Source organism: Monodon monoceros, unplaced genomic scaffold, assembly GCF_005190385.1.
Source record: "Monodon monoceros isolate NGI ecotype Baffin Bay Population unplaced genomic scaffold, NGI_Narwhal_1 Super_Scaffold_16, whole genome shotgun sequence".
NCBI classification, from domain to species: domain Eukaryota; kingdom Metazoa; phylum Chordata; class Mammalia; order Artiodactyla; family Monodontidae; genus Monodon; species Monodon monoceros.
Genome location: NW_021703772.1, coordinates 108,971,411 through 109,043,499, shown reverse-complemented (window position 1 = coordinate 109,043,499; position 72,089 = coordinate 108,971,411). Strand labels below are relative to the sequence as shown.

The following is a 72,089-nucleotide window of genomic DNA, read 5'->3' as shown; positions in this document are numbered from 1 at the left end:
TCAGCCAGGCTCCTAATCTTCACAAATACCCAGTTTCATTTCCCCAGAATGTCATCACGTCTGTGTCTTTCACAGAGAGCGTGCACCTGCACTAACATGAAATAAATTATTATTAACACAATCATAAATAATTAAAGCTTGATTCTGCCGATCACTCAATGGCAATATCTTTCGTGGTGGAGCCTGGGGTCAATTCTCTCCTTTCCCCTCTTCTGCTCCGGCAAAATCTGCATCACAGCCCCACCCTAGAGGGTAATTAGCAGGCTCTCCCAAGGAAGATGGATTCTCACACTCCCAGCAGAACATATGCAGTGTAATTGGAAAGCAAAAGAGATTAGCAAGGAAGGAAGACAGGAAGAGAAAGTGGCAAGAGCTGTGAAATTCACATCAAGCCTGCTTTAATCACAATATGCATTTTAATCACCCCAGGCGGCTTGAGAAATGCAGTTATTTAATGCGTTTCTTTAATAGCCTGCTCACAGCCCTGGAGGTCTGGAACACTTGACCAGAAATGGAGGCATATGGGTCCCCTCTTGGCCAGGCCTCCGAACTCCAAAGATAGCTGGTCCTGGCCTCAGTTTCCCCACTCTTTGACTCATGCAGGCACAACCACAGTGTAGCAAATCCTCAGGTAAACACCCTCAGACAAATTCTTTGGTTGCTTTTTTCTTTTCAGGTTGACCAGCTGTTGAAGGTGAGGACTCAGCCTTTGGCTCCCAGGCAGAGAGTCCTGAAATGTCCCCAGGCCAACAACTCATCCGACCTTGAGCCTGGCTCCATGGGATACCCGCACTGCCAGGCACTCCTCCGCTGTCTGGTGGAGTGTTTCCCCTCGAGGAACGTGGACCCCAAGCCTCTTCACTCCCAGCAGGAGCCTCGAAGAGCGGCTGAACGCAAGTTTTCCTCCCCCAAGCCCCCAGGATCCCTCCGCCCCATTCCTCCTCCATGCAGTCTGGACCTCCCATGCCTCCAGGCATGTCCATTGGCTCCTTCTTCTTTTGTTAAAGTTTTTTTTTATTGAAGTATAGCTGATTTACAATGCTTCAGGTGTCAAGTGATTCAGATATACATATATTTTCTTTGTTAGATTCTTTTCCATTGTAGGTTATTACAAGATATTGAACACAGTTCCCCATGCTATACAGTAGGTCCTTATTGGTTATCTATTTTATATATAGCAGTGTGTATATGTTAATCCCAAATTCCCAATTTATCCCTCCCCCCCTTTCCCCTTTAGTAACCATAAATTTGTTTTCTACGTCTGTGAGTCTGTTTCTGTTTTGTAAATAAGTTCATTTGTATCATTTTTTTAGATTCCACATATATGTGATATCATATATCTGTCTTTCTCTGTCTGACTTAACTTCACTCAGTGTGACAATCTCTAGGTCCATCCATGTTGCTGCAAATGACATTATTTCATTCTTTTTTATGACTGAGTAATATTCCATTGTGTACTACATCTTCTTTATCCATTCATCTGTCAATGGTCATTTAGGTTGCTTCCATGTCTTGGCTATTGTAAATAGTGCTGCTATGAACATTGGGGTGCAGGTATATTTTCAAACCATGTTTTTCTCCAGATATATGTCCAGAAGTGGGATTGCTGGATCATGTGGTAGCTCTATTTTCAGTTTCTTAAGGAACTTCCACACTGTTCTCCATAGTGGCTGCACCAATTTACATTTCCGCAGACAGGGTAGGAGGGTTCCTTTTTCTCCACAACATCAGCTCTTTCTTGGTGTCTCCTCTGGACGTCCAGAAGATGCCTCATGCACAGCATCATCTAAACAACACAAATATTCTCCTCCTCCTTATTATTCTTTATGACACGATCTACTCACTAGTTTAAGCCAAAATCCTAGGTGTTCCTTCGATTCCTCTTTCTCTCACCAATGGGCTCCAATCCATCGGCCGGTCCTAGAAACTCAGCCCCCAACACAGAGCCTACTGAGTCCTCCTTCCCCATCACTCCCAACAGCCCCCTTGAGGCCAGTGTCATCTCCTCCCAGGACCCCCAGCAGCCCCCTGATGGCACAGTCTTCTGCCCTCTCCAAAACAGAAGTCACACGCACTCCCTGCAGAGACCACCCAGGGCCTCCTGACACCATGGCATGCTTTCCACACTCTAGGGTCAGGGCTATTGGCCCCTCTGGCCTGGTCTGCCTCCCCTGCCTACCTCCTGACTCCGCCCACCTCCTGACTCCACCCACCTCCTGACTCCGCCCACTGCCTCATTCATTCATTTACAGAGAGGTCCAGATTTCATCGTCTGAAGTATACAAAATTCAGCAGTGCCTCTTTAAGAGAAGCATGTAAAAGTCTTGTACACTGCATTATTGATTACATTTCTAACAGGAGATAACTTCTTTTTAAATGAGTATCAGTGAGAAATGATCCTTACAAGTCCACTCACCTGCTGATTGGATGAGTGTTCCACAGACTACCTCCTGACTCCCTTCCACTGTAACCTGCCTCTCCTCCAAGAATCTCACATTCTGGGGTCTGGAGGAATTAAGACACATCACGCAGTACCCTCTCTGACCTGTATCCTCACATCATGTGTCAGATGCTAGATACAGAGTATGGTGGGAATATTCCTAGAAGCCCCAGAGGGCTAGCAGTGGTAAACAAGTGGACATGATGGCAATCCCCATGCAATTATCCCACTTAACCCAAACTGAGCATATGCCCAGCTCAGCTTCCCCTCTTCTGGATCCCAAAACACCAACAACCCCTGGAGTGAGAGGAAGTGAAAGACATGGCAGAAAGTCGGACCAGAAAGAGAAAGAGTCTTCAGAGACTTCAGTTGAAAATTTAGTAAAAACTGGCCATGTGAACACACTGGGAGGTCCCCGCCAGCACCGCCAGTACCTTGGAAGAGGCCCCGAGAGCAAGAGGTCCGGCAGACCGCCACCTTCCAGTATCAACACAGTGCATGCGGGAGGGTGTCCAAAAGCCAGCACACGCCTGCCTCACGGAAGGCCTGCAGGGGATGTGGTATCCGTGTGGACAGACAGATGCGGGCGTGTGTGTGTGCATGCTCAGACACAGACACAGCAGAGACCTGTGTCTGACCAGAACCAGGAGGGGCGTGTCGTCTGCCTGCGTGTCTGCACTCACTCACTCACGTCTATGTACCCATGTACCGCAATGCTCACTTCCTCACCAAAGCCCCAAGGGATTGTGCGAAGAGAGGATTCTTTTCTCCAGATCCTCTTTGGTGGTAGAAAAAGCCATTCCAACAACCCAAGGACACATTGAAGGTGCCCAGACCTAGCAATGGCCTCACCGATGTGACTGTATGTGCACGAAGGACTTACGGAGACCCTTGAACGTTGGGTGCCCCCCCCATCCTGACTGGCACCCCTCCACTGTGGTACCACACCGGGCCATCCACCTGGGTCATGTTCCTCCTCACACACCTTCCAGCAGACGATGCTGGAAGGACCTGGGCCCATATCCCCAGCCAAGGCCCAAAAGTCCAGACTCCTCACTGCCGTCCAAGCAAGGGGCCTGAATCGGGGGAGGGCCCCGGACAGGGAATGAGCAGGTGACTCTGCACAGCCATTAGACGGAGCCAAGTGTGGGAGTGAGCCCAGAGCAAGAAGACACAGCTGGTGTCTGCCACAGGCAGCTCGGTGGGGACCCCCATGGGAAAGGCAGGTCTCCTGCACATTCCGTGGGCTAGAGGAACCATGTGGCCCTGGGAAAACCTGTCTGGACCTAGACTTTGGGTCCAGCCATCATGGGAGGAACTCAGGGCAAGGTACCCTTGTCCCCAGGAGCCAGGTGCACCAGGCACTGAGCTGCCCTCAGTGTAGACTTGCTGACAGGATGGATGCTTTTTGTTTTTGGCCACACCATGCAGCATGCAGAATCTTAGTTCCCCGACCAGGGATCGAACCCGTGCCCCTTGCAATGGAAGTGCGGAGTCCTAAGCACTGGACCTCCAGGGAAGTCCCTAGACTTGCTGACAGGAGAACTGGCCTCCTGGGAGTGGCATGTGGGCTGCTGCCAATTTTGTTGTCATGAATGCAGCAAGCGTTCCCTGATCCTGCTCTGTGCCTGTGTTGTGTCACTAAGGGCAGTACAAACAGAGGTAAGATGTCTATATCTAGTTTGAAAGATGAGATACAAATGCCTAAAAACTCTACAGGGAAGACCCAAGGCTGAACTAGAAGCAAATGGCTTTACAGACAAGTGCCGGCCTTCTAGGCAGGCAGCCACGGTGGAGTCCCAAAGCAGGCAACCCTTCACGACAGGGTGTATGTGACTTTACCTCTCTAAGCCTCCATGTTCTTGCCGATGGAACGAGAATTGTTAAATCTATGTCCCAGTGTCTCAACAGGATGAGGTGGCCATATCAGACAGGACAGGCTGTGTAAACTGTGGTGACAAGCCACTTGCTCACTCACACGTCATGACCTCGTGCCCCTCCAGGGCCCCAAGCAGACTGGGACTCCAGTCTGATGGGGGAAGAGGGAGGCCATGGAAAGTGAGTGCCGGCCCATTGCTACTCTCTGGGGCCACAGCAAACTCACAGCTCTGCCCTGAGTCAGCAGCAGGGTGGGAATGCAGCTCCACCAGGGGTCTGGAAGAAAGGAGAGCAACCAGTCTTTATGAATAGCCCTAATCACACCACAGAGCCTGGCTAGGTACAAAAGAAGCACTAGCTCCCTTTCCCTCTATTAAGTGCAGTCATGAGACTTACTACCCTGTTACACTTGTAGAGTCTGTTCTTTCTTGAAAACACTCTCCTGTCCCCAACCATGGTCGAGCACCAGATACGGTGGGACCCACTACAGAAAAGAGAGAGCTCATGGTGGGGAGTATTTCAGAAAGACTCTGGAAGAGGCTGGTGGTCAGGACCCAGATCAGTAGAGAGGATGGTAAATGGGTTCCTTATGGGGAGGTCTGAACAGCATGAGTGAGCAGACACTGTGGTATGATAGTGACAGCAAAGTGCACCTGAATTTAAATTCTGCAATACATATGATGAGACTGAACAGAATGTCTTAATGTGGTAATGTACACATACTCCTTCCAAATAACCAGTTAATGAAAGGAAATTCGATTAAAAGTCCAGATAGGATTGAGTTTGCATGGAACAGAAATCCATCTATAGTCACTTAACCAAAAATTGGTTTATTTTTCTCTTTTAACAGGAAGTTCAAAAATAGACAATCAAGTACTGAAAGGACAGCTGCATGATGCCAAAGGGGGGTCTATGCCCCTTTATCTTTCTATTATCTTTTTAATCTATTCTGTTATGTCAATTGTACAATATGCACAAGGTAGCTGCTGCTGCTCCAGACATATCAGCCACATTCCAGGCAGGATGAAAAAGGAAATTATACCTACCAGAGGAGTGAGTCCCTCTTAATCAGGAAAACATTTTTTTTTCTGGGACTCCCAGCAGGAAAAGTATCACTTATATCTAATTGGTAAAAACTGGGTCATTTGTCACCCATGCTATGAGGAAGTCTAGGAAGAAGAAAGGAATGGAAATTAAATAGGCAGCTAGCAATGAAGAGTTTTAGAACTCAACAAAATAATGCTAAACTTCATCTATGAACACAGAATAAGAAAAAAGTAGAATATTCAGGTGAAACAAGTCCTACCAAACATTAAAACATAGCAAGAAGCTAAAATAATTTAAACAGTTTGGTGTTGATGGAGGGAAAATGTGAAATCATTAGAATAGAATAGAAATTTTATGAAAATAATTGAAGTATATATAAGACTAGTACATGAGAACTGTACATTTCAAATAAACGAGGGATCAATCATTTGGGAAAATGAATTAGGATAGATCTCATCCTGGTGCCATGCATTGAACAAATTACAGGGAAACTAAAGAATTAAATATAAAAGTAAAGCCATAGAATTAGTTTACAGATACATAGATGGCTATTTATGTAATATTGGAGTGGGGGATATGTTTTTAAACATGATGCCAAAGACAAAACCATAAAGGAAAAGAATGATAGACTCAACTATGGAATGTATTGAAAGTAAACATTTCTGAGTAGTGAAAACACAAAATAATAAACAAAGTTAAAAGACAAACATCATTTAGGGAAATACTTGCTATGTTCATCAAACTGTTAATATCTTTCAATGTGTAGACTTTTTGCAAAGCAATAAAAAAAAGACAAGAAGTAAATGCTTAGTTTATAAAAGAGCAAATTTAAATGTGCAAAGGAAAACAACAGAAAAGCTTAAACTCCCTAATTGTCAAGGGAATACAGATTAAAGCAACAGCACTTTGTTATTTTTCACCTCTAATTCATACATAATTTTTAAATCGGTGATTTGGGAGTTGCAGATAATAGGGTTTTTTAAAAATAATCCTTTATTGTCTATATTGTCTGACTCCCTGCAACATGAAAACAAGTTATTTTGAACCTGAAAAGGTATGCAGGATGCATCCTGGGGTAAGTGGGCGATCTGCCCTCCAGAGCCAGAAAGTGACTCCCTGCCCATCCAGCAGTTTTTGCTGTGATATGCCTGGCACCCTGAGCAACCTAAGTGTGACACACAGATGCTCAACACCGAGATCGGGTGGCCACGCTCCCAGAGACTCTCCCCTCTGCTGCAGTGGTCAGCATGACGTTGCACAGAGTCAGGTGCCTTCCCATCTCAGACGTCCTCTTGCCCATTGACAGCAAAGCCCTTCCACATGCTCCTTCCTTGATTACCCAGTGCCCTTTGTTCATTCAAGATGTGACTCTTGACCCTCCCTCCATCCAGAAGCTTTCCTGGCCATTCCCGTGCCACAGGCCCCGGTGGGGACCCCGCCTCTGTGTCGTCACAGCTCTCAGTTAGCAGAGGTGGGAGTGAGGGGCTACCTTTTCCACATCTGTACTTTCAGCATCACACACAGAGCAGGCACTCACTTACTGAAGGAGAGGACGGAGGAAGAAACTCAGGGAAGAGGGAAGGAAAACATAGATGCCTGGTGCCCAAAAGAAGCTCAGCCCAGACTCTGGGAGCTCAGAGGAGGGAGAGTTCCAGTGTGTGAGAAGGGGCTCCCAGGGAGGACATGAGGTCCCAGCTGGATTTATTAAAAGGGTGGATTTGGAGAGCAGAGGCATGCATGGGTCTGGTCTGAGGACAAGGGTGGGTGGGAGCCCTGGTGCAGGAGCACAGGCACAGAGGAGGCCAGGCAGCCTGAGCACAGGAGCCTGGAGGATGGGCTCTGGGCTGTCTGCTCAGCCTGAAGGGAGGCGCCCACCCAATGGCAACTCGGCAAGCACAGGGGTCCGCAGCTGTCCCAGGTCAGACAGATCCCATCCATCTCCTGCCCAGACACTTGGCTGGGTTTTCCTCCAGGGCCTGTGAGCAAGCATCCTCTCCTGCACCTGAAGAAAATGGAGCTTCCCAAGCCCACAGGAGCCAGCTTGGCCAGAGCGAGGGGAAGGCCTGGACAGTAGCTGCAGAGGTACGATCCCGATTAACCTAATTAAGGGGGACTGTGAGTTTTTACATGAACAGATGTGCCTGTGCTGATGCCCTCAGACACCACAGGGAGCCAACCACTCACCCGTCGGTGCACATGGCAAACACAGAGCTTCGCTGTGCAGGCCCCCAGCACTGGGCTAGAAGATGGGCTGCAGGATGGAGGGCTTGTGACCCACCCCTTAGTGTGGGAGCTGGGAGCTGAGCCCTCAAGCCAGGCAAACCCCACCAGGGTCTCCCACTGGGCAGCGATGTGGTTACATGCAGGTTTTGCAAAGATTGACTGGAAGCCATGTGTAGAGTGGATTGGGGGCAGATATGCCCCTGGGGGCATGTGGTGCAGGACGGCGAGGACCCTAACCAGGCAGTACTGGCTGCTGTGGGAATGCATAGGTAGACGTTTGCACTGACAAGAAAGTGTTTCAGCAAATGGGGTGAAGAGAGGGGGTGCTCCCAGTACACGGCTCAGATGCCTGGTGGTGGCCAGTGCCTTGAATGGGCCTGCAAACCCAGGAGGAGGCTCAGGTCTCGGGGAGGTAGACTGTCAGGCCTCGCTCTTGTAATGGGCGTGTCAATGCCAAGACTCCTGGGCACACATTGTGCATTTGCAAATGCCCTCCTGGGTCAGAGGAACACCCTCCTGGGTCAGAGTAACACCCCCCTGGGGCTTCTCTGAGTGAGGCAAGACAGGCCCTCACCTGCTCTGGTCTGAGCTGGAAAGGACATTTCTCTGGGCACGAGCACAACTAGGTTGACACTTCCTATGAGGAGAAGGAAGGGAAGTTTCAAGAGCATTTTCTGGGAGCCATGAGCTGGTAGGAGCTCAGCCAGCACACACACAGTGGAGGGAGGACCTCGGGCTGGCCCTGCTCACACTGCATTCTGTCCTTCCATCCTCGGACCTGGTCTGGGTGTCAGCATTGTACACCCTCATTTCTAGTTTTTCCTCCTGCAGTGGCTCACCCCTCTGTGACCTAGGACCATAACCCCAGTTCTAACTGTGCACCCAACAGGGGCCGAGCGTGGATGTCAAGCAAGAGGAGAGGACAACCCAGATGCTCCAGGCTGCATGCTTAGAGCAGAACCTCCCCTCCTGCACCCAGCAAGAGATGCCATCGTGAACTGTGCCCCCAGAAGAGGGACCTGGTCCCCAGCAAGAAAGGGCAAGTGTCACCCACAGTGTGAGAGACACGGCACTTTCCAGCTGGAACTCCCGCCTCACTGAGAAACCTCCTGCACCAGGTGCAGTCTGTGGGGCCGGTTCCCATCTCCAGGGTTTCATCAATCATAGATTCTGGGAGATAACAGAAAAAATATATACTGGTCTCTGCCCCTAGTTCTTGGCATCGAGCTCCTAAAACCCTTGTAATTTCCTAAATGATAAGAGCACTGGGGCCATCTCTTGTTCTAAAATTTGTCTTTGACCCCAGCCCTGACACAGGGCTTCTACAACCTTTGTAAATTCCTGAGTGACAAGATCACTGGGACCATCTCTAGTTCTTATGAGGCAACTCTGGGTGGACCCTGAGTGGCGGCTGGTCAGAAAGACCAAGGTATGATTAGAAGCTCGGAAGTTTCAGTCCCACCTACCCCCATCCTCCAGAGAGAAGAGAAGCTCAGGAAATGGAGGTGGTAATTGATCACGGAGGAAGTCTCCATAAAATTCCAATAGTAAGAGATTCAGGATTTCTGGGTTGGTAAACACGTGGAAGGCATGGAAGTTCCTCACCCCTCCCCCAGCACCTGACCCTGTGCAATCTCTTCCTTGTGGCCTTTATCATATCCTTTAATAAACTGCTCGACGTAAGCAAGTATTGCCCTGAGTTCTGGGAGCCAATCTAGCAAATTAATCGAACCCAGGGTTGGGGGTTGGTGATGGGTCACTGGGACCTCTGATCTGTAGCCAGTTGGTCAGAAGCACAGGTGACAACCTGGGCTTTCAACTGGCATCCGAAGTGAAGGAGGGGACGGTCTTATAGACTGAGTCCTTATCCTGTGGGATCTGACACTTTCTCCAGGTAGATAGTGTCAGAGTTGAGTTATACGGCAGGACACCCTGCTTGCTGGTACCCTGGAGAATTGCTTGCTGACCAGAAGTGAAGTGTCCTGTGTGAGGCGTGATGGAGACTCAGGAGAAACACAGCTGGGAAGAACTGGGTTTCTCCCTACACAGGAGGGGAAAACGCTGGTTTTCTCATGTATGGATCCTCTACCAGGTGTACAGAGGAAATGGGCCTTCTGGGGTCCCTTGCAGGGCAGCAACACAGGGGAGACCCCACCTGCCAGCACACAGAGGCCAGAGCACTTGGGCACCAACGTCCCTGGGTGTGTGGACCCCCACCGCTCTAAGTCAAGGGGGCTCAGGTCAGGAGGCCTCTGGCACCCTCCCAAAACGTGCCAAGGGTGCTCTGGCCCAGAGTCCACTCCAACGTGTCCCCAGTGCAGTGGTCACACCCTTTGGGTCTGTACCCTCAGTCCCTTTGTGGGGAGCATAGCAGGGCACAGAGCAAAGCGCTCTACAGAAGCATCCTCCGTGGGGCCCTCATCCCAGCCTGTCACTGCCCCCCTTCCCACAGCTGCTCTTCTTGTGGCTTCTTCATTGTGCCCCACATGCTCCTTTCTCCCCACTCTCCTCAGGGCTCTGGTTTATGGACCCAACACCGAACTGTCAGTGGTTCTGCCTGAGGTGGGGCTCTGGGGAGGCGTCCAGACCGTACTTTCTGCGTGGAGTGGAAACCAGAGCCCCTGTGGCATCTTCTTCCCTTGACAGGACGTGCTCCAGTCACACAGGACAAGCAGGGCTGCCCCACACTGCACAGGCCACCAGGGGTGCAGCTGGGGGAGCAGAGAGTGTGGGCAGCCTGAGGAATCCACATTTCCTTTCACAGCAGATGGGCCTCCAGAGCCCAGACTCGCTGTAATTATAACCCCCAACCACCAGATCTCCCCCCCATCCCTGCTCAACCAAGACACCTGGGGGCTCCCACCCACCTCCAGGGTAGCCTCGAGCCTGCTTACATTTTGCACCATTACAGGGAATCAGATGAGACACACAGGCAGCCAACAGTGCTGTCAGGGCAGCCGCCATAAGCCACAAGCCCCAGGATGTACACTGCCCCCAGACTATCTCCACCACAAAGTGACATGGCCTGTTGCGGATGTAGCTGAATTCACCATCAGCCATGCTTCAGAAGGGACCCTGATCTCTACTGCCTTGTAGATTTTAGGTAGGGTGACCATATTCTTCATGGTCCAAACTGGAACACTGTTAGAATAAACAAAGGTGCTGTTAATAATTCTGCTGGGGGCTTCCCTGGTGGCGCAGTGGTTGAGAGTCCGCCTGCCGATGCAGGGGACACAGGTTCGTGTCCCGGTCCGGGAGGATCCCACATGCCGCGGAGCGGCTGGGCCCGTGAACCATGGCCGCTGAGCCTGCGCGTCCGGAGCCTGTGCTCCGCAACGGGAGAGGCCACGACAGTGAGAGGCCCGCGTACCGCAAAAATAAATAAATAAATAACTCTGCTGGGACAACAGGTGTGAACGGAGGCAAGGAAATGGGGACACCTTCTATCTGCCGAGGAGTTGGGAGGGGGCAGGGATCACCTAACTGATTTGAAAGACTTTGAGCTTTACCATCAGAGTGACAGAAATGTTCCATTCCTGGTTCCCATTACCTTGGGGGCTTGTGCTTTGGCACAGGGGTCATCCAGGGGCCATGGGAGCCTGCCTGAGAGAGAAAGGCAAGTTCTTCCAGAAGACACTGTTATTTCTTGTCATTACAGAAACTACACACATTAGGAATGATTACCACCATTTAAAGATGAGGAAATGGGTCTGAGAGCAGTTTGTTAATTCCCTTTAGGTCACAGCTGGCAAATCCAGGCTTTCCCCTCATTCTATGTGGCTGCATTCTATTTATGTCCTTAAAAGCTGGTGTCCTTAAAAGCTCCTTAAGTCAGCAGTTTCCTCATAATACCTTATCGCCGTCTGGGCACTCCTGCTCTATCTCGTCACTGCAGGACTGAACTGGGGAATTGGATTGTTATGGCTGGACTGCAGCCTGAAGTGAAGACTGGGAGTGATGCGGCAATGGAAAGCTGGCCAGGACCTGGGGCGAGGATGACCAGGGTCTAGAGTCAGAGCAGCTGTGGGTCAGAGCTAGGTGTGCTAGTTAGAGCCAAGCACCTGGGTAGGGAGGCCATGTCCTCACCTGAGCAGATGGGACCCAGGCTCAGGGAGAGTCCAGGTCTCAGGGACTCGGGGAGAGATAAGCAGAGGGTTGACCGGTGGAGGCCACTGTGGGAGCAGAGGAGGCTCAGAACGGAGGGACAAACAGAGCCCATGTCCTTCCCCAGTACATGGACTTCCACTCTCACTGTAGAGATTTAGAAAATCAGAAAATGTAAAAGTAGAGGAAGAACGTCACCCACAATCCCAATGCCAAGTCACTAGCACCGCTGATCTTTCATAAATCCTCTTCGCACCCTTATCTTTCACAAGTTTTAAGATTTTGTTTTTACCTATAATAATGTTACTCAATTCTTCACATTCTATTTTATTCTGCTTTTCTTCTGAAAACATTATACAAGCATTTTCCCACTTTATCAAATAGCAAGCAGTAATCATATAACGTATGTTGCAAAATGTTCCGTCAAATGGGTGTGCCCTCATTTCCTCGGCTGTTCATCTATTAATGGGCATCTGGTCTGTTTGCTATTTTCACTATTACAAACAGCACCCCAAGACACACATGTATCCTTAAAACTTTGTCCTCATTTCAGATTAATTTCTCAGAACTGTATGGGGAGAAGCTTAATATATATTGGGTACATATTGCCAGATTTCTTTCTATAATTTCTAGATTGCTAATTGACAGATATTTCAGCAGTGTATTAAAGGAAGATCTCACCTGATTCTTTCCTTGAGGGTGTTAATTCATGGATCAGAAACATTCTACATTTTCTAAGCATTTACTATATACCAGACACTTTGCTGGAAACATATTCTTCCCAGAAGCGACAATGCTGGTCCCTGGTCTGGTTTCAGCTGAGCCCAGATGGGACTCATTCTGGACATGCTTTGGGGATCTGACAGGGATGGGGACCCAGCCACCTGCACCCCCAACAATCACACATAATTCCGGGACCACAGCCATGGCTGAGGGACCACCACCACCATGTGCTGGGACAGAGAGCCACCAAGTTGTGCCACCGGTGGAATGGTCAGACCAGCAGCCTCATGGGCTTCACGTTAAGTAACCAAGTTGGATTATCCTGACTTATGTAAGGTACAAAGATGAGTGTGAGTGAAGGAAATGTATCAGACTGGACCGTATGAAATTGCCAATAATCTGCCATTTTTAATCTCCAGAAATAGCAATTTCATATGGTCCAAACTAATACAATTTATAAAAATATGCATCACACAGACTTTTCAGAAAATTGAGGGCTTTGGAGTTAGAATCCCTATTCCTGGCTACATAGTTCATTTGCTGAGAAACCTTGACCAAGTTGCTCACCCTCTCTGACTCCATAAAATAAAGACAACTATGTCCTTGTTTCAGGGTTGCTGTAGAATTAAGTCAGGGCCCGCATACAGACTAGTGCTCAGAAAGGCCTCCTGCATGGCCTAAATCCTCTGCTCTCTCGATTTTGAAATTATTAACAATTTCTGAACAAGGAACCCTGCTGTCATTTTGCACTGGGCCTTGCAAATTATATACCAAGTCCTGGATCAAGCCACTAAGACTGAAACAGCGGCTGCATCATAATAGGTCCTCAACAAGTATCCCTCTCCACTCCCTTACCTTGGTGTGTCTAAAATTTATTTGCACCCATCCTTTTATGAACCTACTTAACACAAATTCTGCAATGTAGACATGAAAGAAAAGTTGTGTTTGACGGCTTATGTGTTTCTTGCCTAATGTTGTCGGTGGCAAATATCTAACTCAAACAGTCCCAGTCACCTGCCCTATGTGGGCACTCTGCTCAGCCCCACAGCTCCTTCCAGCAAGGGTGTCACAGCCCAGAGGGGTGGCCCTGAAGTGGAGGTGTACTCAATGGGCCCACAGGGAGCTCTCCAGCTGGAGTCCCTTATCTGCTGGGAGCCGAGTTCAGGGTAGGTTTCCAGGGCTGGTGTTAAAGGATGCTAAGAGGTATCAAAGGTGGGGGTGGGTGGAAAGGTTGCAGAGGGCTGACTTTGGAGGCAGAAAAGACAGCACAAGTACAGGCCTCACAAACTTAACCTCTCGTCCTCATTGGCAGGCCAGGAATCCCTGGAGCTGACTTTCATGAATTCTTTTGGGATAAAGCCTTCACCTTCCTGACTCTCTCACTGTACACAGTCTCCCTGGGCAAGTTCATCATCACCCTGCCTCCCTCTCCTTGGCTCCAAGCACCTGCTGGCAGATAAACCCCAGATCTCTATCCTCAGCACATGTTCTCTCAGAGCCCGCTGGACATTTCTGCCTGAGTGCCCCGCTGAACTATGGACAGAGTAAATTCAGCCGTGTGGCTCCTCTCTGCTAACGACTCCCTAGCATGGCACCTTGTGCTTTTGCAGTGTGGCTTCCAGGAACCTTGTCAAACCCTGTGTCCTGTCACCTGTGGAATGTGCATGCCTCAAGCAGCCTGGGCATATGCTGCTCCCCTGTCTTAGTGTGCTCTCAGCCAGCTTCATCTAAGGAACTTCTCCTCGGCCTTCAGGGCTCAGTGCAGAGCTCCTGTAACATGCCCCCTGCCCCAGACCCAGCATCCTGCCCAGTCTCCTGCACCCTCTGCTCTAATCCCAGCCACACTGTAGCCTCGATGACCACACCTTTGTCAGGCTTCCTTTAGGATTATTGCTGCCCCCTCGGAATCCTCATCAAACATGGAATATGGCATCTGCTCAGTAAAAGAAGGAATCAAACCAGTATGAGACCTGAGGGTGCTGCAGGCTTTCCTTCTGTCACATGGATATGTATTCTTTGTTGCTTCCACGGGACCTTGTTAATCTCTCCTAAAGCTGTCTCTAGGTGGAGAATAATTATCACGTTGGCTTGTTCAGGACGGCTCCCTTCTTCAGCATCCCCACAAATGCTTGCCTATAGATCCCTGGGCTTCCTGTTAAGACTAAACAAAACATTAATAAAGTCGATCATATTACCTATATAAGACACAATGGTTTCCAGATTCCTTTCTGCAGTTCGTATCATCTAATCCTTCCGTAACTAACCTTCGTAAATAATTTCCACAATCCAATACAGATGTATGGTTCCTTTCTCCTATTTCTCCTCCTCCACTTCTCCCTTCTCCTCCCCTTCCTCCTACTTGTCCTTCTTTTTCGCCCAGCACCGCTCTTTCTTGACCTACTACAGTAGCTTTAACAGTAAACCTGAAAGTCCAGGGGTCCAGCCAGTCTTTCACAATGTCCTCACTAAACCAAGCTCAGTGTTCAGATCCTCACAGGGAATTTCAATTTGAATAATTAAGATCTCTAAGTTTAGGCAACCAATCATCTGACTCTAGGGGCAGAAAGAGACGGAAACCTGACCTTTCTTTAGCAGCAGTGGATGCTTAACTTCAGAGACCTGGAAGATTTTCCTAGAATAATATCTTAATACCTAACAATATTTACATAAAATTGATACAGGAAACTTCCAGAATTGCAGAGAAGGTCCGCCAAAAATCCACTCCTTCATAAAAGCAATAAGAACATGCAAAATCAAATTTTTCAGAACTCTAAAACTTAACCAAAGACTTACAACAATCCAAGGAGCATTTATTCAAGAAAAATGACGGAGTGTTGGTAAGAACAGTGAGCTGTGTGGTGTTTCAATTTGTCTTATTCCCATCACCCTGTCTCCACCTCGACAGTCCTCTTGAAAACCAGCAGTCTTGCAATAAGAGTAGCTGTTAAAGCCAGCATTGTAATAGCAAGTAAAGGAGGCCAGAATCTGAGGAAACTTAGAAAGTCCCATCTGTAGAGAACTGTCACTATGACCTATCCAGATACTCCCTGGAGGACCCCCCTTTACAGGGCCTACCATTATTTGACCTGACTCAGAGCTCACTCTGCATAAAGAGTCCTATCTTCAAAGCATTTGTTGAAAACAATTAGTAGCAATTGTTTAACATTATCACTGAGAGAGTGATGCTGTTGGGGAAAATAAGAGTCTGGCCAAAAGGTTAAACTGAAAGATATGGGAAAAAAAGATGTTCATGGGAGCTCTGAAAAGCTTGAACATATTCCTGGGGATCTGGAAGGACATGCACATATACAGGGCATTGTGCATACTCAGGAAAGACCTGAATATATCCTATTCTCTCACCCCTGGCTAAACCTGAGGACCTGCACAAGCAGGAAGTAAAGGTTAAGGAGTTGAAAATCACCAAAGTGAGAGTACACCCTGGCGTCCACTCAGGGTGAGAGTGCACCCCTATGCCCACAGAGCCCCAATATACATGAAGCAAAACTGACAAAATGAAGGCAGGCATCGATAACTCAAAAATAATACTTGGAGACTTCAATACCCCATTATAATAATGGATAGAGCAAGTAGGCAAAAGGTCAATAAGGAAACTTGAACAACACTATTAACCAACCGGACCTAACACATTTATAAAACATCCCACCCAAAAACATTGGAACACGCATTCTTTTCAGGTACTCATGGAACATTCTCCAGGGTAAGCCATATGTGAGACAATAGAACAAAGCAGAACAAATTCAAAAGGATAGAAATCATACCAAATATGGTTGGTATGATAATTCAAGCACAATGGAATTAAATTAGAAATTAATAATTTAAAAAATTGATGGAAATTCATCACTATGTGGAAATTAAACAACACACTCTTAACCATCAATGGGTCAAGGAAGAAATCACAGTGGAATTGGAAAATACTCTGAGATGAATGAAAAATAGAAACACAACATACCAAAGTTTATGGGATGCAGAAAAAGCAGCATTCCCAAGAAGATTTATAGCTATGTTTTTTAAATATTGCATATTTTAAAGAAAGAAATACCTCAAATCAATAATCTAAGCTTCTGCCTTAAGAAGCTAGTTAAAGGAAAGCAAACTAAATTCAAAGTAAACAGGAAAAAGGACATAAAAATCAGAATGTAAATAAATGAAGTAGAGAGTAGAGAAACAATAAAGAAAATCAATGAAACCCAAAGGTATTTCTTTTAAAAGTTCAACATTATTGACAAACCTTTAGCTAGATTGATCAAGTAAAAAAAGAGGGAAGATTTAACTAACTAAAATCAAGACTTTACAGAAAAAAATTACAAGTGAATACTATAAACAATTGTATATCAAGAAATTATAAAACCTACATGAAACGAGCAGCTTCCACAAAAGACAAAACTCTAGAAACTGACTCAAGAGGAAATAGGTAGTCTCACTATAGAAGTAAAGAAATCAAATTAGCATATTTAAAATTTTGCACAAACAAAATCTTAGGCTCAGATGGCTTCACTTATGAATTGTAACAAATGTTTAAAGAAGGAGTAGTACCAGTATTTCATAAACTCTTCCAAAATATAGAAGAGGGAACACTTTCCAACTCATCTGATGAAGCTAATATTACCATGGTTCTGAAGCCAGACAAAGATATTACAAGAAAAGAAAACTACAGGTCAATATCTCATGAATGTATCTGAAAATATCTTTAACAAAATATTAGCAAACCAAATACAAAAATATATTAAAAAGACTGTACACCATGACCAAGTGGGATTTATCCCAAGAATGAAAAGTTGGCCTAACATATAATAAATGATAAATGTAATGCACCATATTAATAGAATAAAGGACAAAACCAAATAATCATCTCAACAGATGCAGATAAAGCATTTGACAAAATCCAACAGAACTTTGTGATAAAATACTCCACAAACAAGAAATAAAAGGGAACTTCCTCAACCTGATAAAAGTCGTTATAAAAAAAAACACAGCTAACGTCATACTAATGGTGAAACACTGAATGCTTCTCCCCTAAAATCAGGAACAAGACAAAGATTACTTCTGCCAATTATATTCAGCATTGTACTGGAGGTCCTAGTCATGGCAATTAGGCAAGAAGGGGAAATAAAAGGCATCCAAATTGAAAATAAAGAAGTAAAACTACTTCTATTTGCATATGACATGATGTTTTATGCAGAAAACCTAAGGGAATCACACAAGCCAAAAAATTATTAGAACTAATAAATTAGTTTAGCAATATGGGAGGCTGCAAGTTCAAAACACAACCATCAGTTGCACTTCTATACACTGGCAATGAACAATCTGAAAATGAAGTTAAGAAAATAATTGCATTTACAATAACATCAAAAGGAATACTTAAGAGAGTTAACAGAAGTGCAAGACTTATATATTAAAACTACGAAGCATTGCTGAAAGTAATTAAATGAAATCTAAATAAATGGAAAGGCATCCCACGCTCATAGATTGAAAGACTTAACATTATTGAGATGGTAACGCTCTTCAAACCAATCTGCAGATCCAATGCACTCCTTACCAAACTCCCATGTCGAATTTTTTGCAGGAATTTACAAGCTGATCCTAAATTTATGTGGACATTGAAGGGACTCAGAATAACCAAGACAATCTTGAAGAAGGTCATGGCTGGATAACTCATGTTTCCTAATTTCAAAACTCACTTCAGAGCTACAATATTCAAGGCAGCATAGTACTGGAATAAGAATGAACATATAAGTTAATGGAATCAAACTGGGAGTCCAGAGATTAACCCTTACATTTACAGTCAATTGATTTTGCCAAGGGTGCCGAGACCATTCAATGGAAAAAGAATATTTTCTTCAATCAACAGTGCTGGGACAATTGGATATCCTCATACCATACACAAAAATTAACTCAAAACTAGATCATCCTGTGTCTTTGCCTTTACTGATGAGAAATAAACCCACAAACTTATGGTCAATTAATCTGCAACAAAGGAGGCAAGAATATACAAGGGAGTAAATACAGTCCTTCAATAAGTGGTGCTGGAAAAACTGAACAGATACATGTACAACAATGAGACTAGAACACTGCCTCACACATATACAAAAATAAACTCAAAATGGATTAAAGACCTAAATGTAAGACCTGAAACCATAAAACTCCTAGAAGTAAACAAAGGCAGAACACTCTTTGACATAAACTGTAGCAATATATTTTTTGGATCTGTCTCCTAAGGCAAAGAGAAAAAAAGCAAAAATAAACAAATGAGATCTAATTAAACTTAAAAGCGTTTGCACAGCAAAGGAAACCATTGACAAAATGAAAAGACAACTTACTGAATGGGAGAAAGTATATGCAAATGATATGACTCACACAACTCAGCATCAAAAAAAACAAATAACCTGATTTAAAAAATGGGTACAACAACTCAATTTAAAAAATGGGCAGAAGACTTGAACAGACATTTTTCCAAAGAAGACATACAGATGGCCTACAGGCACATGAAAAGATGTTCAACATCATTAATCATCAGAGAAATGCAAATCAAAACCATGATGAAATATCACCTCGCACCTGTCAAAATGGTCATCATAAAAAGGTCACAAATAACAAATGTTGGCAATGATGTGGAGAAAAGGGGACACTTGTACACTGCTGGTGGAAATGTAAATTGGTGCAGCCACGCCGGAAAACAGTGTGGAGATTTCTCAAAAAACTAAAAATAAAACTACCATATGATCCAGCGATTGCACTCCCGGGTAGATATCAAAAAAAAAACAAAAAAAAAACCCAACTAATTTGAAAAGATACATACACCCCAATGTTTATAGCAGCACTCTTTATAATAGCCAAGATATGGAAGCAACCTAACTGCCCATCAATACATGAATGCATAAAGAACAGGTGGCATACATATACAATGGACTCCTACTCAGCTATAAAAAAAAAATGAAATTTTGCCATTTTCAACAACCTGGATGGACTTGGAGGGTATTATGATTAGTGAAATAAGCAAAGAGAGAAAGACAAGTACTGTATGATATCACTTATATGTGGAATCTATAAAATAAAACAAACTAGTGAATACAACAAAAAAGGAGCAGACTCACAGATATAGAGAACAAACTAGTGGTTACCAGCAGGGAAAGGGAAGGGGGAGTGGCAAGCTAGAGGTAGGGATGAAAAGGTACAAACTACTATGTATAAAATAAATAAGCTACAAGGACATACTCTACAGCACAGGGAACATAGCCAATATTTTATAATAATTATAAGTATAATTATATAATTAATAATAATAAGTATAACTTTTAAAAATCATGAATCAATATGTTGTACACTTGAAGCTTATATAGTATTATAAATCAACTATACCTCAATAAACTGGATCACAGACCTAAAAGGTAAGAGCTAAAACTATACAACTTTTTAGAAGAAAACATAGGAGTAAATATTGTTTACCTTAGACTAGGCGATGCAACACCAACAGCACAGCAAAAAAGGAAACAAATACATTGGACTTCACCAAAATTTTAAATTTTTGAGCTTCAAAGAATGAAAAAGAAAAGGGCAATCCATAGAATGATAGAAAATATTTGCAAATCATGTATCTGATAAGGAACTTGTAAGCAGAATATGTACAGAATTCTTACAACTCAACAATGGAAGGATAAATAATCCAACTAAAAATAGGAAAAATATTTAAGTGAATATTTACCTAAAAAAGATACACAAATGACCAAAAATCACATGAAAATTGTTAAAGATCATTATTTATTATGCATATGCAAATCAAAACCACAGTGAGGGCTTCCCTGGTGGCGCAGTGGTTGAGAGTCCGCCTGCCAATGCAGGGGACACGGGTTCGTGCCCCGGTCTGGGAAGATCCCACATGCTGCGGAGTGGCTAGGCCCGTGAGCCATGGCTGCTGAGCCTGCGCGTCCAGAGCCTGCGCTCCGCAACGGGAGAGGCCACAACAGTGAGAGGCCCGCGTACCGGAAAAAAAAACACAGTGAAATATCACTTCATGCCCACTAGGTGGCTAAAATAAAAAAGACTGACAATAGCAAGTGTTGGTGAGGGTGCAAAGAAATTGGAACCTTCACACAGTGATGGTGGGAATGTAAAATGGTGAAGCCACTTTGGAAAACAGTTTTGGCAATTCCTAAAATTGTTAAACATAGAGTTACCTTTTAACTCAGCAGTTTTACTCCTAGACATATGTTCAAGAGAAATGAAAATATATGTCCATAAAATACTTGTACACAAATGTTCATAAAAGCATTATTCATAATAGCCAAAAAGTAGAAACAACCTAAATTTCCATCAACTGATTAATGGATAAACAAAATGTGGTATATCCATACAATGGAATATTATTCAGTAATAAGAAGTGAAATATTAATATCCACTATAACATGAAGGAACCATGAAAATATACTAAGTGAGAGAAGCCAGGCACAAAGTGTCACATATTACATGATTCCATGTGATTCAGTACGTACTTATTGAGTGGCTGCTATGTGCCCTGCACTGTTCTTGGCTCTTGGTTCTTGACCAAATACAACAGACTTGATAACTATCCTCCTGAGGCTTTCATCCTAATGCAAAAAAGACTTTAGAAACATGATTGTGCACCTAATTAATTAAACAGAATTAAAATTGTGATGGGTCCTAACAGGCAGAAGTGTAGAGGACAATTCCTAGTCTGGGTGGTCAGGGAAGGCTTCACTGAGGGGGTGATCCAATTATGTTTTCTGCTCTTCTTCTCACATCACATTATATTGTAAGTATTTCCCCATGATTAAAAACTCTTTATACACATAATTTCCATGTCTTCATAATATGTTTCTTGTGTTGTGTCTCACCATCTCCGGGACAGTGGAAAGTTAGTTTATTTCCATTTTTCCCTATTCTACACGTTGTGTCAAGAAGCACCTTTATGTTATATATGTCCAGATTATTAATTAGTTTAAGGATAAATTCCTGCTAAAGAAATTGCTGAGCTTAAAGATAGGAGCTTTCTAAAGCTCTTCACATGTATCATCAAGATTTGTTTCAGAAAGATTGTAGCTTTTACACACTGAGTTCTCACCACACCCCACTGTGTAAATTGGAAAGCTCTCCTTTCTCTCTCTGCATTCAACACATGGAGCTGCCCAGCCTCCTGACACTCATTCCATCCTGTAGCAGAGGTCCAAAAAGAATGTCTTCTTAAGTGTCATTAATGGGCCCAATTCTACCCCAGGGAGTAAGAAAGAATACGTCTAATTGCCACTCCTCCTCCCAGCTCTCTATTTCAGCATAACTGGAGCTCAATGCCAAATCTCAATATACCCAACCATCTTCAGCATGATCCTTCTTGCCCCTTTTTCTGCCTCTTTTTTGATATTGCTGTTGTTCAGTTATTAGCTCTATTATAAATCATGCAGTGATTGTTACTGGTTTTAGTATGTTAAATTTGCTCAGGTTCTACTAGAACAGAGCAGGATCTAGACAGAATTGTCAGCAGGTAATTTGGTTTCAGGGCTGACTAACTTCATTTTTCTAGCCTCAAAGAATGAGTTCAGACATGCTGGCCTTCAACTCTCAGATCTTCTACTCAATAGTTCTGCTACCATGGGCTCATCTATCTTAACCTCTCCGAGTTTCTGATACTGTGGATAGTCCCTGTTTCAGCAGGGCAAGTGAAGATGAAATCAGAAAGCATGTCCAAGGGCATTGCCTAACATGCTAGTTCTCTCCATGTACTTCTTTCTAGGCTCCTCCGTGCATGGCATGGAGCACCTAAGCATCCCCCATAGGCAAGACCCCCAGGACCTGTACCCAGATCCACACTGGTTTTCACACAGTCATCCGTGAGCCTCCCCTGAGTCCACTGGGCACAGCACCGTTTGAGCCTTTGTGGGTGTGCCTGATCAATGCAGGCTGTAGTCCTTGAGAGGGTGAGATCTTCTGACCTAACTTGGTACATGTGAAACCCTGAACAACAAGTTCAGAAAGAGTCTTCAGAGGGTTAGGATCAGGGTTAGGGTTAATGTTAGGGTTAAGGTTAGGATTAGGGTTAGGGTTACGGTTAGGGTTAGGGTTAGGAAAGCACTCAGGAAAGCTGTAGGGTGAGGATGGGGGTGGCCTAGCCTGAAGGATGGGTTGGATTTGGAGACAGATAAGGAAGGCAAGAGGATGAAAATGTCACTTTTCCATTTCTCTGGTAGATTTTCTCCTTTGGGCTTACCATGATAAAAAAACAAAATACTTCTCACTTACTGATCTTTATTATCTGTGTTTCCGCAGTAGAAGAGAAGGCAGAGATTTTTGTCTGTTTCTCTCTCTACTGTATCCCCAGTGTGTAGAACCTTGGCTAAAGCTTTTGACTTGCAGTTAGTATTTCTGAGTGAGTGAATGAATGAATGAATGAATGACTAAGGCTGCTGAGGGAGCAGGAGCAAAGGCACGTGCCTGTGTATTTTCAGAGAGGAGAGGCTGGGTCTTGGGGGAGCAGAGGAGGGGCTCACTGCCCCCCAGAGCCTCAAGGGACTGGCAGACCAAGGGCTTGCGTGGAGTTGCAGGACCTTGATTGCATTAGCCCCTCTGACATGCACACATGCATAAATCAGTGTTTCCATCTTAGCAGGCTCATTAGTGGAGAGCATTTTCCTGCAGCATGTGTGGGCTTAGCCACCTGCCCCCTCACCGAGAAATAGTCTATCACAGCAACTGAGATTCAGCTGTGCCTGTGAATGTCTGCATTCCATGTCTTGGGAAAAGACAGGGAAAAGTTGGCACGGGTGAAACTGTTGACACTTGTTCAGGTGCCAGTGAACTGACACAGGGGTGTGGGGTGTGCAGGTGTGCCTGGTTTAACTCCTTTGTGTCAGGTTCATTGCTCTGCCTCTTTGCCACAGTAAGAATGGAAATACAGTGAGCAATAGGGGACTTTAGGTTGCCATATTTCTTGCCTTGGTGCCAGAGTACTATCGTTATGAACTTATGACAAAGCACTTGAAAAGTCCCTTCACTAGAGCATTTCTCCTGGTACGTTTGGTGGCTTCGCTGCTGCCTGCCTGAGGAATCCTGTGGCAGATGGGAGGAATGCTGTCTTGGATCCCTTGCTAAAAGCTCCTATGGAGAAAAGATGTCTCACCTTCCAGGACTGAGCATATTTGCAAAGTGACCGTCTTAGATGTGGGAGGCCTCTAGGACCTGAAGGGGGTCAGGGGGAGATACCCTATATTATCAAACCATGGAGCACAGACAGGCTGTGGAAGCCAGGGGCTCTGGAGAGTCTGAGGCCCATGAGACCTGGACAGAAACTCATGGACTATATTTGAACATCTTCTAGAGGAAGACATCTTTGTGTTTTAGTAGGTCACCAGGTGATTTTGAAGACCGAGGAGAAAGCTGTGCACTTGTCATGCCTGGGAGATCCTGGCTGGAGAAGGTATGGAATGCCCGAGGTTGAGGTGGGACCTCTTCCTGTCTGACTCTGTCAACATTTGAAAGGAAAACTCCCAGAATCCAGTCTGTCCTGCTATCCTACTCACCCTCCCAACAGCTGGCCCACTGGGCAGGACTTCAGGAGGCCCTGTGCTATGATCCACTGATTTCTGGAGACCCCCTCACCAGCCCTGTGGTCTCTTCCCCCTTGTCAGCCCGTCCCTGCCCTGGGTGGGGCGGGGTCCCAGGGAACACACTATGTACCCTTCCCCCTCCCTGTCCTGCCATGTCCCTACTTTCCAGGATTGTTCAAGCCCACTGTCCCCTCTTTCTCTTGTCTTTCACTGAACCCTTTCCACACAGTTGCCACCTTAGACTTGTTGACCTTAAAAAAAAAAAAAAAAAAAAGGCCAGTTATTTTACCAGCAAAATGAGTTTATTCAGGAATAGCAGAGAATTGCAATTCAGGACAAGGAAACTATGGTGAACGATAGGCAAGTCCAGAGAGCAGAGGAGAAAGGCTTGCTTTATAGAGGAAAGGAGGGAACTGTGGAGGTGGTGGGCCGCTTGTTGTTTCTGGGTCAGGGGAAACCTTTCTTCCTGATGGGGTCTGTGATCTGCTGCTGATGCCTCTGTGAGACCTCCCTGCTTCAGGGCTTCCCCACTCCACTTTAAATGAGGGTTTCTTTATTCATTTACACAGACTCCACAGGGTACTATTTTCCTCCATTTACCTGAATAGCCTGGCGTCCTCCCCTCTCCTGGGTGCCTGCACACTTGGGAAGTGCCTGACTCATCCTCTGCTCTCCAGGCTCTGCTAAGTGTCTCCCTAACGGGGTCCACTGATGGCCACACCTCCAGAGAAGCTCTGCCCTGAGAAATGGGGATTCAGGAACACTGGGGATCCGCCTCACCTCAAAGCCTCCTGAGGCAGCATCCCCTTCCCTCTGTTGATTTACAGAGGAGCTCTGCTGCCTTCACTCTAACCCTAACCCTAACCCTAACCCCGGGTTGGCCCAGGCTTGAGAGGTTGACTGGCAACATAAGAGTGAGGACTTGGGTCAGGGAAGCAGGAGAAAGCTATGGGGTGGCAGGATAGAGAGCGCCAGGCTCCCACACCTTTCCAGAAGGACTTGACCATGAGTTTTGAGGTCCTGGAGAGAGGGGTGCACAGGCCCTGCAACAAGGCAGTTCTAGTGGTCCTCAGCACAGTCACTGGGTGGTCTGGGGAGACTTGGAGGGACTGGCAAGCTGTTTAGGATTCACTCACGGGGAGACATGACAAGGATTCATTTCCCCCTCCTCCACCCAATGTCCCCCAGGGTCTGGACCAGGTTGGCCCTGAGCATCCTGCCTGACCCCTTCAGCTGGAGCATGCCTCCTGTTGGGACAGGTCTACTCTCAGAGGGCGTCCTCACCTTCAAGGCTCACTCAGAGTAGAAGCAGTTTGTAGCCTCCCAAAGCTAGGACCCCCTCCCTAGCGCAAGAGTTTGTCTCTCTCCTTGTCCCTCTTCCCATCGGAGTGGGCCTTCCTTCTGGTCAGCTGTCCTGAGCATCAACTCTAGGGATCCAGGACCTCGGCCATTAAGGACCACAGTGTTGCCACCTGTTGACTGAATGAGTGACTGTGATCAAGAAGTTCTGAAGGGAGGTTCACGTCATGGACCCTCATTCTACAAACAAAGAAGCCAAGGCAAGAAGAGGTGAGGATAATATTATATTATTAAAGATGAGCTTATGCTGTGACTTAGCAATTCAGCTCCTAGGTACTTCCCATAAAAAGAAAAAAATTAGAAAAGTGGCAACTTTCAAAGCTCGAAAACATTCATTGCGAGTTATTTTTGATACTAAAGAAATGAAAACAGTCTAAATATCCAAAACTAAGAAAGCAGATAAATGACAAAGCAACCATGAATGCGGCCAATACAATCCTTGTTGCAGCAGAAGGCTGTTGACATGGAGAGGTTCACAGACCAATGCCAAGTGTAAAGCACAGCTGTCAAACACCATCTCTGCAGGTTCCACACACCCGTGGCTCTAGAAGTGACCAAGGAAACACACACAACATTAAATAGGACTGGTGGACATATGGTGACGTTTTGTGTTTTTCAAGAGTATTTGTTTGTTTTTAGTTTGAGTGTATTGACTATGTAATTAGAAAAATGATCCACTTTTTAAAAAGCCCAACAACAAGGGAGAGATAGCCAAGTTTTTTCCAAAAGATCTCACACCTGATTATTGGAGAGTAAGGATTGAAATTTAGGACATGACCTTTCTGTCCTGTGCTTGGCCCACTGGTCCTCATGAGCCCAGTCAGGGACTCAGAGCTTCCTTCTACCTTAGGCTTGAAATACATCTGTCCCTTGTCCCTCTTGCCAAACTTCCTCTTGCTGACAGACAAGGGATTAGTAACACTTTTGGCATGAATTCTTACATGTCTGGACAAGATATTTACGTATTAACATGGTTAATTCTTCTATCCCATTTGAAAAACAAGTTTAAGTTTTGCCAACCAGAATCTCACTCTGGGCTGCTGTTAGCAGTCATTTATGCACCTCTGGTTTTGTTACCAAACACAAGTATTTCGTGTGCCAAACAAACGGAAACATCAGAGTTTGGAGCAGAGAAAGGTTTATTGCAGGGCCATGCAAGGAAACACGTGGCTCGTGCCCCAAAAAAAAACCCCTGAACTCCCCGAAGGGTTTCAGCAAAGCTCTTTTAAAGGCCAGGTGAGGGAGGGTTGTGGTTAGTTGTTGCAAACTTCTTGATGTTGGAATCCTTTGTTCTTGCAGCTGTCCATGCAGGTCAGGTCATGATGTTCCTGTAAACCTCCAGCAAGACAAATGTTATCCTCTGTTCTGCAACTTTTTACCTTTATATGAATGGACTCTTAAAAGTCAGAGCCTTGAGAATGGGCTATCCTGTATATTTCAGGCTGTAGGCAACATTCTTTTATAAAAGGTGCAGAGCCAGCATGACTAAGCACAGGCAATAAAACACAAAGGTTAAAGCAAAAGGAACAGATCTAATATGGAATCAGTTTTGTTCTTCTCTATTATAGTTTGATCACACAGGTTTTGCACCTTTCAGGTTGACATCATTCCTGGGATTTATTTTTTTCCTGAATGGACACTGTTTCCCACTTTATTTCTTAACTGTTTTTTGTTATTGTATAAGAAACCTTTGGTTAGTGGATACTGATTGGTAAGCAACAAGTATGTGTGCCCCCTGTCTCTTAGCATCCAGCCAGCTATGGTTTCCAAGCCCAGGTGAATCTCAGAATATACAAGAATGGAGATTCCTGCACCCAACCCTTAGCAAATCTGCTTCAGTAAGTCTGGGGCAAAGCCCTAAATATTTAGCAAGTGTGCTGCATGATTCTCATGGATGCAAACACTTCCCAAGCAGGCATTAGGAACCACCTCGGTGCATTTTAATATCACCACTGTGTCTTCCCTTTGTAGGCACTCTTTCCCCAGCTTGATCTATTGCATTAAATTATACCTCTGTGTGGATCTCTTTCAGTTGATTTTGTTCGGCCCTTGGTGATGTATTGCATTGATGTCTTTATTCAGTTCAGGGAAAATGTTTCATCAGTTCTCTGTAACACAGTCTGAATGTCCTGAGGGTACCCCATAGGACTCTGTCCTGTCTCTTCATCTGCATCATCATCATCTTCTCCCTTAGTTTGGGGAGAATTTTAGTAATTTGTCTTCTAATTCATGGGTCTGGTTTTGTTTTCCATATCTAATCTATTATTCACTGTCTACAATGTATTTTCAAATAAGTTCATTGTATTTCCATCTGAAAACTGTTGCACTTTCAGAGTTGCGGTAGTCTCTCAACTTGAGATTTCTGGCATGTTCTACATTTTGTTTGTTTGGGGGAGGAGATAATGCCTTGGCATCCTGGAATATTTTCTTTAACTCTTCAAACTGAAACATGTTTTGAATGATGGCATTTTTTCTAACCAGTGATTTTGTCCATTTATTCACTCTTAGAGGGTTTTGGGGATTCTGTATTTATCCAGTAGTGGGGGTAGATTTGGGTCCTCTCAAAAGGTTCTTGGTCCCTTTCATATCTTTTGAAGGTCAAATGAAAAGAATGAAAAGTCAGTATATTTGTGTTTCAGCAAAATACTTTGGGAAAAATTCTAAGTCTGGCATTTTCTAGTTGTATGATTTTGTATATGTAGCCTTTTTTTTCTTCCATGTTGTCTGTATCATGGGGTAGACTTATATGAAACAAAGTCTGTAAAACACATAACATGGTTCCTGACTCCTGGTGGACAATCGCTCATTGAGGTGGGTTATCATGGTGCCATTGTTGATGTTGCTATTGCTTGCTTCCTGTTTCAGGTAGGTCTCTGATTCTTTTAGGACTTGCCCTGTGTACAGGTAAAGTTCAGGCCAGAGGTGGGGCCTGAATTCTGCCCTGGGATGTTCCTCAGCATCGCGTACCTTTCTAGGCACACTTTTGGGAGAAGGGAGGGGCAGAGTGCTAGTATAAAGGAGAACAAGATAGTAACAACAACCATTGCCTATTAATACTTACAGTGAATTTCTGCTTCACTGCTGTAGTCACTTTTCTTAAATTTACCAACTTGTACTGATCACAAAAAGTACACTTTATAAGCAGATGGTACCCTTCACCACTCACCCACACAGGACTTGGGTTCTGTCTGGGGCCTGACAACCCATCTCTCCTCTGGCCCAGACCTGTGGCTGCTGCTGCTTCGGATCTGTGCTGAATGAGACTTGAGCCCAGCCTCCTCCTCCCCAGTTTTCTCTCATGCTGAACGTCTGCTGCATTCTCATGCGATCAGAAGCGATCTTAACATCTTTCCTCCTCATGTGGAATTTAATTTCCTAACTGTAGTTTTATATAGTGCAAAATGAAGACGCTGGATCTCTGATCTTGCAGGAAAAAACACCCAGATCCTCACTGGTGTGGGGAGCATGGATCCAATTGATATGTTAATGCAGGAGGATGCAGTCCTGGAAGGATGTCAGGGGCTTCCACAAATACACTGTGTGTGGCCCAGTTCTGACTGCTGCAGGCTTTGATGTCAAATAAATGGGATAAGGATGGGAGAGTGAAGCCACACCACAGATCTTCTTCCTTCCAACAGAAGGGCAAAAGTTTGCAAAGTCCTCACCAACTGCTTACAAACAAAGGAAAGAGTACTTCATTCCACAGCTTGAAAAAGGAAAGCCGAGTTAAAATTTAGAGTTAAAGTGCTCAGCAAGGCACTCTTCCCCACAGCCAGAGGCACACTGGACAAAGTTAAAGAAAATTTCAAGAATTCAAAGCCCCCACATTTGGAGAGAAGGTAATTATGGGGTAAGTAGACCAAGATGGAAAATATAAAGATCAACCCTAGGGAAGGGAAGGGAAGGGGGCTCACCTGGCTTCTTTCTGGCTCTCAGAGAGAGGGAAGCGCTCCAGGGTTCCCTGTCACTGAGGACTCCCCACTGAATATTCCAAGAATATTCCACCAAGGGAATAGGGTGAAAAAGTGTATAAAACACGATTCAGCCCTGGAACTGAGACTCTGCAAGGAAGACAATAATATCAGAGAAGGTAGAATAGCTTTCAAGGAAAATTTGACCAATGATATTAGAGCAAATGTAGGTTAAGGACAAGGCAGACAGACAGAAATGACAGAGTAACTAGATGAACATGTTTCAGGGGAAATTATGGAAAGAAGATAGCACACAGCCTGCAAAAGACTGATGAAGAAAGCAATCTGAGTGAAAATATAACCTGAAGGCAAAAAATATTTCCATGAGTCCTTCACATCAGAGAAAATCTATACAAAAATATGAATGAGTTAACAGATGAGATTAAAATGCAGAGAATAGGTTTAAAAGAGTTTTTTTTTTAATTTAGCACCAAAGAACATTATTAACAGAACTAGTAAATTAACAAAAACAGCAAGGAACAAGATAGGTAATCAGTTACTGACATAGAAGAAGACAGGTTTGAGGTGACAGCTATGAAAGCCCAAGAAAAGACCTAGAGATTAAAACAATCATGGAAAAAACAATAGAAATGAAGGACAGGCAAGGGAGAGCCAGATATGACTAATTGGTGTCCCTGAACTGGAAACCTTACAAAAGGGGATAGAATGTCTTTTTAAATATGTAAAGAGGAAAATTTTCATGAACAAGGGAACATGGACTGAAACCAATCTAAAAGGCAAACTCTACACTCCAGGAGAATTTAATGCAGAATTAATGCCAGTGAAATAGTTCCTGGTTAAGTTAATAAACACTAAAGACAAAGGCTTACTTCATGCATTCAGGCATAGAAAGCAAGGGAGAGAGCTGGCCAGGGATGAACCAGACTATGCAGACAGGTCTCAGACTGCCCCACAGCAGGATCCAGAGTTAAAAAAGAAAATGGCATGGAGAGAAAATTCTGAGAGCGAGAACACATTACCCAAGATTATTATACCCAGCCAAGCTGGCTTCCAGGAATCATAGTCACATGTAAACCTACCAAAAAGTAGGCTCTTTTCATGAGACATTAAAAAAAAGTCAGCCCACTGACATGAACAGAGAAAGGACAGGTAGACCTGGGCAACACCTAAAATCAGAGGACAAACAGTTAAAAAGTACATTTTATATTGTGTATACCTTACCATACAATTTTTAACAACCAGGTAAAAGAAAAAAAAAAAAAAAACAGAGGACATGGAGTATGGACTGAAGAGTTCTGAGGGAAAGGAAACATTGTTTACCCACCCAAGTTTCCTTTTGATTACATAGGCCACAGACGATTCTTGACCGACAAGAATTTAAGAATCCAGCATCTGTGAGAACTTAGAACTGCTCAATGATAAAATCCAGCCCAGCAAGCAAATAAACCAAATAGAAATTCAACCAGGAGAGGGAAAGCTATTAGGAAAAGGGCTCCAAAATACCAAATCCACTCAAATACAGAAAAAGGCTAAACAATGGTGGGAATAATTGTTACATGATAGAATACAAATGCTACTAACCTTGCAAATATCACCAACAAAAATCACAAGAAATGTGAAAGTATAAGGATGCTGATTTCCTCATCTTTTATAATAGAGCATAATTAAAATTTTCCGAAATTGAAACATGAAATTAAAAACATAAAGAAGCCAACCTCTTAATGTTTTTCACATCCTTGTTCTTGATCTTAGAGGGCACTTTTACAAAATAATATCTTTTGTGCCAAGGCAACATTTATTTGAAGATAGGCAGTTTCCTTCACTTAAATACCACCCCATTTTCTTCTTTTAAATTAAAGTAAAATTTAATAAAATACTTTTATATTGAAAATAGTAGGTGTCACTAATCCCATTTTTATCTAAAAGTCTTTGTTTATCTATACTTGCACCTTTTATGGTTGATATGGGTACAGAGATGTCTGAGGTGAGGGCCACCTGAGGCTGAGATGTCTGTTGCAGAGCAGCTGGATCTGAAGTCCTTTTAGAACTTTCTTTTTCTGTATTATTTCCATTCTTTATAATGAACAGGCTTCATTTTTACCAAATCAATATGATTTGAGAAGATGAATAAATTAAAAGAAATCAAATGCTTGAAAATTAAAACAGATGCTGTTTTCTGTAATATTGGGTTGTTTTTTCTTTTTCAGATTTTATTTGGAAAAGGTTTAATACCATCCTGGTGGATAAGGGAAACATTTATTTCTCCCGTGTCTGGAATAGCTAGGTGGCTCAGCCCCATGTCCAGGATCCAGGACTGGCAGTCAGGTGATTTAGGATGAACTGGCTAGGGCGACCATGGACACTCTGCTGCCCAAGTCCCTCGTTCTTCGGGTACCCCGTCCCAGGCCTGTTTTCAGGGTGGAGGCAGCAGCACCAGAATAGCAAAGCCCAATTACACAAGTGCTTTTCGTGCCTCTGCTTGCAACAAACCAAAAGACGTCAGAGTCAAGTGGTGGAGAAATAGACTCTGTTTAGTTGGGGGAAACTGCAAAGGTCATATGGTATAATTCATGTATACAGGGAGGAGTGAGGAGCTGGTTTCAATACAATATGGCCAGGTAAGCTGTTTCTGCTTAATTTTGCCACTGTAATCAACACGTCGGTCAGTTTTATCCTAATACCTCTCTTCCAGTAGGATTGAGAGGGAATCGCAATGGCTCCCTAATCCATTTACCCAAGAATGGAAAGTGCAAGAGTTTTTTATTTCAAAATATTTAGCTGGAGGATGGACCTAGAGGCTGTCATACAGGGTGAAATAAGTCAGAAAGAGAAAAACAAATATCATATATTAATGCATATATATGGAATCTAGAAAAATGGTACAGATGAATCTATCTGCAAAGCAGAAATAGAGACACAGACATACAGAACAAATGTATGGATACCAAGGTGAGAAAGGAGGTGTGGGATAAACTGGGAGATTGGGATTGACATATATACACTACTATGCATAAAATAAATAACTAATAAGAACCTACTGTATAGCACAGGGAACTCTACTCAGTGCTCTGTGGTGACCTAAATGGGAAGGAAATACAAAAAAGAGGGGACATATGTATATGTATAGCTGATCCACTTTGCTGTACAGCAAAAACTAACACAACATTGTAAAGCAACTGTACTCCCATAAAAAAAATTTTTTTAAAGAAAATTTAGCTAGAAGTTACCAGTTTCTTTAGTTCAAGAAAGAGATTAGAGATCCATTTCCAGAAGCAGTGACCCCAGGCTTGGGCAAAGAAAAGCAAGCAAAAGATTCCAGGAAGAAGATTTTGCTTCAAATAAAGAAATCCAGGGTAAACCCCTAGTACTGGTAAGGAGACAAGTTCCCTGGCTGGCTGGCTGTGAAGGGAGCATACATCAGAGAGCTTGGGGGAAGCAGGGACAGGTCTCCAGATGGGCTTGCCAGTTCCAGGGCACAACACAGAGTTTTCTGTCCCTGAACAACCTGTTGGCTACCTTGGATCTGTGTGTGAGCAAACTGATGAGAGGGAGGTGAAAGAGTGAATTCTACTAACCTGTGGGATATTAGACAATAGTTAACTTCTTTAGGATGCAGAGATATTGGGGACAGCTTCTCTGAAGAGGTCTGACATTTCTGAGAGTCACACTTAAACTAGGTCCTAGAAGATGGAGAGGATTTTACACATGGGAGAATAGTCCAGCAAACCACCCCCCACACACATACACACACATATATGCACACAGTTTTGGACTGAGTTTTATTCCCAGTTTTTCTGGTTATCTGCCACAGGATCTTGGACTAGTTACCTAACTTGTCTAAACTTCAGTTTCATCATCTGTAAAATGGGCATAACACAGTAACCAAGGCTCAGGGTTATTCCAAACTTCAAAGGAGATGCTGTTTCTAAACTGGCCTATGGTTAGCCCTCAACTGATGGTAGCTACCATGATTATTAATTGATAGATGTCAGGGGTGAGAGGAAGGACATGGCAAAGATGGGAAGAGCAATGCATGCTGATACATCTTCATTTGAGATTCACTATTTGGAAACTGCACTTAGTTTTCTCAGTGCCTCCATGGGCTGGTTCTCAGGTAAGCAAAGGTAATCTGTCCCTGCCTTCTTCAACCTCTGCTGTATTCTGAAGCATTTAAAGGACAATTAAACTGTGACAACTCACTGACGAATAACTGTGCTCTCTGCTAATCTTGTCACATTGGGCACTGGCTAGAGACACAATTAATACAACATGGTTGAAAAGCTTACACATTAATTACATGCCCCACTAAAAGTGACAGGGCCGGGAGGGCTGCAGCATCTTAATTTCCCACCCTCTGGGGGTTTTCCCAGTGAAAGTGAGGTTCCAATGTAGGCATAAATCAACTTTGTCATACCAGAGCTCAGAGCTACACCAAGGGGGACTCAGTCCTCTGTGTCCCACACCCTCCATTCCCAGACCCGGGGCTCTCGCCGCTGGGTAGAAGTGATTTACAGTAAGCCCTTCAAGATGATGTGTTAGCACTCAAGGTCAATGAATTGAAGAGTGTGGCTTAATAATGTGCAGCACTTTGAGCTTCACCCTCAGCTTCAAAAAGAACCTGTCTTTTGCAAAACGAATGGGCTCTGTGATTGGTGCTTCACCGGGGTTCACTCAGTCAAGCCTCACAGCAGCCTGAGGGCTTCAAACAACACACCAATCAGGAACCCCTCCTTCCCCAGCCTCTGGACTCATCACTGTCACCCAGGCAGGATGCAATTTCCAGACCCTTTTCTATGCAAATGCAAACATATTTGTATAAGCATTTATCATTTTATATATCATTTAAAATTTTTTAAACAACAGAACCATTTACACATGGTTTTCTTTTTCTTCTTTAACAGTATTTCTTTTCTTGTCGGTCCATGTAGGTCTACATCATTCTATTTAACGACTGCATCATACTCCAGAGTAGATGTTGGTTGACTGAAAGAAAAACGCACAACATGCGAGTTGTGAGTTAAGTTTTATTCAGTAAGACTACTGAGGATGGTAGCCTAGGAGACAGCCTCTAAGATAGCTCTGAGATACTGTTCCAGAGAGGTCCTGGGGAGGCTAGTTTATATGTGATTTTTCTTATGGAATACACGCAGTCAGTAAACATCTTGGTAAAAGATTACTGTTAGTCTCAAAAAACAGACCTCTCATGTTGATGATTATAGTACTTTTCTGTGTATGGGAAGATGCAAGAAATGGGGCTCATTAAAATTCTTCCTGAAACGCATCCAACTATTCAAAGGCCTGTTTGTACAAAGCACAAAGCATCCTGTTATTGTCTTTAATTTCCTCTGTCTGAAGCACAGGGTGCTTCATCCCATCCTGTTATCACCTTAATCTTTGTCTGAAATATGAAAAGCACTGTGGGTCAGCAACTGCAGTGGGTTAATCTTTGTCGACTTGGATGGAGAGAGAAATGCTCACTGCTGTTCTTTTGTTTGCAATTCCCCCCTTTTGGTCATAAATTCATCCAAAGTTTGGGAGGCATTTCATGACCAATTTGTCCCACTGCACTAGGAAGGTTCACTTTTAGGTCAAGCAAGGATTTCGTGGATAGACCACTCAATGTGTTATGACCAAACTGAGCCAGTCTAACGGTAGCTATAAAGGTCTCTGGACCACCTGTCTTACTAGTCTGTTATGATCCAGGAAAAATTCACCCTTGTTGTTTATTTCCATATCTAGAGTTTATACTATTACAGTCCATCTTAATCTTATATGGAATTATATAGCTGGTTAATCATTTCAAGTCACTTAGCCATCATTATGTCTGGCAGAGACTCAGTTGCATATTGGGTAATATAAGAAAATAAGCAGAATACAAGTAATATAGCTAATAGCATTAATAAGGTCATAATTCATATGTAAAAGTCCAAGAAGTCAAGAAAACACTATAATTAAACATACTGGTCTGGTCCAGCATCTTGGGATAACTGTCTACTTCTGATGTCACCTTTTTCTTGTCCTGCTGTGGAGATCCTTCTTCTCTGTTTGAGCATTGCTTTAAGGTGAGTTTGAGGTTAACAATCCTCTCTGTAGACCAGTCCAGTGCAAGGCCCTTTTTAAGTAGGAAATATGAATCCAAGAGTCAATTCCCTTTAGTTTTGTTGTGTATGAGCTAGTTAAAAGTACCTGATAAAGGCCTTTCTACCTAGGCTGGAGAGTGTCTAGTGTCTAAGATAACTTTTTCAGTATATATTTTCCTGGTTCTAGCTCTTGGGGCATCTGATCTTCATTCAAACAAAGATTATAGTGATGAACTTCAGAAACAAGCCTAAAATGTCCTTTCAATAATTCAATTAAATTTTGCAGTAATGTAACATAGCAACAAGGAGCCATCTAGGAAGTGAGTCTTAGGAGGTATACATATGAAAACTTAAAGAGAATTAATAGCACTAAAACTTAATATCCACAAAGGTGTATTACTGAAATGTAATTTTTCTATCTAAAATGATCTTCATTTTCACCAAATATAGCCAAACTAAGGCTAACTTGGTTGCAAAATAAGTCTGGTTTCAATAAACTTGGCCTGATTATTTACATAAGTATATCAAGAAAAGCAATTGGTCATATAAGCTGTTTTAAATTTGCTTTGCTGGAACGTTCCATAAGGAATCTCAGGTTGAACATTAAAAGGCCTCTCAAGGCCAGGAAATTTATGCTAAGGACTTGTCATCAGACTCACCTGTAATACTTATAGATTTGAGTGAAGTCCTGTCTTCTCAAGCTCCGCAGAATATCTTGAGATCCCTGCACCTGTCAGGAAGTGACCTTTCTTATTCATCTGGTAAGGTTGCTGGGAACCCTGTAAGTAAGGTACCAGGTTGTTTTTCTAAAGGCTTTTTTGGCTCCATAAAGTCTATCTTAGTTCATTAAAGCTTTCTGGTCATATCTGATTCTATGTATGTTCTCAAATATGGCATTCCAGTCAAAGTCATGATAATATAGCCAATGTTTCCAACTATGTCCAGTTATAAGGAGAACAGATTCTTTTTTTTTTAACATCTTTATAGGAGAACAGATTCTTTTTTTTCTTTTTTTTGCCTACAAGAGACTCCCTTTATTTATTTATTTATTTATTTTAATTAAAGCATTTATTTAGGCATTGTTTCAATCAATAAAAACACAATACAGGCCACTGCCTTGTTGCCTAACACAATAGGAGATTGCAGAAGCACAAAGATGAATTACAACATAGTCTCTGCCAGTAGAAGGCATTTCATTTCAACATAAGAAAGAACTCCTTTGACCAACTAGGTGATAAAACTCAAGAACTGGCTGAAGGAACATATATAATATATAAATGCCTAGAGATTGTCAAGAATAATATTGACTGCTATTCAAGATTGTTATGATCGTTATGATCATAGAACTAGATGATTACTGAAGTTCCTTTCTAGACTGTGATACTAAAACCTGTACCTTAGTTTTTTGGGTTTTTTAATTGAATTTTTGAATTTTATTTTATTTATTTTTTTATACAACAGGTCCTTATTAGTCATCAATTTTATACACATCAGAGTATACATGTCAATCCCAATCGCCCAATTCATCACACCACCACTCCCACCCCCCGCTGCTTTCCCCCCTTGGTGTCCACACGAGGAGAACAGATTCTTATTGAACATACGCAAATAACTATATTGCCATGAAAATAAGAATACTCACTAAGACTTTCTAATTCTGCAGGATCAGGTACAGAGAAAAGATAAATGTTTCAATTCTGCTTACAAAAGTATAATTTAATTTACCAAATTGTTGTAAGTCATAATTAGCGTAAGGAGAAAAGTTTCCTTTTATCTGGAAAGCAACTTTTTTTTTTAACTGAGTAATATTTTAGACAAAAGTCATAAAATTTATAACCATATTCATCAATTTATTCAGTCCTATGTAATTAATTTTTGTTTATTTTGATCTTCTGTTAAGTTTTATGAAGCCATCTGTTTGTTCAATAGCATTCTTTAATTTCTTACCCAGTTCAGTAGTATGATCTGAAAGTTATCAGAAACCTGTGGTTGTTTAAAACAAAAGTCATTCCTATAAATCTTCTTGGGAATTTCCCTGGTGGTCCAGTGGTTAGGACACAGGGCTTTCACTGCCATGGCCCGGGTAAGATCCCTGGTCAGGGAACTAAGATCCTGGAAGCCATGTGGTGTGGCCAAGTAAGCAAATAAATAAATTAATTAATTAATTAAAAAAAATAAATTTAGGGCTTCCCTGGTGGCGCAGTGGTTGGGAGTCCGCCTGCCGATGCAGGGGACACGGGTTCGTGCCCCGGTCCGGGAAGATCCCACATGCCGCGGAGCGGCTGGGCCCGTGAGCCATGGCCGCTGAGCCTGCGCGTCCGGAGCCTGTGCTCCGCAACGGGAGAGGCCACGGCAGTGAGAGGCCCATGTACCGCAAAAAAAATTAATAAATAAAAATAAAATAAATAAATGTAAAAATATATAAATCTTCTTGATGAAGCATTTTTGCAAAAGTATAAGGATAAAATAATAATCATCTATAAATGACAAAAGACTTTAAATGGCATGGTTAGCAACCTGGTTAAAATATAATTGACAAAGAAAGTTGATTATTTCTGTGACATATATTTCAAGATAATAATTAGGATTATGAATGATAATATTATATTAGGACATATTTGAATTTTAGGGATTTCATAAAATTTCTAGAATATTTATATTAATAACATTTAACCATACAATATAACCTAAGAAGGTTTATCATCATTTATTTTAAAATGTTTCTCATGTAATTTAATATACCAATAAGCCTCATTAGTTTAATATCTCTCCGAGATATTTCAGGGGCCCTCTGAAACATCTCAAAGTTAGTTAGAGGTCAAAAAAATTCATTTAAAATTTTATTTGAGGAAGTTTATCCAAGATAAAGGTTTTAAAATACTTGGTCAAATAGGATCATACGTCTCTGAGAAACAATACTTAGTTATTCACTTAACCAAAGTGACAATAAGATTTTAAAGGCAAACACGAAAAGTTACAACAGATCACTTAAAAGGTAAAGAAAATTTTACAATCTATTATCAAAAACAGATCAATATTCCAAGAGAACTTTGTCCTCTTAACAGAGAGAAAATAAAATTCTAGTTTTGCACTAGCTTACTTATAATATTAGAATTGTTTCAATCAATTAAGTCCATTTTAACTTGACCTGACCAGCCATTATACTCTTTGCCGGTGTTTCTTTTCCACAAACCTTCTACAACTTCCTTTTTTAATTTCAGATTTTGTCCTATGCTTTCCATTTTTCTTTCTCTTTCTCTCTTAACCTCTCTTTAGGAAAAAATTATTTTCCTTTCCCTTAACAAAATGCATTTCTATTCGTTATACCCTTTTTATTTTCTTTTGGCCATTTATTTAAACAAGAGGAAAACAGACACATGCTAAAGAATATGAAGAGCACAAAAGAGCACACAGTGATATGTTAGCAGCTCCATGCTATAGGTAACTGGTATCAAGTTTTTCTTCTTTCTTTCCAGAAATGCTTTGTGCAAATACACATATGTATTCCCTTATTTTTTTCTCATTTAAAGTCATTTTATTGTGATGAACAGATATTTGGACAATGTAAAACTCCACTTCCTATACAGACAGCTCCAATAATCCCTCAGTTTAGCATGTAAGTACATATTTAAACAATTTAAAAACACATTGACTACATAATTTTTATTTGTTACTGCTCAAAAGAAAGGACTTGTGTGTTTGTGTGTGTGCCTAAAGTCTTTATTTTTTATTTTTTTTTACGTCTTTATTGGAGTATAATTGCTTTACAATGTGTGTTAGTTTCTGCTTTATAACAAAGTGAATCAGTTATACATAAACATATGTTCCCATATCTATTCCCTCTTGCATCTCCCTCCCTCCCACCCTCCCTATCCCACCCCTCCAGGCAGTCACAAAGCACCAAGCTGATCTCCCTGTGCTATGCGGCTAATTCCCACTAGCTATCTATTTTACATTTGGTAGTGTATATATGTCCATGCCACTCACTCACTTTGTCACAGCTTACACTTCCCCCTCCACATATCCTCAAGTCCATTCTCTAGTAGGTCTGTGTCTTTATTCCTGTCTTACCCCTAGGTTCTTCATGACATTTTTTTTTCTTAAATTCCATATATATGTGTTAGCATATGGTATTTGTCTTTCTCTTTCTGACTTACTTCACTCTGTATGACAGACTCTAGGTCCATCCACCTCACTACAAATAGCTCAACTTTGTTTCCTTTTATGGCTGGGTAATATTCCACTGTATATATGTGCCACATCTTCTTTATCCATTCATCCGATGATGGACACTTAGGTTGTTTCCATCTCCTGGCTATTGTAAATAGAGCTGCAATGAACATTTTGGTGCATGACTCTTTTTGAATTATGGTTTTCTCAGGGTATTTGCCCAGTAGTGGGATTGCTGGGTCATATGGTAGCTCTATTTGTAGTTTCTTAAGGAACCTCCATACTGTTCCCCATAGTGGCTGTACCAATTCACATTCCCACCAGCAGTGCAAGAGTGTTCCCTTTTCTCCACACACCCTCCAGCATTTATTGTTTCTAGATTTTTTGGTGGTGGCCATTCTGACTGGTGTGAGATGATATCTCATTGTAGTTTTGATTTGCATTTCTCTAATGATTAATGATGTTGAGCATTCTTTCATGTGTTTGTTGGCAATCTGTATATCTTCTTTGGAGAAATGTCTATTTAGGTTTTCTGCCCATTTCTGGATTGGGTTTTTTGGTTTTTTGCTATTGAGCTGCATGAGCTGCTTGTAAATTTTGGAGATTAATCCTTTGTCAGTTGCTTCATTTGCAAATATTTTCTCCCATTCTGAGGGTTGTCTCTTGGTCTTGTTTATGGTTTCCTTTGCTGTGCAAAAGCTTTGAAGTTTCATTAGGTCTCATTTCTTTATTTTTGTTTTTATTTCCATTTCTCTAGGAGGTGGGTCAAAGAGGATCTTGCTGTGGTTTATGCCACAGAGTGTTCTGCCTATGTTTTCCTCTAAGAGTTTGATAGTTTCTGGCCTTACCTTTAGGTCTTTAATCCATTTTGAGCTTATGTTTGTGTATGGTGTTAGGGAGTGATCTAATCTCATACTTTTACATGTACCTGTCCAGTTTTCCCAGCACCACTTATTGAAGAGGCTGTCCTTTCTCCACTGTACATTCCTGCCCCCTTTATCAAAGATAAGGTGACCATATGTGCATGGATTTATCTCTGGGCTTTCTATCCTGTTCCACTGATCTATATTTCTGTTTTTGTGCCAGTACCATAGTGTCTTGATCACTGTAGCTTTGTAGTATAGTCTGAAGTGAGGGAGCCTGATTCCTCCAGCTCCGTATTTCGTTCTCAAGATTGCTTTGGCTATTCGGGGTCTTTTGTGTTTCCATACAAATTCTGAAATTTTTTGTTCTAGTTCTGTGAAAAATGCCAGTGGTAGTTTGATAGGGATTGTGTTGAATCTGTAGATTGCTTTGGGTAGTAGAGCAATTTTCACAATGTCGATTCTTCCAATCCAAGAACATGGTATATCTCTCCATCTATTTGTATCATCTTTAATTTCTTTCATCAGTGTCTTATAATTTTCTGCATACAGGTCTTTTTTCTCCTTAGGTAGGTTTATTCCTAGATATTTTATTCTTTTTGTTGCAATGGTAAATGGGAGTGTTTTCTTGATTTCACTTTCAGATTTTTCATCATTAGTGTATAGGAATGCCAGAGATTTCTGTGCATTAATTTTGTATCCTGCTACTTTACCAAATTCATTGATAAGCTCCAGTAGTTTTCTGGTAGAATCTTTAGGATTCTCTACGTATAGTATCATGTCATCTGCAAACAGTGACAGCTTTACTTCTTCTTTTCCGATTTGGATTCCTTTCATTTCCCTCTCTTCTCTGATTGCTGTGGCTAAAACGTCCAAAACTATGTTGAATAAGAGTGATGAGAGTGGGCAACCTTGTCTTCTTCCTGATCTTAGTGGAAATGCTTTCAGTTTTTCACCATTGAGGACGATGTTGGCTGTGGGTTTGGCATATATGGCCTTTATTATGTTGAGGAAAGTTCCCTCTTTGTCTACTTTCTGCAGGGCTTTTATCATAAATCGGTGTTGAATTTTGTCGAAAGCTTTCTCTGCATCTATTGAAATGACCATATGGTTTTTCTCCTTCAATTTGTTAATATGGTGTATCACATTGATTGATTTGCGTACATTGAAGAATCCTTGCATTCCTGGAATGAACCCCACTTGATCATGGTGTATGATCCTTTTAATGTGCTCTTGGGTTCTGTTTGCTAGTATTTTGTTGAGCATTTTTGCATCTATGTTCATCAGTGATATTGGCCCGTAGTTTCCTCTGTGACATCCTTGTCTGGTTTTGGTATCAGGGTGATGGTGGCCTTGTAGAATGAGTTTGGGAGTGTTCCTCCCTCTGCTATATTTTGGAAGAGTTTGAGAAGGATAGGTGTTAGCTCTTCTTTAAATATTTGATAGAATTCGCTTGTGAAGCCATCCAGTCCTGGGCTTTTGTTTGTTGGAAGACTTTAAATCACAGTTTCAATTTCAGTGCTTTTGATTGGTCTGTTCATATTTTCTATTTCTTCCTGATTCAGTCTTGGCAGGTTGTGCATTTCTAAGAATTTGTCCATTTCTTCCAGGTTGTCCATTTTATTGGTATAGAGTTGCTTGTAGTAATCTCTCATGATCTTTTGTATTTCTGCAGTGCCCATTGTTACTTCTCCTTTTTCATTTCTAATTCTATTGATTTGAATCTTCTCCCTTCTTCTCTTATGAGTCTAGCTAATGATTTATCAATTTTGTTTATCTTCTCAAAGAACCAGCTTTTAGTTTTATTGATCTTTGCTATCATTTCCTTCATTTCTTTTTCATTTATTTCTGACCTGATCTTTATGATTTCTTTCCTTCTGCTAACTTTGGGGTTTTTTTTTTGTTCTTCTTTCTCTAATTGCTTTAGGTGCAAGGTTAGGTTGTTTATTCGAGATATTTCCTGTACTTAAGGTAGGATTGTATTGCTATAAACTTCCCTTTTAGAACTGCTTTAGCTGCATCCCATAGGTTTTGGGTCATCGTGTCTCCATTGTCATTTGTTTCTAGGTGTTTTTTTATTTCCTCTTTGATTTCTTCAGGGATCACTTCGTTATTAAGTAGTGTATTGTTTACCCTCCATGTGTTTGTATTTTTTACAGATATTTTCCTGTAATTGATATCTAGTCTCATAGCATTGTGGTCAGAAAATACACTTGATACAATTTCAATTTTCTTTAATTTACCAAAGCTTCATTTGTGACCCAAGATATGATCTATCCTGGAGAATGTTCCATGAGCACTTGAGAAAAATGTGTATTCTGTTGTTTTGGGATGTAATGTGCTACAAATATCAATTAAGTCCATCTTGTTTAATGTATCATTTAAAGCTTGTGTTTCCTTATTTATTTTCATTTTGGATGATCTGTCCATTGGTGAAATTGGGGTGTTAAAGTCCCCTACTATGAATGTGTTACTGTCGATTTCCCCCTTTATGGCTGTTAGTATTTGCCTTATGTATTGAGGTGCTCCTATGTTGGGTGCATAAATATTTACAATTGTTATATCTTCATCTTGGATTGATCCCTTGATCATTATGTAGGGTCCTTCTTTGTCTCTTCTAGTAGTCTTTATTTTAAAGTCTATATTATCTGATATGAGAATTGCTACTCCAGTTTCTTTTGGTTTCCATTTGTGTGGAAGATCATTTTCCATCCCCTTACTTTCAGTCTCTATGTGTCTCTAGGTCTGAAGTGGGTCTCTTGTAGACAGCATATATATGGGTTTTGTTTTTGTATCCATTCAGCCAATCTGTTTCTTTTGGTGGGAGCACTTAGTCCATTTACATTTAAGGTAATTATCTATATGTATGTTCCTATTCCCATTTTCTGAATTGTTTAGGGTTCGTTATTGTAGGTCTTTTCCTTCTCTTGTGTTTCTTGCCTAGAGAAGTTCCTTTAGCATTTGTTGTAAAGCTGGTTTGGTGGTGCTGAACTCTCTCAGCTTTTGCTTGTCTGTAAAGGTTTTAATTTCTCCATCAAGTCTGAATGAGATCCTTGCTAGGTAGAGTAATCTTGGTTGCAGGTTTTTCTCCTTCATCACTTTAAATATGTCCTGCCAGTCCCTTCTGGCTTGCAGAGTTTCTGCTGAAAGATCAGCTGTTAACCTTATGGGGATTCCCTTGTGTGTTATTTGTTGTTTTTTCCCTTGCTGCTTTTAATATATTTTCTTTGTATTTAATTTTTGACAGTTTGATTAATATGTGTCTTGGCATGTTTCTCCTTGGATTTAACCTGTATGGGACTCCCTGTGCTTCCTGGACTTGATTAACTATTTTCTTTCCCATATTAGGGAAGTTTTCAACTATAATCTCTTCAAATATTTTCTCAGTCCCTTTGTTTTTCTCTTCTTCTTCTGGAACCCCTATAATTCGAATGCTGGTGCATTTAATGTTGTCCCACAGATCTCTGAGACTGTCCTCAGTTCTTTTCATTCTTTTTTCTTTATTCTGCTCTGCAGTAATTATTTCCACTATTTTATCTTCCAGGTCACTTATCCGTTCTTCTGCCTCAGTTATTCTGCTATTGATCTCTTCTAGAGTACTTTTAATCTCATTTATTGTGTTGTTCATCATTGCTTGTTTCATCTTTAGTTCTTCTAGGTCTTTGTTAAACATTTCTTGTATTTTCTCCATTCCATTTCCAAGATTTTGGATCATCTTTACTATCATTATTCTGAATTCTTTTTCAGCTAGACTGCCTATTTCCTCTTCATTTGTTAGGTCTGGTGGGTTTTTATCTTGCTCCTTCATCTGCTGTGTGTTTTTCTGTCTTCTCATTTTGCTTACCTTACTGTGTTTGGGGCCTCCTTTTTGCAGGCTGCAGGTTTGTAGTTCCTGTTGTTTTTGGTGTCTGTCCCCAGTGGCTAAAGTTGGTTCAGTGGGTTGTGTAGGTTTCCTGGTGGAGGGGACTAGTGCCTGTGCTCTGGTGGATCAGGCTGGATCTTGTCTCTCTGGTGGGCAGGTCCACGTCTGGTGGTGTGTTTTGGGGTGTCTGTGGACTTATTATGATTTTAGGCAGCCTCTCTGCTAATGGGTGGGGTTGTGTTCCTGTCTTGCTAGTTGTTTGGCATAGGGTGTCCAGCACTGTAGCTTGCTGGTCGTTGAGTGAAGCTGGGTCTTGGTGTTGAGACTGAGATCTCTGGAGATTTTTGCCATTTGATATTACGTATGGCTTGGAGGTCTCTTGTGGACCAGTGTCCTGAAGTTGGCTCTCCCACCTCAGAGGCACAGCACTGACTCCTGGCTGCAGCACCAAAAGCCTTTCATCCACACAGTGTCTCCTGAGCAGGCAGCAAATTCACAGCCATTCTTTCCTTCTTAGTTTTCCTGAAATAAATTTGTTCTTTTGTTCATCTCATATAATGAGAACTCTAGAAATGTGCAGCACAGGGTCAATATGGCAGCTCCATAATGTAATCAGAGACCAGCCTCTTTCTTTTTTTGCTGCTTCTTACACACCCCACAGTGCTGAGCTTTACAGTTCACACAAGGAGATGACCTTAGACTCAGCCCTCAGATGGAAGGTTCATTTCTCCCTCTGGCTCCTGCCATCCTGTAGTTCATTCTCAACACATTATGGGCCACGTCCTGTAGTGATTGCACAAAGGAGACATCAAGGCTGTGTAGCCATGCTTCCTGCTCTTGTGAGGAGCATCAGTCTCTCTGCTAGAGTTGGAAGGTCTCCTGCAGAGGCGGGGGGTGGCTGTGGCGTACCGTGGGGACCTCCTTATACCCTTTGAAAAAATTTCCTTGCATACGAAGATACTTTCCTTTTTAATTTTAGTAGTTTTATTTACATAATCCAAATTCTCAACCCTTAAAAACCCCAGTCTCTAGTGAAAACCAAGATGCAAGCAATCATAAACTGTCACACCAGCATTTCCTGATTGCCAGACTTACGAACATATTCCATAACCTCTGCAAACACACATTTTCTCACAACATAATTTCTTTACTCAAAGTAGTACCAGGTATGTGTCCAATAAACCCAAACATCTTTAGTTTTTCTCTAATAGGAAGACAAAAGTAGGTAAACTAAGACTTACTTAGCAATTAATGTTTCAGTATACCTGATTCACTAGTTTATAATAACAGTTGGAATAAGTTAAGCTTACTCACTTGAGTTTTTTAAAAAGCCTATTTATCTTTTTTTCTTCCTCAGTCTCAGGAATTGGAGATGGTCTAGATAAGAGTTTTCTGAGAGGATGTGGTAGAACATTTATATCTCAAAGGCACAGGGAGATAATTGTAAGCTCTCCTAGAAGGACTTTTGTTCACTTAGGGTCAGAATTTTGAAAAGATGTTTTATCAAGCTGGTTTTCTTTGTGTACACAAAAACCAGTTTTGGGACGTCAAAAGAGCCCCATCTTGGCCATTTTCAGGATGAGATTTTCTTTAGTTCCCAGTTAAGTACATGCAAGTATAAGCTCCATAGGTACATAAACACAGCTGTGGTGTTAGTCAGAGTGCCCCTTTCTTCTGATCTGAAGGCTTTGTTTTCCATTTCAGAGTTGTTTGGTCAGGGTAAAATTACTATTGAAAACTGTGGTGGGCTGGTGTGCTTTTTGTGAGCTTAACTCCTCTAGATGTTACCCTACAGTCATTTCAGCTCTTTTATGTGTCTCAGTTTCTCCCTCCTGCAGTCTAAAACCACCAAGGGCATTCAGAGCACTAGATGGCCAATCTTTATATGCATGTGTGTGTTCCCAGATGAGTGAGTTTTTAAATTAATGAGTGGACTTCCCTATGGGACCGCTGGACAGTATGAGGACTTGACTCAACAACTCTTGTAAATTTCCCAGTTGCCTGAGAAAGCCATACCTGGCCTGGAGGATCTGTGTCCCTTACCTTTGGAGCTGAAAGCTCTCACATGGAATCTTTACTTTTATTCTGACAAGCTACTTGTTAAAGTAGTCAATTCAAGGAAGGATGCCAAGCTAGTCCCCCACTTAATCACCCAGTCTAAACCTTCTCAGTGTCTTTCAGCTGAACAAAGTCATCCCAGTGTCTTTCAATTGGGGAACCCAAGTACCTCTTCTTGAACCTAAATCCAAGAAAAACCTACGCCTCATAGCAAGGAGTTTAACAACCGCCCAATAAAACTCAGGAATGTCAACCAAGACAGGATATCTGAGACCAGGAGAGACTTACCCAGCCATCTTGACTCACTGAGGATAGGGACTGGCACAGGCGGCCCTTGCTGGCACCAAGGCTCCAGATCCTGGTAGAGGTCAGGCAAAGGAGAGAAATCTGCTCTGGGTCTCTTCATGATCACCAAAACTGCTGACTGAAAGAAAAATGCACAACATGAGAGTTGTGAGTTAAGCTTTATTCAGGGTCTTACTGAGGACAATAGCCTAAGACACATCCTCTCAGATAGCTCTGAGAAACTGCTCCAAAGTAGTAGGGGGAGCCTAGTTTATATGTAATTATTATTGTGGACTACATGCAGTCAAGCATACATCTTGATAAAAGAACACTGCTAGTGATAAAGAACAGATATCTCAAGTTAATTATTATAGTGCTTTCCTATGTATGGGAAGATGCAAGAAGTGGGCTTCATTAAAATTCTTCCTAAAATGCAGACAACTATCCAAGGGCCTATCTGTCCAAAGCACAGACCATCCTGTTAGTCTCTAATTTCTTCTCTCTGAAGCACAGAGTGCTTCATCCTATTATTTCCTTAATCTCTTTGTGTGAAGCACCAAGTGCACTGTTGGTCAGCGGCTGCAGCGGGTTAATCTTAGTGGACTTGGATGGTGAGCAAAATGCTCTTCGCTCTTCTTTTGTTTGCATGTTGTTATATTGCTTCAAATTTCTGTTTATAAAAAGTTCTGGAATAAGCATCCTTGTGCATATAGATTTATGTGCATATAAAAACTTTTTTTTTTAAAGGCTAAAGTCCTAGAAGCGAAATTTCCTCATCAAAACTTATATGCATTCTACATTTAAACAGAATGGCAACTTCACTCCCAGGAAGCTTCACCAAGCTTCTCTACCCTGTCACCTACTGCGTACAAGAATGCTTGGTTTTCCACATTCTTGTCATCAGTGAATGCTGTTAGTCTTTTTAGTTTTTGCAAACCAGAGAAACAAAACAAAATATAGTACTATGGCTTAAATTTACATGTCCTTTTAAGTTGAACATCTTTTCATATGTTGTTCTTAATATGTGGACTTCCTTTTAATATCCTTTGCCCATTTTTCTTTTCAATTATTTGCATTTTTCTTATTGATTTTTAGAAGCTCTACATGTATTTATATATAGTAATCCCTAACCTGATGAATGTTGCTTTCCAGAAGTTTGTGATTTGTCATTTAATTTATTAATGTTTTTTCTTTCTTCTAGAAGTTATTCTTAGTTTTTGGTAAAATTCTCTGCAAATGTTTTATAAAAAGTATCTAGATTATATGCACTTCCCCAAAATATTTTTATGTATTTTCTTAAATTTTTCCTAATGTTTATATAATTTTTTAAAATGGCTCTTAAATACAGCTACTTTATTTATGTCATGGCATGAATTAGGTATCTTATTTTGTTTTTCCAAATTCATAGTCAATTATTCCAACAGTGTTGTTAAAAGTAGTCCATGTTTCCCCCACTGATTTGAGATGCTACTTTAACCACAGATACAGGTAAGAGTACCACAAATCCCTGAGTCTATTATAAAATTTACCATTCTGTTCAATTAATCTATTGAGCCCTGTGCATGTATCATAAGGTTTCAATAATTTATTAGCTTAATAGTATATTATTTATTAATCTTGTGTGTCAAATGTTCCCTTGGTTATTCTTGTGTATTTTCTCTTCCACTTGAATTTCCATGAAAACTCTGGCAGAGATTTTATGTTCTACAAGTTGGTGGGAAGAGAGATAACTTTTTTGAATACTGAATTTTCCTTCTAGACATATAATGTCTGTTTATTACTATCTCCCTTAATGACATACATTTTTATTTCATAAATTTGCAATTTTCTTTTTATGTATCTTGCATATATCTTATAAGGTTTATACCTAATTGTTTTGTGTTGCTGTATGCATGGGATATTTTTTACTTTCAAATTTCATTTCTAATTCTGATTTTCTAATTTCATTTTCATTTCTAATCAGTTACTGCTGATATATAGGAAAGCACTTCATTCTTGTACATTTATTTATATTTTGTTGATTTGTCAAAATTTTTAAATTTCTTTTTTTGGATATCTTCAATATGCAGATGTGTGCAAATGTTGTCTTCTCTTTCCAGTATTAATTAATTTTAATTCATTAAAATTTTTTTTTATTTGTTCTTTAACCACTTCCAGTATAATGATGAGAGTGGACATTCTTGCCCCATTCCTGTGCTTAATAATAATACAACACCATTAAATGTAATGCTTATTGTATGTTTCTGGTAAATGTCCTTTACTGAAAATTTTGCTCCTGTTCAAACCTATTGAGTTATTTTTTTAAATCAGAAGTGATAATTTAATTGTATCAAATATTTAGCCAAATATAGAGGTAGTCAAATGATTTGTTTCTCTAATAATGGTTAATATGGTGAACTACCTAAAAATTACCCCTGATTTAGAACCATTCATTCATAATTAGGATGCTAATACCTGAGTTTAAGTTATCACTTATTATGTACCAGGAACTATTGTAAATACCATACACATATCATCTTATTTATTTCCAAGTTATGACATATTATATTTTAAATGCAATGCTGGATCTAGTTTGTTAACACATTATTGGGGACTTTTGCCTCTATGTTCTTAAGTGGCTGGGTTTTTGTTTTCTGGTTTTTATCCTTCCTCATCTGGGGAGTTTTCCAGTCTCATAGAATAGGGAATCTTTTCAACCATTTTCTATGCTCTATTTCTGTTAATATACAGTATGCCTTTTTACTGAAGATTTGGTCTTTAAAATTCCCTATAAACCTGTCCAGACATGTTGACTTTTTAGGGGTACATTTTTACCACTTTTAAAATTGTTTCCATTGGTTTTCTATTGTTTCTAAATTCTGCTTTGGACATTACATATTCCTTGTGAATCATTTATTTTCTCTATATGTAAGGTGTACAATGTGATGATTTGATACACATATAGACTGTTAAAGGATCACCACCGTCAAGCTCATTAACACATTCATCACCTCAAAAAGGTAACTTTTGGGGGGGTGAGGGGAGATGAGAACACTTAAATTTTACTCTCAGCAAATTTCAAGTACACAATACAGTATTATTAGCTATAGCCATACCCCAGCCCTGGGCTAACAATATTCTACTCTCTGGTTCCATGAGTTCAAATTTTTTAGATTCCACATGTAAGAGAAATCTTACAATGTTTGTCTTTCTGTGTCTGGCTCATTTCACATAACATAATGCCCTCAGATGTTATCCTTTTTTTTTGGCTGTGCCACATGGTATGCAGGATCCTAGTTTCCCAACCAGGTATTGAACCCACGACCCCCACATTGGAAGCATGGGGTCTTCACCACTGGACCACCAGGGAAGTCCAAATTTCATCCATGTTGTTGCAAATGACAGTATTTCCTTTATTTTTAAGGGTGAATAATATATCATTATATATATTACATATAATGCAATATTATATTTATTATATTATATGATTATATAATATATATGCCACATTTTCTTTACACATTCATTCATCAGTAGACACTTAGATTGTTTCCATAGCTTGACTATTGTGAATACTGCTGCAATGAATTGGTAGTGTGGATATCTCTTCAATATCCTATTTTCATTTCCTTTGGATATATACCCAGAAGTAGGATTTCTGGATCGTATGGCAATTCTATTATTAGTTTTTTGAGGAATCACCACGCAGTTTTCCACAGTAGTTGCACCAATTTACATTCCCACCAACAGTTGACAAGGGTTCTCTTCTTTTTAATTGATATATAATTAACACATAACATTATATTAGTTTTAGGTGTACAGCATAATGATTCAATATATGTATATATTGCAAAATGGTCACCACAATAAGTCTAGTTAACATCCGTAACCACACATAGTTATAAATTTTTTTTCTTGTGATGAGAACTTTTAAGATCTACTCTCTTAGCAGTTTTCATAGATACAGTAGAGTATTATGAACTCTACTGTCACCATGCTGTACATTACATCTCCATGACTTAATTATTTTATAACTGAAAGTTTATACCTTTGACCCCCTTCACCCATTTCTTCCACTCCCCACACCCCACCTCTGATAACCATCAATCTATTCTCTGTATCACTGAGTTCGGCTCTTTTTTAGATTCCACATGTACATGAGATCATACAGTATTTGCATTTCTCTGTCTGACTTATTTCACCAAGCACAATGCTCTCAAGGTCCATCCATGCTGTTGCAAATGGTAGGATTTACTTCTTTTTTATAGCTGAATAATATTCCATTATATATATATTATATAATAATAAATTATTATATAATATATATATATATATAATTTTCTTTATCCATTCATCCATCAATGGACACTTAGGTTGCTTCCATGTCTTGGCTATTGTAAACAATACTGCAGTGAACATGGGGGTGCATGTATCTTCTAAGGTTAGTATTTTCATTTCCTTTGGATAAATACCCAGAAGTGTCACTAACATTTCTGTTTATTCTGTGTGAAATATACTGTCATGCATTATAATTATGGATTTATACTTTGTATCTCTATCTGGTTTTTGCTGTGTCTTGAAGCTACGCTCTTTATGCATAAGTTGCTGATTCTTATTTCTTCTTGTAGAATCATAACTTTCACCCTGGAACGACCCGAGTAGGAGACAATGGCATGTGGTCTTTCGGTTGCTTCTCTGAGTTGCTGTCTAATAGCAGTGTGGCAGCTGCAGCCTGGCTGACTGTCCCTACACCTGCCCTGCCCCAGAGAGAGTAGGGAGGTAGGGAGAGATACTTAAGCTTAGGAATTTGAATTATTTTCTGTCTGATATTAACATTGTTACACTACCTTTATTTTTGTTAGTATTTCCCTGATGTAAATGTTCTAATTTATTATTTCCAACTTTTGTCATGTCATTTTGTTTTGGTATCTTTCTTGTAAATTTCAGTCTGAAAGTCATTAACTTTTTTTTTTTTTTTTGCAGTACACGGGCCTCTCACTGTTGTGGCCTCTCCCGTTGCGGAGCACAGGCTCCGGACACATAGGCTCAGCGGCCATGGCTCACAGGCCCAGCCGCTCCACGGCATGTGGGATCTTCCCAGAGTGGGGCACGAACCTGCGTCTCCTGCATTGTCAGGCGGACTCTCAACCACTGCGCCATCAGGGAAGGCCCTGAAAGTCCTTAACTTTTGATAGGGAATTTACCTTATTCCCATTAATAGTGGTAGTCCATATGTTTAAATTTATTCTTGTCATCTTGTTTAATGTTTTCCTTCCAACAAGGTTTTCTTATTCTTTTTTCTTTCTCACCTTTGTTGGATTGACTCCATTTTCTTTGTCAAATTTTTCTTATTCTTGTAATTCAGAATTTATTCACCATTTTTTTGTGGTCACACTTAAATTTTTAACAATACACATGTTGTTCTATTGATTTCTAAAGAAAATCAACCTCTTTTTAATGCTATATGTGAAACTATTTTACAATCAACTATTTTTTTATGCTCAACTCTAAGTTTTAATAGTTTCTTTGTTTACTATTCTTTCTTAATTGCCATGTATTTCTCTAGGATACTGTTTTCTCTATTCTCCTCACAATGCTTCTGACACCAAAAGCATGGGTTTTTCACACTAAGCAATTCTTCAATTCTCAGCAGACACCAAATAGATGTCCCACAATTTTTTTTTTTTTTTGGCTGCATTGGGTCTTCATTGCTGCCCACGGGCTTTCTCTAGTTGCGGTGAGCCGGGGCTACTCTTCATTGTGGTGCTCAGGCTTCTCATTGTGGTGGTTTCTCTTGTTGCAGAACACGGACTCTAGGTGCGCAGGTTTCATTAGTTGTGGCATGGGGGCTCAGTAGTTGTGGCTCACGGGCTCTAGAGCACAGGCTCAGTAGTTATGGCACACAGGCTTAGTTGCTCCGTGGCATGTGGGATCTTCCCGGACCAGGGCTCAAACCCATGTCCCCTGCATTGGCAGGTGGATTCTTAACCACTGCACCACCAGGGAAGCCCTGTTCCACAATTTAACTCAATTCTGACACTACCTGAAGTTAATGCAGACCCCACAGGTTAAGGACTCTGTTCCACAAGACTGCTCCCAATTTAGATGCCAATCACAAGTAAAAGTTGTCACCTGGAATTCTAACCAATAAGCTAAATCATGGGTTTCCACAACCCCTTCCTTGGTTTTTCCATAATTTGTTGGAATGGCCCAGAGAACCCAGGAAGACACTAAGTAAACTCACTTAATACTTACTTACCATCACTGTTTTATCATAAAAGGATACAACTTGAGAATGGTCAAATGGAATTGATGCATAGGACAAGATGTGAGAAACAGAAACACACCATGCCTTCTCTGGGTGTGCCACCATACCAACACATGGATATGTTCACCAACTCGGAAGCTCTTCAAATCCCTTTGGTTAGGATTTCTTATGGAGGCTTCAATAGGTAGGCATGACTGATTGAATCATTGGCCATTAGTAATTAATTCAACCTCCAGCCTCTCTCCCCTCCCTGGAGGGGATAAATGGGGGTGGGGATCGGGTTGGACATGCATCTGTGCTGAAAGTTCCAACCCTATAATCACATGGTTGCTTCCTCTTGCAAACAACTCCCTCCTTAGGGGCTTTCCAAAAACTCACCTTATTAACCTTATTAACATAAACTCAGGTGTGGTTGAAAGGTGCATTTTATGAATAACAAAAGACCTTTCACCTTTCTCATTCCAGAGTTTTTTCAGGAGCTGGGAACAGAACAAAATATAACAAAAGATGCTCCTATCACTTTTAGGATAGGAAATTATAAGGGTTTTAGGAGCTCTGGCCAGGATCTGACAAAGACCAAAATACGTATTTCTTATTATATCACAGACACATTTCATATTTTTCTAGAGAATATAATCTGGCAATTCTTAGATGACAGGCTACGAGGTGGCAAATTTCTGAGTAATTGCATGTCAAAGTGTTTTTGTTTTGTTCTTTCATATGAAAGCTAGTTTGGCCAAAGATAAAACTCTCAGCTCAAAATTGTTTCCTCAAAAATCTGAAGATATTTTTTCTATTATTCTCTTGAATCTAGTATTGCCCAGGACTAGTTGAATACCCCAAACCATTTTTTGTTCTTTTGTTAAGTTTTTTTTGAGGATTTTTTTTTTTTTGAGGATTTTTTTATTCCGAAATTCCTCATTGGTGTCTCCCAGTGTAGCTTCTTCTTCATGTTGCTTGTCCTTTCTGCACACCCCTTCACTCACTGGACATATGCCCTAATACCTGTATTTTTAGTTTCATTTTGACTCTTCAGTGTACAGATATTGGAAAATTTTATGTTTATTTTCCTTATCTCTTTTTTAAATTATTTTTTTGGTTTTTTTTGTACTACAGCTTTCAAAAATTCCTATTCTGAGTGCCTCCAGTTCATTAAGATAAATTTCAGTTGTATCCATTCTGCTGTTCAACCCATTTACTAAATTTTTCATTGCCAAGACCATTATATATATGATTTTTTTTCATATTTACGTCTTCTGTTTTCATAGCAGCAGTATTCTCGCTTATCTCTCTAAGAATATCAACTGTACTTCTTTTACAGTCTTACTTTTCTGCTTTATTAGCTCTTTTTCCTCTGGTGTCAGTTCTTCTCTTTGCTGAGTATCTTTGCTGATTTTTGTTGAAGGATGAAGATGGAGGCAGCTGTGGAAAATCCTTCCAAGTGGGATGTATCAGTACTTCTCTCCTGAGTTGGGAATTCATCATTCTCCCTGGGTGTCACCAGCCCTCCAGGGAAGTTTCTACCTCTTGACAATAAGACTCCACATTCATCTCACCATCCAGGGGACAAATGACTGAGTTGTCACCACTAGGCAAAAATTAGTGGAAGAAGGGATTATCTCCCCAACTGTTTTTCTCATTCTTTCCTCAACCATTCACCATAATGCATATCTTGGGCTTTCTCCTGCTCGCTGTGTCTACTATGTTTGAAATTAGAAGATTCCTAACAGTTCTCCCATCTTTTTTTCTCTATATTTCATAAGTATGCACTTTGGACTATAGTTTTCTTCATTAATGTCTTCTATGTCTTAGTAATTTCTCGAAATATCTGCATCACTGATGACATTCTCTTGTTATCCAACAATAAGTATTTAATATTTGTAAAATACATTCATTCTATAATTTCTTGATCTTGGGAGTATGAAAGGAGGTGGTTGGTAGATAACTTTAGACACCTTGAACTAAACCATCTGCTTCACGAGAGGCAAATGAGGAATGAAGAAGTCACGTGCTTTGCTCCAGATCTCAGCACCTATCAGTGACAGTGGTTCTTGAACCTGTATATCCGTGATTTCAAAGCCTGTGTATTTTCCACTGTACTACATGCAGGCATGTCACTGGCAATGGAGAGCATTCCTGGGTACATGAAAATGTGAGTGGAGTCTCTGTGCTGGTTAGCCTGGGGAACCACAGTTGGTGATTAATAGTTAACAGTTGTCGAGCTCGCTTTTGAGAAACGTCTCTTGGAACAGTGGAATAGGCACAAGGAGGGAGTGCAAACTGAAGGGGTCAGCTAGGGGTCTGGAGGCAATCTGGTGAGTGAGGGTCAGGGAAGTGTCCTAGATGTACAAGGAGAATGAGATTATGCACACATACACACACATACATGTCTTCAGTAAGCTGCTGTGGGACAAACTAATATTAAACCATTAGTATCAGTAAGCCCTTGCAAATCTCTTTCTAAAGGTCTGAACCACTCAGCCTGTCTGGGTGGCCTAGGTGTCAGCCTAGTTTGCCTGTAAAAGCACTGCTACAGGTATATCTTCTTGTTTACATTTCTTCTCTGCCATACCTCCCCCCACTCTGGCAAACCTGCTCCCTCAACTTGTTCTCTCTACGTATGGACTCACAGCTCAGATATTTTAGTTGACAGCCTGATTTGCCATGGTCATTGGCTCGATGTAGCCCAGGAAGTGTTTGTCTGTGAGCTGAATAACAGCTGACCAGCAGACTCTGAAGAGGGTGGCTTTGCTACCCATTAAGAATATAGTCCTTAAAAGAACAGGAGCAGGTAATGCTGTTGATTCCCAAATTCCCAAACTGCTACCCAGGTCAGTTCATGACAATCACAGAAACCTGGACCAGTTCCCTCCCAGACTCTTCAGTGCAGTCACTATGCAGGGAGAAATGTGATGTCCCATCCGCCCACGTATTCACGTCCACCAGATCTTTGTCCTGCTTTGTACATGATTTTCTGTCGGTTCAAGATGTGTGAATAAGATTCATTCCCACACCACAAAGTTAAGTTTCTAGACAATCTAGTTTTCTAGACAATCTCAGCTGACAAAGGTCTTTTGGAGTGACCTCTTGTATGAGCACCTCTGACCTGTTACCACAAACCCTTTAAGACCAGACCCATCAAAGGTACCATGAAGCAGATCAAGGCAGCTTTCCTTCTGGTTGGTTGTGTGAAAAAAGGTTCAAATTCCTAGTGAGACATTAAGTCTTTGCCTAGGCTGATAGCTAACCTCACCTACCTTGTTAACAAGGCTGTTCTCCTAACTCCAAATGCCCTGACTTTCAGGGCCATGCTTAGATATCTCCTCTTCTCAGAATGCCGTGATACCTCCAAGCCAGGCAGGTTCTCCCCAGGCTTTTACCAGCCAGCTCAGTGTCATACTCATGCATGAAGTCTTCTGGGAACAACACAGCACACACTCACTTGTCTGAATTCCTGCAATATTCACATAATAAAAAATGCCTACCATATGTTCACTTGCTGTAAATCTCTGCCATTAAAGGCTGAGCTCCCTGTCAACCACCTTTTTTTTTTTTCTATATGTCCAGCACCAAGCATGGCTCTTGGGGAAGAATAGGCTTCAGAGTCTTTTACCTGGAGATATGGGTACCCTGATGATGCTGAGAGCGTACATGAAGAGCTGGGCAATCATGAGAAAGGCGGGGCCAGCGTCAAGGTCAGATACCAAGTCAAGAGACAATGCTGAATTCAAATCTAGGAGATACACAAGCCCAGAGACAAGTGAGTCTGGCAGACAAAGTGCACAGTAGTCTGGGAAAATCCCCAAGTGTTCGCTCACCTCGTCACCCCTTAAGCTCTCTAACATACTTAGAGAGCCCACAAAAAAGTGCCTTGAACCCTGTTGCTGGCTTTTGCTGCCACCACCAAAGCTCCCATTCCTATTTGGTTCACCTCTATGTATTTACACATTATATGCATTACACGAGAAAATACTGTTAACGTGTTCCTCTATCACAGTCTATACTGGCTTAACAGGTGCATACAACTGGCCTGTCTTCTCGGTTCCTGCAGCTCCATCTCCAAAGCCGGTCTGATTCTCAAGGAAACACTACCACCGCACGCTGCACTTCCTACCACCAAGTGCTGGTCACATTGCTCGTTTCCCTCCAGTTTGTGAGCAAAGTGAGACACTGAATGACTGTGTCTTTTTCATCTTTGCATCTCAAGAGCAAGGCATGATGATGTCAAGCCCAAGGCTTGGGAAAGTGTCTGGCACATTTTATTGGCACCAAAAAAATTGTCTGTTGGATGGAGAGGTACAGTCTAGTGCAACAGTTATTCTTAAAATATATTTTGAATCTCCTGGTCCACTTTCATGTCCAGAACTGTCTTTAATCAACCCTTTACCTAGGCACCCCCCACAGGTCGGGGGTTAGCAACTTGCTCCTTTCAGGGCTTCTTGCCCAAACTGGAGATGAGTCCATGGGGAGAACATCCATCCAGAGACAGCAGGGGGAAGAGCCTCAGGGACAGAGGTGGCAAGGGAGTGGCCAGAGGAGCCAGGGAAAACAGAAAGCACAGGGTCCTGGTGTACAAGCAGGAGACGGCTGCCTGGAGGACAGGTGAGCGTTGGCCAATGCAGAAGGACAATAGGTTATCAGTGGGAGACTCTCTGATGTCCTATAAAAAGCAGTTTTGGTAGAAGTTGAAGCCAAGCCCTGCCTGCCAAGGAGTGAGCTGTGACTGGCTGGTGAAAAAGCAAAGCAAGGGGATGAGATTTTCAAGAGCTGAGATAAAGGTAAGGAGAGAATTATGGTACCACCCTGAAGGGGAAACAGGATGTGTAATGGAGTGAAATGGCAACTCTACCCTCAAGCCTACTGGTGGGCCTTGACCTGAAATGCTGTCCTATTCTGATGTGATTGCTACGTGCCATGTAGGAGGAGATGGGCTTCCCGAAAGGAGTCAGTCCTCTAGGTAAAAGGAAGATCCAATGGGGGGGATCCAGGCATCATTTTATTAAAGGTAAAAGCAGATTGCTTAAGTGAGGAGGGCCAGCTAGCTGAATCCCCCCAAAAGATGTTTGGCTGACGGAGTGATTTTTAAAATGTGAACACCTTTTAGGTAGAATAAGAACATTTTGGATGGGAAGAGGTCTCACTACTATCTATTTTATCAGAGTGTCTGCCTAATTTACATATGTAAGTTATTTGCTTGACCAACCTTGAAGGCATTTGAGCTTCTGGCACCTACCCTATAGGGAAATGCAAGTATTGATTAGGTGCTGGAAAGTATCCGATGCCTGAGGGCTTAGGCTAGGGGAGAAAGACAAAACACATGGAAGATATATTCATTCTCTTAGAGCTAGGAGGGAAATACTTGGGCCTGAGAGGAAGTGAAAGACAGGGTCTTCTCTCTGGTCCTGGTCTGGGGAGCAGAGTTGGCAAAGTGACTGCTCTCTTAGCTGCATGCCTTCCAGCCATCCCTGGGGCTTGAGGAGCTCTGAAGAAGGGGTTCCCAAGTTCACCTGGAGGACAGAGATTACTACCAGTATTACAACACATGTGTCAATGTGAAGAAAGAGAGTGTCACTGGGGTTTATATGGTGCTGGTAGCTTACATGCTTTTCAACTACCGGCTTTCTTAACAGGAACTCAAACATGAGTGGCTGGCTACACAAGTGTCCCTGAAGGGGTTGTGTTTGGAGGGCACACTCTGCATTCCTGACCATGACCTCCTTTGCCCAACACCTCTGAATCCTTTCATGTCCTAAGTGAGAATTAACACCCAATAAAAAATGACTGGTTGAAAAGAATTTAAGGGCCCGCTCAGTTACTCACGTTTAGATGGTTAATGCAGCCATCAGGAATGGCTCGTGACTAGCACGTAAGGCTTCTGGGGGCATTTCCGTTCTCAGACTCCAGTGAATAGCAGAGCTGTGGCCAGCCAGGGCTCTGCCACTAAAGGACATTTGGTCTACCACTCTGCAAACTTGAGCCCAGAGTAGCATAAGTCAGGTGTTCCTGGGGAGTTTCAGGTAGGGTTACAAGTGTCTGAGCTTAAAGTCATGGAAGCAAAGAGCCTAAGGCAGAGCAGAAGGAGAGGCCATTTTCTAAGTGTGACCTGGGGTGCTGGGTTCTGCAAAACGTCCAAGTCTTCCACCCTCCTCCCTGGTGAGGGGCTTGTTCGTTTCATGGCTTTGCAGACTAGAGAGGGCTAACATGGTATGGTCCAACACATGGGGGCTGGGACAAATTAGGGGCTGGGCAGCATCTTCAGATGTGGAAAAGTATGACTCCAGTTTAGACATACGACAGGCAAGGGGCTGACCACCCCAAGGGACACTGAAAGGGACAATTCTGCCTCTGGTGCGCACCCCAGACTTTTTCCAGAGGCAGGGGGCCAAGTTGCACAAAGCATGAGTTCACACTCACACCCTCCAAGAAAATTAACCCAAACATTAAAGTGAAAGTTTAGAAATCACAATAAACTGGGGAACAGATACCAGGAAATAGACTCTGAGGTCAGTGGAGGAAAGTGCAGCATGTTCTGTGTGGGTAAGCTGGCACTCAGAAGGCGGTGTGTGATTCCCACACTTCGCTACTCCACGAGACTCAGTACCTTCATGTTCTGGGTTCATGGGTTATAAAATACAGAATGTCCCAATTGGCACTGAAGGGGCCGTGTAGAAGGCAAGGACATAGGAAGGAAACAAATGTCTACTGAACATCTATTTGTGAGGCCCAGATAAAAAGCCAGGCATTTTATCTTCATATCTATTATCTTACTTAATTACTTTCCTCATTTAGCAGATGAGGAAACTGAGGTTCAGAGCCCTGAAGATTATCCTGTCTTCACCAACTCTGAAAGGGTCAGAGGTGAGGACAGCAGAGGGCCTGGATGCTCTGTGCGTCCACGTAGGAGTGTCCTGGCCTCAAGGGTGGTGTGACCAGAGAAGCACACATCCAACGGCCCACAGTCCTCTAGAGCAAAAGGGACACAGTGGACTGTGTGGGTTTGGGAAGCCCCCTGCCGCAAATCAAGTTCTGAGTTAATGGAAAACTTATTAGAGAAATCTTGACTTTCAATAATGAAATTAAAAGCTTATGAAAGTAGTGCGATTGACTGTCCTCAGAATGAATCATAATTTACATTTAATTACAAAGGCAGAACTCAGGTTGGGAGCTGTGCCAATTAAGCTACCTGTTTTGCTATATTTGAGGATGTTGCAGCCCCAAAGAACTGGTTTTTGAAAAACGTACATCATCATGGTGTACATTTAAACAGCACCCAGTATGCTTTTAGTCAACTATTAAACACCTACTGTGTGTAGAAGATAGGATTCCAAAGGAATCCAAGAGAAGCACAAGAATCCCTTGACTCCATCCTTCCAGAATTCTACTGTATTTCTTCAGAGAAATCACAAGGACAAACATAATTGTTACTATATCCTGTGTGCCTGGTACAAATAAATGAACAGTCAGGAAGGAAGGTATTAGCCCAGGCTGGCATTTTCAGGGAGGAGCCATGGAGGGCTTGGGACTTGAGATTCACTGAATGATTTGCTTAAAATAGAAATCCAAGTATGATCCTGTCCCTAGTTAAAGTCCCTCCAATAACTTCATATTCCTTCTAGGTTTGGGCATGACCTTCTCAGCGTGGGGCTCAAAGCTCTCCCTGTACGTAGCACTCTGTCCAGACCCACGTTTCATCTCCGTTCACCTGTCAGGCATTGTGTCCCGGCAATTCCAAACTATTTCAATTTTCTGTCCACACAGACCTTTCCTTATTCTTTCCCTCTGTATGCCCCTCCCCTTTGCTCCCTACTCAAGCCTGGCCATCCGTTACCCCTCAGGAAAGGGTATCAATACATGGCCACACGCACATTGCCCCTGCTCAGTGCTGCAGCACACGCCTCATTCATGCCCTTCTGTCTCCTCAGAAACACCTTTAACAGTAGGATGTGGCTGAGACACGTCTCCTCGACACCCCCTTCAGATCCAGGCTCTCCAAGGCAGCCCCACAAGCTTGCTTAGAATCCATACACCGAGCCTCACTCTCCCAGGGAAGCTCTGCATGGCCACGTGAAGCCTGGTATGTGGGCAGGGAGGCAGGGGGAGGGGGGCCTACTTCTGTGAGGCTCAGCACTTTGCAGACAGCAGCCGGCCCTGCTCATACAGAGCCAGCATTGGGTGCCTTGGGCTCTGGTGCCTGGGATGCTGCCTGGATGATTAGAAGGAACTTGGCCATGTAAACACCTTGGGCTGGATCCTGTTTCTACCTCATAGTAGTCGAGTTACCTGGGACATGACTCGTCCATCGTCCTCAGTCTCCCTTTCCACAAAATGGGAGCAGAAGAATCAACTACCTTCTATCAATGACGCGAGCTAAGCCCCGAGTCTCAGGCCCATACTCAGAAAAATGACAGCTCTCATTCTGTCTGGTCGAGGCTCCCCAGATGAACACTGCTGGATGGCCAGAGTCTGTAGCCACAGCTCCAACCCAGGCCATCTCCAGGGCTGACCCTGCCAGGCCCAGGGAGAACGATTTCCTGGGCCTTCTCCTTGAGGCCTCCGTCTGCAACCCCACTTCCCAGAGGGTCTGCCTGGCACCACCTTGTGGCAGAGACGGGAACTGCAGGCCCACCTCCGGAGCTTGCTTGCTCTCCTCGGTGGTCTGCGTAGTGTGGGGGTGGGGCACCCCTGGAGCTGCCACCAGCCAGATGGTTGTTTTGGACTTTAATTCAGGTTAAACTTGGTCCTAGGCTTCTAAGAATACAAAGACCAATGGACTCAGCTTCGCAGCACCAGGGTATATTTCAAAGTCAGCCCATGGCTGTGGGCTCAGGGTAGGCTGTACTAGCAGCCTGGGCGTGATGCCCGGGCACCAAGTTGCCAGGCAGGGGCGGCTGCCAGCATTCCAGGCTCTGTCCACCCCATGGCTTAAAATCCAGGAGGGATGAGCAATTTCCCCCATCTGTCCAAACCAGCCACTCTAAGGATAAATTACATACTTTCTTTGCTAGTACATTGCTTCAAGGTCTGCAGTGCCTACAGAATGGCTTTGCCAACACACGTGTGATCTGAGCCAGCAAACCATGCCCGCAGGACAGAGAGACGGCCAAGAGGGAGATGCAGCGAGATGGCGAGTGGGAGACATAGCCCAGAGCTGGATCCCTGGCCCAGGGCCTCTCTTGAACTCTAGACTCCCAGATCCAACCACTGATGGCATCTCGACCTGTGTGTCCAGAAGGTGACATGTTCAGCTGACCTCACCAGTGGCCCAGACCTGGGCTCTTCCAGGGCCCCCCGGCTCAGAACATGGCTCACCTGGGACAGGTACCCTGAGCCAGCCCTAGGGCCCCGGCATGAACCAGGCATGAACAGTTGTCACACAGAGTCCCAGCCCGCTTTTCCTAATTCCAGAACTCTGAGCTGGTTCAGGGCGACACTGTGTCCAAATCCATATTCTTGTTTCATCAGATGCTGTTTATGCACACGCCTCTGGGAGGGTCCTCCTTCTAGAACCAAAGGAAAGGCCACACTGGAAGGAGCTTCCTCCTTTCCGCCGGATTCCATGTCTCCTGAGCCCAAGGCCTGGAAAGTCAGGGCCATCCTGCATCCCCAGGGCAGCCAGCAGGAGGGGCTGGCCTCTGTGTGTAGGGCCATGGAACAGGAAGGTGTGCAGACCTGGTCCCCAGGTGGAGCCACCACCCCAGTCTGACTCCCCACCTGAATGCCCCCTTGCACTGCACACACACCAGGCTCGGCTCCTGTACTGTGGGAGCCGAGCACACTCCCAGTGATGGTGGCCCTTCTCATCCCCCCCTACCCTCTCTGCACAGTCAATTCTACCCCACCCCCATCCTCTTCTCTCCATCTCACCTACAGTGACGGTAATTCAACCATCTCCTAACTGCCCTCGGGTCTTCCCCCAGCTCTGTGACGCTAGGAAACCCCTCACGGACACTAGCTCTGCCGGGAATTAGCAGATCTTGTGGGCCAGGGAGTCCCGTGTCAGGCCCACTGCATTCTTCCCACTCCTTTGCAGGTATTCACTTTACCTGCAAGCCGGGTGCCGTGTGGGAGAAGAAAGGAGAAGGGGACTAAGAGGAAAGGGTTAATTGTCCCTCTCCTGATTCTTTCAGGAGCAGAACCTTCCAATAGCCTCCAGCCAGAAACCATCCAATAGCCACCAGCAACCTGCATTTTCAGAGACGCATGGCACTCTGTGCCACATGGAGTGTAAGCAGGGTGGATGTGTGCCACTTCCAGAGCGGTCCCTTGAAAGGAAGTTGCTTGCCCTCTGAAAGGAAGGACTTCCCCTTCTCTTGGGCAGGAACGGAAAGGAGGGCAGAGCTTAGACCCTGACAATGACAGAAAGGACCTGGGTGACTTCTCAGAGTGGAGACGCCCACCCTCCTGACCACCTACCAGCGTCCACTTTTATAGGAGACAAACACAGTCCCTCTGTCTCACTTAGGCCACCAGTATTTGGTCTCTGTTAAAGCTTCTGATGACGAGCTTTGAATCTACTTGAAGAAACAGGATTTACACACAAAAGTTTGTTAATTGTGCTAGGTTTCCTCCATCTGCCCCTCCCAAGCAGCTCTCCATCATCCTTCCCTGGGATCTGGTCCCTTGAGGGTGACCTGGACAGACTGCAGCTACAGGCTTCCAGTTTGGCTTGTGGATGGGGGGCCCCAGCAGGAAATCGGAGGGTGAGGGATAGTGAGCTCCCTGCCTGCAGCGCTGCTTTATTTACCAGAGTTTACAGCTCTTACAGGAGGCCCTCTGCAGGTCCAGCTGTCAGTGAGGACCATGCTCCTTGCTCAACACAAAATAGTGAGTGATTAGTCATTACTGTATGTGTTACATCTCAGGGTATTTTGCATTTTATAGTAAAATGTGTAGAGATTAAAGACTTAAAAAAATGTACAACTAAAGGTACAATTCCAGGCACTGAGGTACTTAAATGAGACACTGATAGGGTGGCAGGAGGAGGGAGTGTTGTCACCTGTCCCCATAGCCTAACAGTACATAAAAGGGACCCAACAGGAGTCACTACAGGCAGAGGCCCTGGAGTAGCATGCCCTGGAGTATGATCTGGAGGCAAAAAGGGGTCTGTTGTCTAATGAGCTTGGGGACACCAGGTATGCTCTCCCTCTTGGGAGACTGTTGATAGGTATATCTTTTAAAATGTATTACAGAGCGGCTTCTTGACCCCTCCTCCCCCCCCACCTCTACCCTCACTCGTGGAGATTCAGCCACAAGGGCCTCCTCAAGCACAGCCAGCACGGTCCCCACCAGGACTCCCGCTAGCTGCCCTCTGCCTTCCATGCTCATCCCAAGATCGCCCCTGGACTCCCCCCCTCACTTCTTTCTCACCTCTGATCATAAGGAGACCCCCTCCCTAACAGGGCACCCCACCTTCTGTCACATTCCCGCCCCTCACCCTGCTTCCTTCTTCATCATTGCAATCAGCACCAATCAACACTTTACATACAGGATACTGTAGAGACTGTGGTGCCTTCCACACCAGCGCAATGAAGGGGTCATATGAATATTTTGGTTTCTCAGTGCATATAAAAGTTATGTTTATGCTATACTTCAGTCTATTAAGTGTGCAATAGCATTGTATCTTAAAACTGTACATATCTTAATTTTAAAAGACTTTATTTCAGGATTGGAGGGAAGATGGCAGAGGAGGAAGACCCTGAGCTCACCTCCACCCACAGGCTCACCAAAATTGCAACTATTTACAGAGAAACTAATGGTGAGAAAGATGAGAGTCTAGCAGAAAAGATCTTCTGCAACTAAAGGTATAAAGGAGGAACCACAAAGAGATGGGTAGGAGGGGCAGAGATGCAGTACAGTCAAGAACCATACCCCAGGGTGGGTGACCCACAAATGGTAGGCTAATTACAACTGCAGAGGTTCTCCCTAAGGAGCAAGGGGTCTGAGCCCCACATCAGGCTCCCCAGCCCCGGGGTCCTGCACTGGGAAGATGAGCCCCTAGAACATTTGGCTTTGAAGGCCAGCAGATCTTATATTTAGGAGACCCAGAAGGCTGTGGGAAATAGAGACTCCACTCTTAAAGGGCGCACACAAAATCTCAGGCGATCATGGACAGAAGAAATAACATGAAAGGAGCCTGGGTCAGACCCACCTGCTGATCTTGGAGAGTCTCCTGGAGGCAGGAGGCAACTGCAGCTCCACTGGGGACATGGACACTGGCAGCAGCCACTGTTGGGAGCCCATTCTACCACGTGGACACTGGGACTGACAAGTGCCATTTTGGAATCCTCCCTCTAGCTTAGTAGCACCAGGACCCAGCCCTGCCCACCAGCCTGTTGGCACCAGTACTAGGACGCCTCAAGCTAAGCAACTAGCTGGGCAGGGACACAGCCCCACCTACCATCAGACAGGCTGCCTTAAAACTCCTAGAGCACACAGCCTCCTTAGGACACAGTCTTGTCCACTAGAGGGCCCAGGACACTGCTCCACACACAAGTGCACAAGCATTAGCCCCAGGACCCCAGGACCCAGCCCACCCAGCAGCAGGCAAACACCAGCTCGGAGATACCTTGGACTCTTCAGCCAGTTGCCCAGGGGTCCATCTCCACTCACCGGCAGGCCAGCACCAGCTTTAGGACACACTGGAATCTGCAACCAGCCATGTCAGCAACCAGCCCCATGTGCCAGCAGGCCAACACTAGATCTGGGAACCCTGGCCCTGCAACCAACCAACACACAAACCAGTTCTTCCCACCAGTGGGCCAGCACTAGCTCCAAGACCACCTGGGATTCCACAGCCAGCTGTGACCTGGGCCCACCAACCAGCAACAAGCAGCCTCCACACAAGGCAGGGTCTGGCAACCAACTGGATGAGGGCCAGCCTCACCTACCAGACCACCCTCAGTAGTCAGTCCACCACAACAGAAGGGCCCACACAGCCCACATAGGGGGCACCCTAGCAAATAGGACATCTCCTTCAAAAGGCCACTTCTCCAAGGTCAGGAAACATATCCAACCTACCAGACACAGAAATAAAAACAACAAATTAGGCAAAATGAAGTGACAGAGTAACATGTTCCAAATGAAGGAACAAGATAAAACTCCAGAAGAAGGGCTAACTGAAGTGGATAGAGAGAGACAATCTACTCAATAAAGAGTTCAAGGTGATGATAGTAAAGATGATCAAAGAACTTGGGAGAATGGATGAACAGAGTGAGATGTTATAAGCTTTTAACAAAGAGTTCAAAAATATAAAGAAGAACCAAACAGAGATGAAGAATACAGTAACTAAAATAAAAAATGCACTAGAGGGCTTCCCTGCTGGCGCAGTGGTTGAGAGTCCGCCTGCCGATGCAGGGGACACAGGTTCGTGCCCCGGTCTGGGAAGATCCCACATGCCGTGGAGCGGCTGGGCCCGCGAGCCATGGCCGCTGAGCCTGCGCGTCCGGACCCTGTGCTCCGCAACGGGAGAAGCCACGACAGCGAGAGGCCCGCGTACCAAAAAAAAAAGCACTAGAAAGAGTCAAGCATAGACTAAATGATACAGAGAAATGGATCATCAAGGTGGCAGACAGAGTAGTGAAAATCACTGAAGCTGAACAGGAAAAAAGAGTTTAAAAAAATGAGGACAAGCAGAAACTAACACACCATTGTAAAGCAATTATACCCCAATAAAGATGTTAAAAAAAAAAATGAGGACAGTTTAAGAGACTTCTAGGACAACATATATATATGAATATTCATGTTACAGGGATCCCAGAAGGAGAAGAGAGAGTGAAAGGGGCAGAAAACATATTTGAAGACATAATAGCTGAAAACTTCCCTAACATGGGGAAGAAAATAGACATTCAGGTCCAAGAATCACAGAGAGTCCCAAACAGGATTAACCCAAAGAGAAAAACACCAAGACACATTGTAATAAGAGTTGCAAAAATTAAAGATAAGGAGAGAATATTAAAATTAGTAAGGGAAAAAGCAACACCTTATGTACAAGGGAACTCCCCTAGGCTATCAGCTGACTTTTCAGCAGAAATCTATTGGCGTCTTCTGGAAACCCTCCATTGCTCTGAGCTTTATCACAGATTTACAATAGTGGTTTTATGCTCCTACTGATAATCAGATGCTGAGCCCTGGTTTGTCTTGCTCTGAGACTCATTTAAGTTGAGTACCCTGCCTCTTAACCATGTTGCATCTGCTTTCCATTTTGTACATTTTGCTTTGTTAACAAAATCATGGCAGTAAAACAGGAATTGAGACATTTTGCTTTCTCTCTGTCACCTTCTAATATTATACCATATGCCGTCAACAGCTGGACTCTGTCAACAAAACTTTTTAAATCCTTTTTTAAAATATTCATAATGTATTTTTCATTTATGAAATTCTTCTGATCTTTCACCTTCCTTAGAATCTTATTCCAGATTTGTGTCATGCTTGGGCATTTTATTATACTAATTCCTCTTTAGCACACATGAATCAATCTCAGAATAGCCTCCTTCTACAGCTCCTTCAACATGTCCTTTCTTGACTTCTCTTCCTCATCCAGACCCCGGAGCTAAGAGTGACCCAGGACTTAAACCCTGAACCTTGTTCCTTCTTTATCCACACTGTCTCCCTAAAGTGTTTGCATCCGTTCCAATGACTTTTAATATCAGATATATTCTGACAACTCCACAATCTAGTTATCTACTCATGGTCTCACTCTTTACCACAAAATGTATTTATCAAACTGCATACTTGACCTCTCCATTTGGATTCTAACACACAACCCAAGCCCTTCCCACAACAGCACCTGACCTCCCTGTCTTCCACTTTTAGTAAATGATACCCACAATCAACCAGTAGCTCAAGACAAAATCCTAGAGTCAATCTTGTGACCACTTTCCCTTGTGTCATACACCCAATTCACCAGAAAATCCTGTCATCTCCTCCTTCAAGAAGATATATGAAGTCCAATATTCTTTTCACCTTGTATCTTAACTTGACAAATGTGATGTCATCCTACATGGCCTCCCTACTTATACTTTTGCCCTATAATCTGTTCTCCACATGGGAAGATTTTTTTTTCCAAATTTTTCCTCAGACCCCAGATGGACCTTCTCTGTCTGCCTCTCCATCTCATGGAACTCTTCCAGTCATAGTGGGTTGCTTTGCCCTCTGCCCAGAATATTCTTTCCAGTATAGTTCACCTTCCTCATTTCATTCAAATCACAGCTCAAAAGTCATGTCCTCAGAGACAGCTAAAATCACAAGGCCTATCTACACCCTTATTATATAATTACATTATATATCATTTGTTTACCTGTTTACCTCTCCCACCACTAGAAAGTAAGCTACCTGAGGGCAGGGGCTTTGCTGTTTCCAGGTTTTTGGGTCCCAGAGTCCAGAGCAGTACCTGCATGGAATATATCCTCCTTAAACATTTGTTGATTCAGCAGATGACTTCAATACACCTCCTGAATCTCTCCACTGCAGACTTTGCAGAGAGCTGGGTATGCAAAGGGAGAGAGCAGGGGAGACTTTGGCCAGGATGCTGGCCTACCTTTTGAGTGGGTCCTGAGCATCTTTGAGGGCTGACTGTACTTGGGCCTTGGCAGTGATGGGAAAGGAAAATAAAAACATAACCGTGAAATCAAACACAGTAGGTGTTTGGGCATGGACATGTCTAGCTGATTTCAAGGGACACCAAAGGCAATACTGTCCACCTAGGAATGCTGCCTGGTTAGAAAAATCCTGGACCTACAAATCATTAATGCAGTCAGGTGTAACCCCTATAAGGAGAATATGGCTCCCTGGTCAACTGTCCCCATTTGAAGGAAGATTTGCTTTGACCCTTGATAGTGCTTCTTATGGGGATCAGATGAGAACTGACTCGAAAACCACTACCTCATAAACACGCTCAGAGAAACCTGAGTAGCAGCTTCCTTAACATACTTGCATATTCAACCTGAAAACTTATTAGCATTATAGTGACAGATCAATGTGTCACATAGCTCCCAGAGCTTGGGAGATGCTAGATGACCAGGCCAGGCCATTTCCATTATAGGAATTACCTTTGACAAGTCCCCAAAGCACAGCCTGTCTTCTGTTCTATGTAGGGCCAGGCCCAGGGATGGAAACCCTGGTCTTCGAAAATCACTGCTTGTAGTATACGAGACTGATGGCAACCATGTGGATGATGGATTGAAAAGAAACCCAAAGGTCAGTCTGCCATCTATCTTTTCCAAATATTCAGGGATTCTACATGATATTATGGAAGAAACACAGAACATTAGATTGGTGGTAACTTTGGAAGCAACAGCAGGTATAGGAGACCCCTCTACAACACCTCTGTCAACACCCGGCCTCAGCTTCAAATCCTCAGGAAGATGAGTCACAACCTCTTGAAGTGGCAACTTCAAGGTTGACTTCCAAGGTTGTATTCCACAGGTGAGCTATATATTAGTACCCACCACACTTTCCCAGCATTGCTGAGAGATAAGTGTTGGAGAATCAGATGTCTTGGGTGGGACTGCCGGCAACACCCCACAAGGCCCAGATGACTCCTACAATATAGATACCCTCCTGTGTCCATCCCCACTCCTGTGCTGTCCAGCAGGGTCCTCCCTGCTCTCTCATCCAGACGACTGAAGTGGCCTCTATTCCTCGATCTCCCGGCCTCTGTTATTTCACTACTAACCCATTGTTCAGCCTAGCACTCTTTGCTTTTTGTTCTTTAATTATTTTTAATTTTTATCAAGATTATGCATACAGAACTTTTAAAAAGTACCACAACAGGCCTCTCCACTACCCCTGTTTTCCTCCTCCAGTAGAAACGAAAACAAAACCCTGAGGGGCAAGAACCTGAAATCATATGAATGTGGTTATAACAGGGCTGGTAATTGGCCTTCTAACCTCCAAATCCCCAGCTGGCGGGCTGCACGCAACAGTGGAGGGTATTTCATTCACCTTTCCACAACGTGGCCCCTCCCACTTTACATGCAGGACTGATTAGTTTTTAGACACAGCTTACTGTACTATCAGTGATGGGGTTCTATTTTACTTTATGATATTTTTGTACTTAGCTCTGTATGACTAATTGCCATGCTCACATTGCTATTTCTTGAGTGTTCCATCTGGCTATCATCAACTGACCGCTCATAATGGAAGATGAGATTCATTGTTCCCAAGCCCCACCCTACACATGTTGACTTCCCATCCTTGACTTGGTCCAATTTCATTCCCTTATCATTTTAGTTAGCGCAGTATTTGATCTTCATATCATTATCACTGGCTAAATGCTCTTCACAGCTGAGCCATGCGGTATACTATGATTACCTTTTGTTTCCTGGACAATACTTTGCTTTCCCTGAAGTTAATAATTACTTTGTTGTTCCATTTACTTTGTTTTATTTGCACTCTTGCCCTGTTATAAATATCCTCTCAGTGTATCATCATGAAGAATCTCTACTGGAGCTTTCTTTCTGTTTGGTAGCTTCTTTTTCATCTTATTTTTGTTTTAACTTTTTATTATGGAAATTTTCAAATATACATAAAACTCCACATATCCACATTTTTGCTGAAATATTTTAAAGGTAATCCCAGACATCGTATCATTTCATCTAAAAATGCTTTAATTTGTATCTCTAACTTATAGGTACTTTTAAACAATATAACCATCATGCTATTATCAAACCTATTAAATTAATAATTCCTTGGAGCTTCCCTGGTGGCGCTCTGGTTAAGAATCCGCCTGCCAGTGCAGGGGACACGGGTTCGAGCCCTGGTCCAGGAAGATCCCACATGCCACAGAGCAACTAAGCCCGTGTGCCACAACTACTGAGCCTGCACTCTGGAGCCCACACACCACAACTACTGAAGCCCACGCACCCTAGAGCCTGTGCTCCACAACAAGAGAAGCCACCACAATGAGAAGTCCATGCACCCACAATGAAGACTAGCCCCCGCTCGCTGCAACTAGAGAAAGCCTGTGCGCAGCAACGAAGACCCAACGCAGCCAAAAATAAATAAATAAAATAAATAAATTTTTAAAAAGCATATATTATAAAAATAATTCCTTAATAATTATCTGATTAACCAGCATATATCCAAATTTTATGATCGTCCTCAACATATCTTTCAAGCTGGTTGGTTGAAATAGAATCCGAATGAGACCCAAGCATCGAACCTCCTTGTCTATTAAGTCCCTTATTCTGTAAGAGTTCCTTCTCCCATTATCTCAATGTCCTTGATTAGCTGAAGTGACCAAGTCATTTGTCTTATAAAATGTCTCACGTTCTGAACTTGGCTGATTACTTCTTCTGAGTGTCATTTAACTTGTTTTGCTTTCCTTCATATTCCTTGTACCCTGGTAGTGACTCTCAGCCTGGACAGAATATTAGAATCACTTGAAGAGCCTTTTATAATAAAACCCCAATGCCCAGACCAATTAAATCAGAATTTCGGGATGGGACTCAAGCATCAGTATTTTGAAAGTGCCCCAGGTGAGCCCAATGGGCATCGGAAGTTAACAAACACTGCCCTATAGAGCAGCATTAGCACACCTGGGAACCTGTGAAATGAAAATTTTCAGGCACATGCACAGACCTACTGAATCAGAAACTCTGGAGGTGGAGCCCAGAAATCTGTTTTTTAACAAGCCCCCCGGGGATTCTGATGCTCACAAACATTTGAGAAGCACTGCTGTTGAGGTTTAACTTGATTCATTCATTTTCTTCAAGCATAAAGACTTCATCAGTGGTGCTATATACTTCCTACTGAGGTGGTTCTCAGCCTTGGCTACACATTAGAATCACCTGCACAGCCATAAAGAAGAATGAAATAATGCCATTTGCAGCAACAGGATGGACCTAGAGATTATCACACACAGTGAATTAAGCCAGACAGAGAAAGACAAATATCATATGATATCACTGATATGTGGAAACTAAAAAAAAAAAAAAAAAAAAAAAAAGATACAAATGAACTTATTTTCAAAAGACAAATAGACTCACAGACATTGAAGACAAACTTATGGTTATCAAAGGGGAAAGGAGGGGGGAGGGATAAAGCAGGAGGCTGGGATTAACATATACACACTACTATATGTAAAACAGATAACCAAAAAAACCTACTCCATAGCACAGGGAACTATATGCAATATTTTATAATAACTTATAACAGAAAAGGTTCTGTAAAAGAATATATATTATACATATATATGTATATGTGTGTATATGTATAACTGAATCTGTGCTGGATACCTGAGACTAA

At 42.7% G+C, this 72,089-nt stretch overlaps 1 long non-coding RNA gene across 2 annotated transcripts; it reads right to left on the bottom strand.

Annotated features, from left to right (window-relative positions):
* Positions 1-33,866: 33,866 nt before the first annotated feature.
* On the bottom strand, positions 33,867-46,729 carry LOC114896469. Of its 2 annotated transcripts, XR_003793818.1 has the most exons (4): positions 46,601-46,729; positions 36,019-36,138; positions 35,241-35,391; positions 33,867-34,262 (listed from the first exon to the last, which is right to left on the bottom strand). It is a non-coding gene; the product is annotated as an uncharacterized LOC114896469 (long non-coding RNA). The 2 variants fall into 2 exon arrangements; XR_003793817.1 differs by lacking the exon at positions 46,601-46,729 and having other exon boundaries at positions 36,019-36,829.
* Between the last annotated feature and the right edge of the window lie 25,360 nt (positions 46,730-72,089).